We start from the raw sequence: 67023 nt of genomic DNA on the forward strand, positions 1-67023 counted from the left end.
CTGCTGAGAGTTGGCTCATCTGTTGCTCCAACTACTTGATAGAATTTAAGTGCAAATTCACTAACTGACTCATAGAAGATAAATCACTCTTCATCGTCGTCACCCCGGCAGTAGTTTCCTCAACTCCCTTTAATAGTTTCTCCATCATGTCCTCCATGGACATCTTACCTTAAATGGTAGCGCATTATTCTAATTTCTAGGAGGTACATATAGTCCACTCCTATCACTCTTGTTCTTCCAATTTCCTTTCCCCTATCCTTATAACCAGCTTTGTCGTAATAGTTTTGACTTTGATTCCCTTGGCTATTGCCTCAAAACCCCCCTGATTATTTAGATAGTTGGCCTCCTCCTCAGAATCTATATCTGCTCTGCTTTTTGCCCCAACATCTTTTAGTTTCTCAGTCTTCCCAGATAATAAATGTTTAGTAAAAAGATCCATTTGGATTTTCATGTGAGCCATGCTTGGTATGTTCTTTATCTCTCCTACATTGTTCTGTAGTTATTTTGCTCGACATGGTAGAGCTTTCTACCTCTGAATCCATAGTATCCCAAGCTCTACTCTATTTGGTCATACTGTTAAGCATTTTAAAGCCTCTGGAAGGTGAGATCCATCAATGCTCCTTCTACAGTATTATCAATCACTGGTTTGGTAATAGAATTCAAGGCTCTATCTAGAGTCTTCATCAAATACACATCAGTCATTTTTGTGGTTGGGACAATGCATCAATTTCTTTTTAAATCTCTCCCAAGTTTCGTGAAGAGCCCCAGTTGGGAGCTACCAAAAATTATTGATCTCGTCCCTCAACTATAATATCCTAGACGATAGAAAAAACCTTTCTAGGAAAGATCGTTTTAGCTACCTCCAATTTGTTATAGAATCAGGAGTCAACCCATTAATCCACAATGTTGCATCTCCAGATAGAGACAATAGAAATAGGCACAGACAGATGACATTCTGCACTACTCCTGGATTATCAAACGATTTGTAAATAGTGACAAAATTCACTAAATACATATTTGGATCATCACCTAGAAATCCACCAAATAACCCCTTCAGATAAAGTAGTTGAATTACGGTACTCGTGATGTTAAACTTAGCTTTGGGTGCCAAAGGTGGAGGAATAATAGCTTTGGTTGCACCTGCTCTATCCATCTTATCCTTATCCCCCTTAAGATCAAATTGCACAGGTTGTTGATCTTGCCTAGCTCTGGAAGGATGATTTCTGTTCATATTATGGTGCACCGGTGCAGCCACATTCTCTGCACGCCTTTGGTTAGCAGTATCTAACAAATCATCGTTTCCCAAGTCCTCGTCATCATCATTAGGCACATATCTTAGGTTATCAGCATTTTGCTGATTAACTAGCGCATTAGCCAGAGCGGCTAATCGCTTAGCTTCTTGTTGGTCAGCCATTCTACCAATCAACTAAGGTTCCAGATGTACTGGTAATAATGGTTCACTTGACCTCCGTGTACTTGGCATACATAATGATTACCCTGCAGAGAATAATAACAACAAAGAAAAGTAAAATTAGGGAAACTTGACCAAAGGTGAACTAACAAACACAAACTTAATAAATAATCGTATTATCCGGCAACGGTGCTAAAATTTAATATGCCCAAATTATACCTCTATTACGAGAGAGTAAGAGGTCACTATCAAAAATATAATCCAACTAGGTTAGGGTCGAATCCCACAAGGAATACTGTGTTCACTAAGTATTATGGTTGTTACTGGACTGTTCATCAAAGGTTTTGAGTTAAAAAAGGGGTTTGATTTGTAAATTATATCTCACTATTTGTAACAGAAAGTGTTTCAGTCAGTGACACTTATTGTAAATAATAATTCAATAAGAGTAAACAAACTATAGTTATGGTTACCGATATGTTAAAACAGCTAGGGTTGTGAATTATTTTAAATTTCTAATTAATCACTTCAATTGCAAGAGTTACTAAATCCTATAATTTACCCAATTGTCTCTCAACCTAAATGAGAAGATTATCCTTCAATTCTCTCAAACTTAAAGGATGCATTAATTTATTCAACTATTCTCTCATATTGATTGATCCTACTAAGGCATCAACGCTTAACACAAAGGTTAAAGCCCTTATATTTCATGTTAACCTCTTCTTTTCCCAATAAGCACTATTCTATTCGAACAAGTGATGTTCTTGGGATCACCCTTCAAGTTTGCAACCAAAAAAGGTCATTATTGTGAAGAAGGGTTTATACAACTTTCGCTAACCATGAAAATCAAATGTTTTTACAAGCCCAATCAGCTATTCACATCAAGGCTCCTATAACCCTAGCTATGGAAGCTTAGCCACACATCTCAATAGAAGAAGAACAATAAGGAATCATACGTTTCTCATAAATAAGTTCAGAAATCACTTACCAAAATCGCAAGAATTATTCTTGAATCTTTAGTAGAAATGAGGATAAAAATGGTTAGATCCACAATTCTATCTTGAATCTAAGAGAATACTATGCTACAATAAGTCTCAAAGATGGAAATATGATAAAATATACCTAAATTAAACCTAAATTAGGTATTTATATGTTCCTAGGTACAGAGGATTTAAAATTGAAACACAGAAAAGCCGCGTCCAAGTTGGTGGTCAGGCTAATAGCCCGTCGGAAGCCTGACAGTTTGCCACATGGACCGTCATTGATGGTTCCAGAATGTCGAGTTCTATTAAGGATTGATGGTAATGTTAGCGGACCATCGCTGGCCTGGCGGTTCATTGCATGGGCCATCACTTGATCCTCAAAGATGTCATGTTCTATTTTGTCCTGACGGCTAAGTTGGCGGTCGTCGGATGGTTGATGGTCTGCCACTTGGACCGTCGCAGAGACCACTTAACTACTCCCTTCTATTTTACTCTGACGACCACCCTGGCGGTCTGTCGTATGGCTAATGGTCCTCCAGTTTGACTGTCAGTGGTCTTTTTCTATATTTTTCCAAGTTTTCCTTTCATCTAGATCCTTAACTTGAAAACACTAAAATCTAGTATTAAATACAACATTAGTTGCTTGAAAACATATAATTATCCTTTGAAAAAGATGTAAAATGTTTTGTCAAAAGTCAGAACATCAACTCCCTCAACTGTAACATTCTGGATGGAGGAAAGAACCTTTTTAGGAAAGCTCCTTTCAACTGCCTCCAGTTTGTCATAGAATCAGGAGTCAACCCATTAAGAAACAGTGTTATCTCCCTAGACAGAGACAACAAAAATAGGCATATATGGATGGCATTCTTCCCTACTCCTGGATTATCAAATGATTTACAAATAGTGTCAAAATTCACTAAATGAATATTTGGATCATCACCTGGAAGTCCACCTAATAACCATTTCAGATGAAGTAGTTGAATCATGGTACTCATGATGTTGAACTTAGCTTTGGGTGCCAAAGGTGGAGGAATAATAGCCCTGGTTGTACCTTCTCCATCTATCTCATCCTTATCCCTCTCAAGATCAAATTGTACAGGTTATTGATCTTGCCTTAATCTAAAAGGACGATTTTGTTCATATTACGGTGCACCGATGTAGCCACATTATCAGCACACCTTTGGTTAGCAGGATTTAACAAATCATCGTCTCCCAAGTCCTCATCATCAGCATTAGGCACCCGTCCCGGGTTATCAATATTTTGCTGATTAACTTGTGCATTAGCCAGAGTGGCTAATCTCTCAGCTTCTTATTGGTCATCCATTCTACCAATCAACTGAGGTTCTAGATGTACTGTTAATAAAGGTTCACCCGACCTTCGTGTACTTATCATACATAATGATTACCATGCAAAGAACAAAAACAACAAACAAAAGTAAAATTTGGGAAACTTGACCAAAGGTCAACTAACAAATACAAACTTAATTGACAACTGTATTCCCTGGCAACAGTGTAAAAATTTGATATGCCTAAATTACACCTCTCTTACGAGAGAGTAAGTGGTCACTGTCAAATATATAACCCAACTAGGTTGGGGCCATATCCCACAGGGAATACTATGTTTACTAAGTATTGTGGTTGTTACTGGACTGCTGATCAAAGGTTTTGAGTTAAAAGAGGGGTTTGATTTGTAAATTGTATCTCGCTATTTGTAACAGAAAGTGTTTTAGTCGGTGATCCTTACTTCAAATAATAATATAATGACACTAGACAATTTATAGTTATGGTTACCGAGATGTTCAAGCAGCTAGGGTTCTGAATTATTTTGAATTTCTAATTAATCACTTCAATTACAAGAGTTATTGAATCCTGTAATTTACCTAATTGTCTCTCAACTTAAATAAGTAGATTATCTTTCAATTCTCTTAAACTTACAGGATGCGTTAATTTATTCAACTATTCTCTCATGTGGATTGATCCCGTTAAGGCATCAACCCTTAACCCAATGGTTAAAGCCCTTAAATTTCATGTAAACCTCTTCTTTTCCCAACAAACACTTTTCTATTCGAGCAAGTGATGTTCTTGGGCTCAGCCTTCAAGTTTGCAACCAAGAAAGGTCATTATTGTGAAGAAGGGTTTATACAACTTTCACTAATCATAGAAATTAAATATTTTCACAACCCCAATTAGCTATTCACATTAAGGCTCCCATAACCCTAGTTATGAGTGCTTACCCATATATCTCAATAGAAGAATAAGAAGAAATCATTATGTTTCTCATAGATAAATTCAGAAATCACTTATAAAAATCACAAGAATTGTTCTTAAATCTTTAGTAGAAATGAGGATAGAAATGGTTAGATCCACAATTTTATCTTGAATCTCAGAGAATACTATGCTAAAATAAGTCTCAAAGATGGAAACATGATAAAAAATACCTAAATAAAACCTAAACTGGGTATTTATATGTTCCCAGATACAGAGGATTTAAAATTCAAACTCAGAAAAGCCGCATCCAAGTTGGCAGTCAGGCTGGTGGCTCGTTGAAAGCCTAACGATCTATTGCGTGGACCATCACTGATGGTTCCAGAATGTCAGGTTCTATTAAGGGTTAACGGTTATGTTAGTGAACCGTCGCTGTCCTGGCGATCCATCGCATGGGCCGTCACTTGATCCTCCAAGATGCCATGTTCTGTTTTGCCCTGACGGACAAGTTAACAGTGCGTCGAATGGTTGACTGTCCTCCACTTGGACCGTTAATGAGACAACTCAACTACTCCCTTCTATTTTACTCTGGCAACCACCCTGGCGGTTCATCACATGGCTAACGATCCTCCAGTTTGACCGTAAGTGGCCTTTTTCTGCATTTTCCAAGTCTTCCCTTCATCTGGCTCCTTAACCTAAAAACACTAAAATCCAGTATTAAATACAACATTAGTTTCTTGAAAACATATAATTATCCTTTGAAAAAAATGTAAAATATTCTATCAAAAACTAGAACATCATAGGGGTGGCTGAACGAAAGAGGAGGAGGGGAGAGAGGGGCTGGACAGGGGTGAGGGGTGGGGTGGTGGCTTGGTAGGGGGAGGGGGCTGGATGAGGGTGAAGGGTGGAGTGGGCTAGACGGGTAGGGTGCTTGGGGAGGGGGGTTTTATTTATTTTTTTAAATTTATTATTTTTAAATTTTAAAAATATATTTAATTTTAAAAAAATGGTAGGAAAAAAGGACCTTTTTTAATTTTAATATTATTTTTATTTTTTAAAACTATTTTAATATAAAATTGATAAAAAAATTGATGCCCACTCGCACCCTAGGTGCGTGCCTACACAGGCCTTATCCTAGTCAGTACTTTTAATGCCACATAGGCATGGTCAACGGTCAAATGGTTTGAAATATTGCTTTTTAGTGGGTTCAAGGGTCCAGATGAAAAACATGTAAGTAGAAGTGTCCACATTACAAAACGGACACAGTACAAGGGTCCATCGAACCATTTTGCCAAGATTATAAAATAATAACAAATAATATATCTAGTATGAGCTGTATATACTCACGAGGGGGTTACATGAACAAATACTATACAATACAACACTGCATACTATCCATAAATCCTCTAGAAAGTTTAACACACTAAACTACTAATAACAAATTGGGACAGACCCCGATTGAAACACCCCAAACTTTGGACCTACCTTGCAAAAATTTCCCGAGTCTTGAACCATCTATGCATCATATGACTCACCATACTAGTCGTTTGATATGGCTATGGGTCAAGGACCCTAGTCGTATGTTGGTCAGTGTCATATTGGATAAGTTCCATTCTTGGTACGAGAAGATTCCATATAAGTCGTATGTACATGATACAAGTAGTATGGTCCAAACGATATCTTATTCAATGTTTAATCTTGACATGCTGCTTAGGGTACGACTTAAAGGGTACTAGTCATATGGTTAGGGTACACATTAGTCTATGGAGTCGTATATTGGACAGAATATGATGTCCAACTTTCTGATCAATGTACGAGTGGGAGGTACCACTAGTATGATGTGGGTGCGAGTAAGGGGGTCCAACCGTACCCTCCTGCGAGTCTTTTACAGCTTTTAAGATAAAGGTATTTTAGACATTTCCCACCCTAAGCTCTTAATAACCCACATCTTATTACACTATTTTTTCCCTTAATCTTCACTTTGGAAGATCTAAACACTCTAAAAAACTCTCTAGAAATCTCCCTAGGATATTTGGGCTAGGGTTTCCTCAAGGTGGTCATCTAGAGGACTAAGAATCGAAATCTCTCTGTGAAACTTCATAATTTAGGCATGTGACTCCTTCCTCATTGTTAGTTCATAAAATCATATGTTTTAAATATTGTTCTTGAATCATAATTAGTGGTTTTGAAGTCCATGATTGTGGGTTTGAATACATATTGTTGAGTATTGTTCTCTCATGATTTCACTTGTGTTTATACATATTTTTATGAATGTTTTGGACATGTGGGTTCATGGAAATTGTGGTTTACTAAATGGGTCATGGTTAAGCTTAACATGATGCTTTTTGACTTAAATAATGGTTTGATAATGGTATGCCGTAACCTGTTTGTGAAAATATCTATGACAAGAATTTTGTCACATGATGAGTTGTGTTTTGAGATAATTCTTGGAATAAGAATGTTAGTGAAGGATGAATGGTTTTGTAAAGGTCTTGATGGCCATAAATTGAATTGAATTGTGATTTGAACTAAGACATTGGCCCAATGGTGTAAATGCTTTCATGAAGACCCTGTGGGTCATAAATGGTTTTAAATTGTAACCTTAGTGGTGCAATTGGCTAAATGGGTTTGAGTCCCTAAATGTCAAATTGAATTGGTGACTATGTATAGACAATGGGTTTGAGTCCCAAAGTCGAATGATAATGGCTATGGCATATTATACACTTGCAAGTGAGGTTGGTATGACGATACCAACGGATGCCTTTGGTAAGTAATTGGAATAATGGTTATGTGTATGTGTAAAGAATGTTTTAAATATGATTTAAAGCGGGCTGTGTAGTCCGTCCATGAAATTGGAGTTCGAAGGACTAATGCTGGAAACCGCATTAGCCGACATGGGTGTCTAAATGATAGAAACGTTCGAGTCCCCTAAATAAATATATGAATGGGAGGTTTGAGTCACCCATATTGTATATATTGGTGCTAAGTTACCTTGATTATGATAGGAGGTTCGAGTACCCAAAGATGGCATATACAGATATGGATATTCTTTAGTTCGTACAACTACACGCACTAGGGCCCATCCAGCTATGGGAGAGCTGGACCCATATAGTCCGTGGGTGCCTTATTTTATGAAGGTTATTCTACACAACCGAGGTTACAAAGTTCCCCTTCTTACCAAACTTATTTAACCCTTCATGGGAGAAATTGGGTACCAAAACCCTTCTAGAAAGCTTTACAAAAATAAGAGGTAAACTGAGTACCTCTATTTGAGATGATATATAACGGAACACCGTGCAACCTAACCAACTCTCTAATATAAATCATGGTATAGTCCTCGGCTAAATAAAAAGTATGGACTGGTAAGAAATGGGCAGATTTTGTCATCCTATCCATAAGGACCCAAATATAATCATGCTGACGACAAGTATGAGGCAAACCTGTAACAAAATCCATGTTCACTTCCTTCCACTTCCAAGTGGTAATACTGAACTCCTGCATAGACCAACTGGGCTTTTGATGTTAAATCTTAACCCGTTGATAAGTGGAGCACTTAGCTACAAACTCTACAATATCCCTCTTCATACCACTCCACTAATAGATTTCTTACAGATTGTGGTACATCTTCGTGGCCCTTGGATGAATAGAGTAACACAAACCATGTGCTTCTACAAGAACTCACTGTCTCAACTTATCAACCCCCAACACACATAGCCTACCTTGGTAACATAACACACCATCTCTTCCTTTGGAGAAAACCTATACTTTTTGATCTCTGACTGACTCCTTCAGCTTCACCAGACTGGGATCCCTATCTTGATTTTTTTTCACTTTGAAAACCAAAGAAGTTTCTAAACTATTTTGAACCCATACACTACCCTTAGCTGAATCAACCAAATGAATGCCTGATCTAGACAAATGATGAACTTCCTGAACTAAGTCTTTCTTATCATTCTCAACGTGAGTAACACTACCCATAGACAGTCTAATAAGGGCATCTACTACTACATTGGCCTTGACCACATAATATGTAACACTTATGTCATAATCTTTCAATATTCTAACCATCTCCTCTGATGTAAATTCAAATCCTTTTATGAAAACACATACTACAAGCTTTGGTCGTTCGTGAACATATCAACATACACCCCATAAAGATAGTGCCTCTAGATTTTTAATGCAAACACAACAGCAGCTAGCTTAAGATCATGGGCAGGGTAGTTCTTTTCATGGGGCTTAAGTTGTCTAGAGGCATAGGCCATAACTTTACCCTTCTGCATTAAAACACACCCCAAACTAACTCTGGAAGCATCACAGTACATAGCAAACCCATCTGAACCATCTGGTAACATCAAATCTAGGGTTGTGGTGAGTCAAGTTCTCAACTCCTAAAAACTCTTTTCATAAGAATTTGACCACTAAAAGTTAACTTTCTTTTGAGTCAATCTGGAGATAGGGGATAAAATAGATTTAAACCCTTCAACAAACCATAGATAATAGCCAACGAAGCCCAAAACTCCTGATATCTGATGAAGAAATGAATCTGGGCCAATTTCTCACCACTTCGGTCTTTTGAGGATCAACTTTAATGACATCACTAAAAATAATATGACTAAGGAAAGCTACTGACCTTAGACAAAATTCACACTTACTGAATTTGGTGAACAACTGATGGGTTCTAAGAGTCTGCAATACTATTCTGAGGTGGTCTGCATGATTATTTTTGTTATGGGAGTAGACAAGAATGTCATCAATGAACACTATGGTGAATATGTCAAAGTACTATTTGAAAACTCAGTTCATTAAGTCTATGAAGGCTGCTACGGCATTTGTAAGACCAAAGGAAATGACTATAAACTCGAGGTGACCATACCAGGTCCAAAAAGATATTTTTGAAATATCACATTTTTGAAATATCATATTCTTTAACTCTGAGCTGGTGATAGCCGGATATGAGATCTATCTTAGAAAAATAACTGGCATGTCGAAGTTGGTCGAACAAGTCATTGATTTTGGAAAGTGGGTATTTGTTCTTGATGGTAACATTATTCAAATGACAATAGTCTATGCATATTCAAAGAGAACCATCTTTCTTATGCATGAATAGGACTGGTGTGCCCTACAGGGAAATGCTGAGCCTAATGAATCCCTTGTCTAGGAGTTCTTTCAATTGTTCTTTAACTCTCTGAGTTCGACTGGAGCCATTCTATATGGAGAAAGGGAAATAGGCTGAGTATCAGGAAGAAGGTCTATTCCAAAGTCAATTTCCCTTTTGGGAGGAACTCCAGAAAGATCTTCAGGGAAAACATCTGGAAATTCCCTTTCTATTGGAACTGACTCAAGATTGGAAGTCTCAGAACGAGAGTCTTTGACTCACACAAGATGATGGACACACTTCTTGGATATCATTTTTCTCACTCTAAGATATGAAACACGTTGACCCCTAAGCACTATGGTACTACCCCTCTATTCGAGGATAACCCTATTTCTATAATCAACTGAAGCATAGAACAAATAGAGCCAATCCATACCGAGAATAACATTAAAATCTGTCATCTCTAATTCTACCAGTTCTAATGAGGTAACTTTCTGAGACACTGTAACCAGGCAGTTTCTGTATACCCACCGAGCTATGATAGATTTACCTACTAGGATATATACTAAGAAGGGATCTGTTAAAGTTTTGAGACTAACTTTAAATTTGATAGCTATGTAATGGGTTACAAAAGAAAGAGAAGCTCCGGGATCTAACAAGGCTTAAACATATAAATGAAAGACTTGTAATATACCAGTAACCACATTAGGAGAACTTTCCTAATCCTATCGGGTCTGAAGTACATAAAGTCTATTCTGACGTTGACCACTAGTAGCCTAGGAAACTGTGCCCTGCTAAGATAGAAAACCTACTAGAGTCGATGACTGATAAGATTGGCCAGTTTGGCACACATCTCTTCCCTTCCGAGAAACCACCCAATACTCCCGAATCCTATGGCCTGGCTTACCACACCCAAAACATATGTCGCTGCCAGCTTTACAAATACCCTGATGGTTCTACTATGTTTCTTGTAAAGAGGATTCGTCCGAGAACTGTTCACACTACCCTGAGACTTAGTGCCTGGCACTCTATCCCTATTATCATTTATAAATTTGGACATTGGTGCACTATCGATGACAGAGTTGGGACTAAAGATTTTAGGCAAAATTGAGGATGGTTTCCACTCTTTGACTTTAGCTGAGTGAAATTAAAGCTATCTATTCTAGCCCTCTTGTTCTCCCTCTCTCTCCTTAGTCTTCTTCTCCTTAATCTATTGAGCATGGACCATCAACCTCACTAAGTCCATCTCTTTAATTAATATTGCGGTCCTACACTCCTTAACCACACTATCAGATACACTAAACATGAACTTGCTCATCCTAGACCTGTTATCAATCACCACACGAGGAGCATACCTAGTTAGCCTAGTAAATTTAAGGAAAGAATCCTTCACACTCATGTTGCCCTGCCTCAAGTTTATAAACTCTTAACATTTGTCTTCCCTCAGCTTTAATAGGAAGAATCTATCTAAGAAGGTTGCAACAAACTTCTCCCTATTTATAGTCCTTGTATCTACGCCTCTATCCTATTTCCACTACTTAAACTTTGTATGGGCTCCTACAGCTGGTGAGTAGCCAATTCAGCACTCTTACTAGAAGTCACCCCTATAATGTCTGTTACCTTCTGGTCCATGTTGAGAAATTTTTATAGATCCTCTTTAGATTTGGATCCTAAAAACAGAGAAGGATTTATTCGGGTAAAGTCTTGAATCCTAGCTACGGCAGTATTGGTCACTGGGTTGGTGAGAATAACGACTGGCTGAATATTTTGAGATGCTACAGAGTAAGCTAGATTAGTGAATGCAGCTGTGAACTCTACATGAGAAATATATTCATTCAGGGGATCTTCTTGAATGGGTGAAGGAGCTAGCTGGTTTACATTTATTCTTCCGCTTGTCTTTCTGGGAGGCATATTTTGTAAGTGGAAGGAAGAATAGATTAGACAAAGAGTTTAACATGAGCTCATGCTCAGTCATATGACATGAATATATAAAGAAAGGAGACTTTTCTTAAAACTCCTTGTAAGCTCCTATCCATAAGTGTGGCATACTTCACACCTATGCGCAAGACTCTACTTAATATGACTTTCAAACTCCCTAGGACACTTTAAAACCTAAGGCTCTGAGACCAAGTTTGTAAAACCCTAAGAGTACACCCTTGGTGCCATACAGTACTTACAGTCCCGAGGGACCACAAGCTAACCCATGAGCTGGTACCTGTTGTTAGCATTGAATAACATACTAGAAATAAAATACATGCGCAGAAGTTAACTGAAAAATTCCATAAGGTTTTAAGTTCTAAAACATCTAAAATCAAGACTGGAAAAACTGACAATAATAGATGATAACTGACTAATTATCTGTACTAGTCTGAAAAGCCTATATTGACTGACTGTGTAGCTAATGGGATAAACCCCCAACTAAATTTGACTGATTAGTAAAATACTAAACTAGTAAGGTAAACTGAGATAAATAAACCATGTCCTCAAAGTATGAGGACTCACCACTACTACAACAGATAATCTGGTATGTCTATACGCGATCAGGGAACTAAGCATTCAAACATAAGATATTAAATATCATAGCGCAAGAAATGATTGTACGATCAGTAATTTGAATATACTTGTATGCTAACTAAGGTTAGGCTAATATACATGGTTTCACGTGCATGATTAATAACTGACTGAATGTATAGCATGAAGTACTCAGCAAAATACATAAAATCTGTAAAGGCTGAGAATACATGACCAAGCATAAAACATGTCCTGAATATAGTCTATAAACTAAAATACTGAATACTGATAAATGAATAACTGGTATCTATATGCTATGGTCAAGTAAATCTAAAACTAAATTACTGAGCTGAATACTAGACTGAAACTATAGGAGTTATCATTTAATCGACATACCCCAATGAGCAAATTAGGGTCCAACCTGTTACCCTGGTTTGAAGGGTGTCAGTATCTTGCCACGAGTACTAACACTTGGCTGTATGGATCCACTAATGTGCTATCCCGAAGGACTAAGAGTGTCAATCCTAAAGATGGGTGACCCCTAAGAGGTAGTCAAGTCTTAACTGATGGGTAACTCCCCATATCCTACACTGGCTATGTAGTTCTAGAGTGTAGGGTTTTCTACTAACAACTCATTCCTAACTTACAGGGAAGCCACCATCCCTGCACTCGCTCGGTGCTAAATCCTACTCCCAACTAAAAGAGACTGAACTCTGGACTGACTAGTTTTAACTATTTATAGTAACTGGCTGAAATGATAGGACTTGTAACTATTTTGTGACCATTCTTTAGATGCTAAAAACTAGGTAAACATCTAAAATTCGGGTATTTAAACCCCCTGGACTCGATAGCAAGATCATACTAAAACTTTAAGGACATAATGTGAAAACATTTATTCCAAACTCATTCTTGTAGGCATTTCATCAAACACTTGACATTCGTAGTTTAAGCTAAGCAATGGAATAGTTTAAAACTTCTAGTAATATCATGGTTTCAATATCAACATCCATAATTATGATTTAATCAATGAACAACACCATTCAACCACTTAGGATTCAATTACATGAACAATTTTATATCAAGCTTGGTATAAATCGAAATTCATGAGAACTTATGGACAAAATTCATAAAAAAACAAGTAAAGATCATACTTTTAAATTTAAAAGAGGTTCTTTGGCACCATAGGTGGAAGGGCCCATGGATGAACATTTAACATACCTTAATTGAAGAATCCTTGAAAGTTCTAGGTGGATTTTTCATTGGAATTAATCTTGAAAGTTGAAGCTTTAGGGTTTTATTGGAGACAAATTTTGCTGAATAATGAGAGTACTAGGCTAAGAATAGGTTAAATATTTCATTTTCATGAATTAGTGAAGGGTAATTGACTTAAATACCCTTCTAAAACTTAAAATTGCTACTGGAATCCTGATTTTTACCCCTTGGTGTGATGCGGTGCTATTGCATTGCATCACTATAAAATGGACGAGTGAGATTTTGCACTCCAGCATAATGTTGTGCTATTGTGTTGCATCACTGGAAAAAGGACGAGTGTGAATTTGCACTCTAATACAACGTAGTGCTTGCTCTACCGCAATTTCTTATGTAACACTGTCCAATTATTGTGACCTACTAAAAAGGGACGAGTGTGATTTAACGACTCACCACAATGTGGTACAATCATGGTGGCTTACTTCCTCACATAAAAAATGCTATAACTTTTCATCTACGCATCAGATTAAGGTAAAATTAGTATATTTGGAAAGATGACTCAATTATCTACAATTAGGTGGGTCTTGATTTGGAAAATTATTAGTATAACAAAAGATATGCTCATTTGAAGTTGACTATAGCAACATCTTTCTCAAAAACTCAATTGGTAAGGGATATTTTGATTCGTCCAATAGCTAGGAGTTATTTGAGGCCTTAATACACATCAAACTCTCTCATAAAACTACCAAATCACTATAATTCATTTCTCTTAAGATCGAAGAATGGTTCTAATATTGGTTTGGATTCTCAGGGTATTGCACTCATTAGATAAGTCATAACATGTTTTGATGGGTCAAGTGACCTTAGTAGTAGTTTTTCAATAAAGGGTTTTAGGGTTTCTATCTTGGGTACGACTTGAGGGTATGAGTCATAAAGACTCATAACGAGTCATTAAGATGGAATCACAACAAAATAAGAAATTTAGTGGCAAAGTTCTGCTCTGAGTACTAGTGGCTCACCATGAACCGTGAGGACTTGTTATGATTTTTTGGGGGCAAACGTAGGATTTTCAAAGCTTACTCAATTTGGTTTTGTGTTGGTAATGATTGGACCTTACGAGTCGTAAGGATTCATTATAAGTGTTACTAGTGAGTTATCGGGTCAACAGTGTGTTGGGGTCCTATAAACTATTTTGGTTATGACTCATGGTGATGAGTCTTAAGAAGTGGCTATGAGTCTCTGATTGACCTGTAGTCAAGGGTGACACTTTTCTTGCTTTTAATTTAAGGGCATTTTGTACATATGCCCTTACCCAAATTAAAACCCACGTCTAATAACCCCTTTAGGGTGTCATTAGAACTCAAAAACAATCTAAGTAACTTCTCAAACACTTCAAAAGGCTCTCTGAATTCCCTCAAGCAAGTCAAGTTAGGGTTTCATCAAGTTGGTAATCTAAGGTCTTAAGGGTCTATTTCTTTCTCAATTTCTTGATATTTAAACCATGTTACTCTTTCCTCATTGTTAATTTAGCAAAGACACATATTTTAAAGTATTGTTCATGAGATATTTATAATGGTTTTGAAACAAAGGTTTAGGGTTCTAAATGCTTATGAATTGAACAATCTTTCTAATGGTTTGTATATGATTTCCATGCTTTAATTATGGTTTTAAATGTGTAGGTGTATGGGTATGATCAATGAACTTAGGAATTGTGATTTTCCCAAACTTATGACTTTTAAAGTGGTTATGACCCCAACCCTATATTGTGAATTTGGTTTTTAAATTATGATAATTGCGAGAATTGGTAAAATTGAACTAGTCTTGAGCTTTTGCATGATATAAAGAGATATTTGAAACATAATGGCCAGATCTAATGAACAAAGGGTGTCGGTTTCCCCCTACTTTGTATTAATAAAAAAAAGGATTTGTTTTCCCCAAGTTAGTGGAAATTGTTTTTGCATATTGTTCTTACCTTGCAAGTATAGTTGGTATGATGATACCAACAATGTATGCCTTAATGTGGAATGTGGTTCAATGAATAGGAATGTATGATACTTTTTTTAATTGGGTTCTAATAAGGGTTGTGTAGTTGAGTCCTAAAAGTGGAGGTTCGAGTGACCAATACTGGAAACCATGTTTTCCAATGCAGGGGTCAAAGTGAAAAGGGAGGTTCGAGTCCCCCACATTATTATTTCATAATTAGGGAGGTTTGAGTCCCTCATAAATCATTACATGATCGGGCGCTTAAGTCACTATAGTATATGATTGGAAGGTTCGAGTCCCCAGTACATATATATGAGTTTATTCTCTGCTTTATTTGGATTAATGCATTGGGCCCCAGCCAGGGGGTGAGATCTGGGGCCCATATATCCCATGGGTAAATGTTAAGATGGTTGAGCTACATAATTCTGGTTAAAGTTTTAAGTACATATTAAGCCTTGTTCTCTATCTCAGAATGTGAAGTATATATGTATATGCATTTGATTATGTTCATTAGTTTTGAATGATTTTAAACTATTGATCATGACATTATATTATCCTTATCCTTGAGTTTCATGCTATCACTCCAACTGCTAATCATCTTCGAATGTTGTACCCCCATACAATGCAAGAATTGGTCATACTTCTACATTTCCTACTCAGTTAGGATTTGGGATCAACTTATGAGTTAATATTAAAGTGGTGAGTTTTAATACATCAGATGTCTAAATTTCATATTTTAGTCTCTCATGGCTCAAATTGTTTAGACTTGTTTTTGGCTATAGTTGGGGGCATGTCCCAATACTTTATTAATATTCAGGTTTGGTTCATTGTTAGAAGGCTTTATTTGGACTACTGTGGTTATTGGGTAGTGTTGGTTGGTTGGTCGGTCAGTCACCGGTCGTCAGTTATTGACATACATTAAATTTTTCTTAAGCTATTGCAAGCTATATTGTTATATGTTCAGAATTCATCCAACTTTGAGGTGTGTTGTGGTTGGTTTGGTTAGGTGCAGGGTGATCTCTGATCCATGTGGGACTTGAGATACCCTTCACGACCAGGCTCTGATTTTCATTATGACAGAGATGGTATTAGAGCCTAAGTTTGGTGTCATTAGGTATCCAATAAAGTCATGTCAAGTAGAGTCTCATTTATGGGTGTGTAGCATGCTAAGTCATAACAGAGATAGTATTAGAGCCTAGGTTTGGTTTCATTAGGTTTCCAATAAAGCAATGTCAAGTAGAGTCTCGTTTATGGGTATGTATCATGCTACACTTATAAAGGAGAGGCTACTAGATATTTAGGAATGTTTCCCTTTCATTTTGTGTTATTTCAAGCTATAGAGTCCAAGGTCTTGAATCTTTTCTAATTCTCATGTGTTTGATTTTCAGATCACATCTTCCTGAAGATCTGATGGTCATGACAAATCTTTTATCCCATCTGAGGATTATATGGATGGATCTCATCCAATTCCAGGAGTTTAGACCCAGTCCAGGGTCGCTACCTCTAATTTCCCTGAGGGAGCTCTACTTGTTCCCCTATCTCTCCTCGGGAACCTCAACTTAATGTGCCTAATGCTGAGTTTTGCCAGTTGATTTATTTTCTCACCTAGTTGGTATCCTCCCAGACTAAGTGTGTTTCTTTTATTGCTTCATTATTTGAGGCCACTAAGGTTGACTAATTTATGAGGTTGAGTCTACCTATTTTCACTGGTTCTAAAGTTGAGAAAATCCTTAAAATTTTATTAATGAGAACAAAAATATCTTTCATGTGATGCAAGCTACAAACATGGAGGGTGTAGAGTTTGTATCTTATCAATTTATGGATATGGTGTACCAATGGTATGAGGAGTGGGACAAATCTAGGGGTGATATTGTCGGTTCCTCTTTATAGAATGATTTTTCAAGTGCTTTACTTGACTATTTATTTTCTCAGGAGTTGAGAAAGGCAATGGTCAAGGAATCTAAAGTAAGGCAGGATATTAGTAAAGGAGTGTGCCTTAAAGTTTCATTAGTTATTGTATTATGCTTTTGAATTGGTGGCTAGCATGATGGCTAGAATAAGGAATTTTGATTTGGGGTTGTCCTGAGAGTTGATCTTGGAAAGCAAGGCTGTCTTATTGAATAAGGATATGGATATCTCTAGACTTGTGGTGTATATACAACAGGTGGAGAAAGAAAAGAAGAAGCAAGCAGAGATGAGTAAGAGGCAGAATAAGAAGTTTTGCCATTTGAATCAGGGTGGAGGTCAGCAATAAAGTGGTAAAGATGGTGAGAAGTGGTCTAAGAAATAATGGGGCAGTTTGGGTTCCTACTCTACATCTAGTGCTCCTTATCCAAAGCCTTCAGGTGACCATTGTTCGCCTTATGATGGTGTATTTAGAGAGCCATAAGCCTAGTTACCAGCTAGTGGGGCTCAGTCAGCTCTATCATATCCTTCTTCTAGATTTTATGGTTAGGTACATTATGGGTTTGGCAAGAAAGGGAAGAATAAGTACTTTAAATATGGCCAGACAGGTCATCTACAGAGGGATTATCCTTTTAAGGTTGCGTCTAGGGCAAGTAAGATTCCCGTTGATACTTTGTCTGCTCCTTCACCAAAGGGTGCTACTTTTGCTTCTGGCTCTGGCATTGGTCAGCACCGTCTATATGTTTTTTGCACTCACCATGATTCTGATGCATCCCCTTATCTTGTTACTGCTATGATTAAGCTCTTTTCTCATGATGTATATTGTCTACTTGATCTCGGGTCTACTCTTTATTATATGACCCCTTATATGGCTATTCATTTTGGCTTTAATCTAGATGTACTTTTGATCCTCCCCCTGTATCCACCCTAGTGGATGACTCATTGTGGCTAGAAGGTTCTATAGAGGTTATGTAATTTCGATTCATGGTAGGAAGACTTTGTTGGATCTATTAGAGTTGGACATATTAGACTTTGATATGATTTTAGGGATGGATTGGTTGCATTCGTGTTATGCTTCTCTTGATTTTGAACCTAAAAAGTCAATTTCAATTTTCTAAGTAAGCCGATAACTGAATAGGCAGGTATTTCCATAGTGCCTAAGGGAAGGTTTATCTCATATCTTAAATCCCGAAGATTGATTTTTAAATGGTGCCTCTATCACCTAGTGTATGTTAAGGATTCTAGATCCAAAGGTCCTTTTCTACAAACTGTCCCTATGGTTTGTTAATTTTTTGAGGTGTTCTTTGATGATCTTCTTGGTATTCCTCCCGATAGGGAAATTGATTTTGGGATCTATCTTCTTTTGGACAATCATCTTATTTATATTCCTACTTATAGAATGGCTCCGACTGAGTTGAAAGAACTCACAGAGCAGTTGAAAAATTTTCTTGACAAGGGTTTTATCTTTCCTACTGTGTCTTTATGGGGTGCTCCGGTTATCTTCATGCATAAGATATATGGTTTCCTTCGAATGTGCATTGATTACCACTAACTGAATAAAGTAACCGTGAAGAATAAGTATCCGCTTTCGAGGATTGATGATCTCTTTGATCAGCTTTGGGGCTAAGTTCTTTTTCAAAATTAAACTTTGGTTTGGGTACCATCAGTTGAATATTAAGGAGGCGGATATCCGTAAGATTTCTTTTCAAACGTGATATGGTCATTTTGAGTTTTTGGTAATGTCCTTTGGTTTGACCAATTCCCTGGCTGTATTTATGGATCTTATGAATTATGTTTCCTGTTAGTTCTTGGACTTGTTTGTCATTATCTTTATCGATGATATTTTGGTGCATTCCTAAAGTGAGGTAGATCATACTGATCACCTCCTCGTTATGTTGATGACCCTAAAGGATCAATATTTGTATGCAAAGTTCTCTACGTGTGAGTTTGGGTTGAATTTTATAACATTCTGGGTCATGTTTTTTCTAGCAAAAGGGTCATGTGGGATTTACAGAAGGCTGAGATAGTTAAGAAGTGGCCTAGACCCACGACTCATCTAATATTTATAGCTTCTTAGGTTTACCCGATTATTATAGAAGGTTTGTAGAGAGTTTTTCTTCTATTGCTGCCCCGTTGACTAAGTTAACTCAAAAGAAGTTGAAATTTTTATGGTTTAATGCTTCTAAGCGTAATTTTGAGAAGCTAAACGATAAGTAGACTTCAACTCTGGCCTTGACTCTAATTGAAGGCACCAATGGTTTTGTTTTCTATTGTGATGCGTCTTGGGTGCTACTGGGCTGTGTGTTAATGTATCATGGTAAAGTGGTTGATTATGATTCTAGTTAGTTGAAAGTTCATGAGATGAATCACCCAACTGATGATTTGGAATTGTTAGCTGTGGTGTTTGCATTAAAGATCTAATGGCACTATTTGTATGAGGTCAATGTTGATATTTATTCTTATCATAAGATCCTACAATACATGTTCACCAAAAAAAAAATTAAATCTCAAAAATAGGAGGTGGCTTGAGCTGCTAAAGAACTATGACATGAGTCTCCACTATCATCCAGGTAAAGCTAACCTGGTTGTTGATGCTCTTAGCAGGTTATACATAGGAAGCTTATCTCAAGTGGATAAGGAGAAACGGGATTTGGTGAAGGATATTCATCGTTAGAATTATCTTGGAGTTCGTCTCTTAGATTTCGAGGCTAATGGTGTAATTTTTCAAGAGGTGGAAAAGCCATCTCTTGGTGCTGACATAAAGGAGAAACAAGTGTTGGATCCTATTTTGATGTAAATCAAGAATGATGTATGTAGGAAAAAAGTGATAGTTTTCTAGTTTGGTGGTGATGGTATCTTGAGGTTCCAAGGAATATTTGTGTTCTCGATATTGATGGGTTGCGGGGAAGAATTTTGGCTGAAGCTCATGAGTCGCATTATACTATTCACCCTCATTTGATGAAAAATGTACAATGATCTTAAGGAAATTTATTGGTAGAAAATCTGTCGTGGAACTGGTAAATTTTGTGGCTAAGTACATGGTGTGTCAACAAATGAAGATAGAGTATTGAGGCTCATTGGGTTAACTTAAGAAATTGAGCTACCAGTGTGTAAATGGGAGATGATAAATATGGATTTTTTACTGGTCTTCCTATCTCTCGCCAACTATTTGATTTGATTTGGGTCATAGTAGATTGAATGACTAAGTCTGTTCACTTATTGCCAGTGAAGAGTAATTTTTCTTCTGAAGATTTTTCCAAGTTATTCATTGAGGAGATCGTGAAGTTGCATGGTACACTAGTTTCCATCATACCTAATTGGGGCACTCAGTTCTCATCTCACTTTTAGAGGTTGTTCCAGCAAGGTTTAAGGATTAAGGTGACCTTTAGTACCACATTCCACTTGCAGATAGATAGGAAAACGGAAAGGATAATTTAGGTCTTGGAATATATGTTTTGGGCTTATGTATTTGATTTTAGGCATGGTTGGGTTTACCACTTACCTCTCATAGAATTTGCCTACAATAACAATTATCACTCCAGCATTGGTATGGATCCGTTTGAAGCCTTATATGATAGGAGGTCTAGATCTACTATTGGGTTGTTTGAGGTTGGTGAAAGTAAGTTATTTGTCTCTGATTCGATTCACTAAGCTATGGAGAAGGTTAAGGTGATTCGGGATAGACTTAAGGCCAATCAAAGTCACCAAAAGTCCTACGCGGATGTAAGGCGAATGGAGTTAGAATTCAATATTGGTGATTGGGAGTTCTTAAAGGTGTCTCCCATGAAGAAAGTGATGCAGTTTAGTAAGAAGGGGAAGCTCAGTCCCCTTTTTGTTGGTCCATACTTGGTTTGGAAGAAGGTTAGTAATGTTGCCTATGAATTGGAGTTGCCTTTTAATTTTAGCTTTATTCATTCGGTGTTTCACGTTTTAATGTTGAGGAAGTGAGTGGGTGATCCATCGAAGATTGTTCCTTTAGAGGAGGTGGGTATTTTGGATTCTTTTTCCTATGAGGAGGTCTCTATTGATATTTTGGATCATCAAGTCCGTCGGTTGCGGACGAAGGACGTGGCTTTAGTAAAGGTTCTTTGGAGGATCCAAGAGGTTGAGAAAGCTACTTGGGAAGCTGAATAAGACATGAAGTTCAAGTATCTATTCTTGTTTCCCATTTTGAATAATCGTGCTTAAGGTATGTGTATTTTGTAAAATCTTATTTTCTAAGTTTGTTAAAGGAAAGAGTGATTTCCTTGGCATCTTTGTTTTTTATCTTTGTTAAAGGTAAGAGTAGAGGTATGTGAGGTAAAATTGTGCTTAAAAAATCCTTGTCCTATCATTCAAGGATGAATGATCCTAAGAGAAGGAGTATGGAATGCCCTGGGTTTTTGGTCCTCGAATTTTTTCTGAGTCCTGAGCTTTATTCCCTAGAAAAAACTCATCTGATGAGTTGTAACATGTCTTGATGGGTCAGGTAACCATAGTCATAAGTTGTCCAGTGAGGGGTTTTTGAGATTCTGTCTTGGGAACAACTTGAGGGTACGAGTCGTAAAGACTCATGACGAGTCATTGGGATGGAATCATTAATCAAATCAGAAGTATAGTGGCTAAGTTCTTCTCTGAGTACGAGTGGCTTACTATTAGCTGTAAGGACTTGTTACGAGTCATTCGGTGAAAATCATAGGATTTACAGAGTTTACCCAATTGGGTTATGTATTGATTATGACTGGAACTTACGAGTCGTAGGGTCTAATTATGAGTGGTACCAGAGAGTCATAGGGTCAAAAGTATGTGGGGGTCCTAGAGACTATATTGGTTACGACTCATGGTGAAGAGTCTTAAGAAGTGGCTATGAGTCACTGATTGACCCGTAGTCAAGGGTGATACTTTGCAGCTTTTAAGTCAAGGGCATTCTGGACATTTGTCCCTTACCCAAATTAAATCCCACGTCTTATAAACCCTTTCGGGTGTCATTAGGACTTAGAAACAATCCAAGTAACTTCTCAAACACTCCAAAAGGCTCTCTGAATTCCCTCAAGAAAGTCAAGCTAGGGTTTCATCAAGTTGGTCATCTAAGTGCTCAAGGGTTGATTTCTCTCTAAATTTCTTGGTGTTTAAGGAATGTTACTCTTCCCTCATTATTAATTTGTTAAAGGCATGTGTTTTAGAGTATAGTTCAGGAGATATTTATGATAGTTTTAAAACAAAAGCTAGGGGTTTTGAGTGCTTATGAAATGAAAAATATTTCTCATGGTTTATATATGATTTCCATACTTTTATCATGGTTTTGAATGTGTGGGTTCATGGGTACGGTAAATGAACTAGGGAATTGTGATTTTTTTAAACTTGTGACTTTTGAAGTGGTAATGAACCCAACTCCATATTGTGAAATTGGTTTTTAAATTATGAGAACTCTGGGAATTTGTAAAATTGAACTAGTCTTGAACTATTGCATGATATAAAGAGATATTTCAAACATAATGGTCTGATTTAATGAACAAAGGGAGTCGGTGTTCCCCCACCTTTTATTAATGAATAAAGGAAGTTATTTTCCCCAAGTTAATAGAAACTGTTTTGACATGTTGTTCTTACCAAGCAAATGTAGTTGGTATGACGATACCAACAATGTATGCCTTAATGTGGAATGTGGTTCAATGAACGGGAATATGTGATACTTGTTTTAATTGGGCTCTAATATGGGTTATGTAGCTGAGTCATAAAAATAGAGGTCTGAGTGACCGGTACTCGAAATCATGTTTACCGATATGGGGTCAAAGTGACCAAAGAGCTTCGAGTCCCTCTCATTATTATTTCATGATTAGAGAGTTTCTATTCCCCTTTAAATCATTACATGATCTGGTGCTTACGTCACCTTAGTATATGATTAGGAGGTTTTAGTTCCTCGTGTATATAAATGAGATTATTCTCCAGTTCGTGCAGCTACATGCACTAGGGCCCAACCAAGGGGTTAAAGTTGGGGCCGATATATCCCATGGGTACATTTTATGATGGTTGAGCTACATAATCCAGGTTAAAGTTTCAAGTACATATTAAACCGTGTTCCCTATCCTGGAATGTGAAGTATATATGTATATGCATTTGATTATTTGCATTGGTTTTGAATGATTTTAAACTGTTGATTATGACATTATGTTATCCTTATCCCTGAGTTTCATGCTAGCTCTCCAACAGCTAATCGTCTTAAGAAGTTGTACCCCCACGCGATGCAGGAATTGGTCATACTTCTGCTCTACCTACTTTGTGATTGGGATTCAAGATCGGCTTGTGAGTTGACAATGAAGTGGTGAGCGTCCATATATCAGAAGTCTTCATTAAATGTTTTGGTCTCTTATGGCTCAAACTGTTTAGACATTTTTTGGCTATAGTCAGGGGCATGTCCAGACACTTTATTGATATTCAATCTTGGTTCATTGTTAGAAGGCTTTGTATGGATTACTGTGGTTATTGGGCAGTATTGGTTAGTTGGTTGGCCGACCCATCGTCGGTTATTGACATACATTAATTTTTTCTTAAGCTTTTGCATGCTATCTTGTTATAGGTTTGGAATTCATCCAACATTGGGGTGTGTTGTTGTTGGTTTGGTTAGGTTCAGGGGTGATCTCTGGTCTATATGGGACTTGAGATAACTGTCATGGCCAAGCCCTAGTTCGGGTGGTAACAAACAGGAAGTCAAGAAATGGATTTTCTAAGAATGTCCCGATAGCCTCCAAAAAATAAGTTACAGATATCTCTACACCAATCCATAAGACTCTACTAAACACTTAACTCTTGTAATAATACACCGGTGAACCTAGGCTCTAATACCAATTTGTCACGACCCAATTTCTCAAGTCATGATGGCGCCTACTAGAACTCACCCATAGGCAAGCCAAACCCATAGTCCGGAACGACTAGTCACGGACTACCCAAAGAGATAACAAAAAGAATGCAGAATATATATACTAAAAGATCAAATACATAATATAGTCCCAAAATCTGGTGGTATCAGTACAAGAGCTTCTAATAAAATAAGAGTACAAAAATGAAATACCAAGTAATTACACTGATACAACTTATCTCCAAATAGAATATTGAAAGTAGACTAGTCATAAAAGAAAGGTAAGTAATACTCTAAACATCAGTAGCTCACTCTAAGTCTCTGAACCATGGCTGCTCTTGACGACATGGAGCATCGATGACTACTCGTACTATGATTTGTAGGCTACAGAAGAGTAGTATGAGTACCAAACATGTGATAATTATTAGCCAATTACCGACTGAGCTCCAACGATAGTGGAAATATATAAAACATATAAACAGAAATGGAGTCTAAATTCAAATGATCAACAATCACATAATTGTAACACCCCACATTTTCAGGCTAGAGTTCGAATCATCGTTCCTATGTATGTAAAATTTAATCCTATGATTGGTATTTGAATATATGTGTCCAGATGATTATCCTAGTGTGTGAAGTACTTTTTAGGTAAACAATGTTCATAGGAATCACTTAGAACAAAGTTGAGCTAAGAGCCTTTAATTCGTCAAAATTTTGGTATTTGACTCGACAATAGATGCGGATACTTGGACTTCATGTCCTCCTCCGCTTCTCATGTAGCCTATTCCACCTTGTGGTTCCACCATAGAACCTTCACCGAGGCTACATACTTCGTCTGTAACTGACGAATCTGCCTATCCAAGATCTCAAGTAGGACCTCTTCATAAGACAAGAATCCGAGATACCCAAGCCCTACAAAGAAACCACTGAAGAAGGATCACCAAGACACTTTTTCAACATAGATACATGAAATACCGGATGAATGAAGCTCAAACCAGAAGGAACTCCAATTCATAAGCCACATTACCAACCCTCCACATAATTACATAAGGACTAACAAACCAAGGAAAGAGCTTTCCCGTTATACCAAACCGTAATATTCCCTTCATGGGAGATACATTTAGGAACACCTTATACCCAACCTCAAACTCCAAGTCTCTATGCCTTACATCCATATAGGCTTTTGGAGACTTTGGGAAGCCTTAAGCCTATCCAAAATCACCTTCACCTTTTCCATAACTTGATAAACCAAATTCGGATAGAACATAACCACCTCACCAACTTTCGAATCAATCAATAGGAGATCTACACCTCCCATGATAAAGTGCCTCAAAAGGGGACATCCTTGAGCTGATAAGCTACAAAGTTTACACCTTTCACATTTGTGTCTTGCATTACCGTGAATATCTTCTCCATTTTATCAAAAAAAGACTAAAGATCCTCCTCCACCTTTACTCCAGTAAAAGTAAGAGGATTCATCTTCATACACTGGCCAACCCTTGTGTCCTTAGTAGATAAAACACCAGATGTATCATGCTCATCCTGAGAAGCAACCAATTGAGCAATAACTTGAATCAACTAATGAAATTCTGCATTAGTCACCTCACCTTAAGGAGGACTAGTAGCAATCGGAGGAACTCCAGAACAATCAGGGATAGGACCTTGAGATCAAGTACAAACTCTAGGTGTAGGGCGTAATCCATCAACATCGTCCCCAGATAGGACAGAAGAATTTCTTTGTGTTCCAGATCATTGAGGCATGATCTAAAAAGCGAACAAACATGGATTAGAGAAAATTCTAGGATATAAACTTCAATCTTGAAAATCGAATACCAAGAAAGTGAAGCATTCCTAAATGCCCTGTAGCCTCTCTCTTATGAGTGTGATGTGCTACACTCTCCTAAAAGAGACTCTACTAGACATGACTTTTTGGAATCCCAATTGACCATGAACCTAAAGTTGTGATAAAAACCTTACATGACCTAAACCAGGGACTTGTCATATTGGACATCCCAAGTCCAACCAGGACTGGAGAGTACCCCTATTATCTTACCCAACCAACTTACGCATATCCTGAGTAAGATTAATTCTGAACATATAACAAGATAGAGACATTGCATAATCTAAGACTCTGGGATAGGTCTATGTTTGTGACCCCCAAACGAGTCCAACTGTCCAATACCCAACCGATAACCAAAACCAACCAAATCATATGAGTTCCATAATAAGTATATATATAGTGTCAAAATAAAAAAGGATGGACAACCAATAATACAGTCAGCCAATATCATCCCCAATACCAATGACAATACTAAGGCTGACACCAATACGGATCCTGCCCATTCAACCCTATAGTAGTTCCACAAAAGCCTCTAACCAAAAGATAACTAATATTTGGTTGAGACATGCCCCAACCATAGAAAAAATAAATATCCATAAATAAACCAAAGTATGAAATAACATCTATGAAATGGAGCCTTTCACCACTTCAATCCAATAGTTGATCCCGAAGTCTGATCGCTAAGCAGGAGGAGTAGAACAGCTGGTTCCTACAGGTGATGTAGCCACCCGAAGATGGGTTAGCGGGTGAACTCTAGCATGAACTCAGGATAAGGATAAAATAATTTCATTTAATAAAACCAAGTAAACCATCCATATGCATACAAATGCCATTTAATAGAACCAAGTAAACCATCCATAGGTATACTAACCATATATACATATATATAAGCATGCCATGAAAGAGAATTGAGTTTAACATGCATTTGAAACCATTTAACTGGGTATGGATAGCTTAACCGTTCTTAACCACCCACAGGCTATATGGGTCTAGTGTAACCCCCTAAACGGGCCTCGATATGTGTAGCCGCATGAACCGGAGCTACCATTTCAGTAGGGGATTCCCAAGTACCCTTACCTCCAATGATATATATTTACAGTGTACTTAAAGGATTCCCATGTACCTCATAGTATAATATAAGGTTGCCATGACCTTCCTCTCATGTCGGCAAACATGATTTTCCAGTGTTCGTTCATTGAACTCCTACCTTCACGGTTAGCTATCACACCCTGCCATTATTGCCCAATTGAAACTATTTCCAAACCAAAACCATTGTCATTAACCAAGACAATACATATTGGTATCGTCATACCGACTATAACTTGCAAGTATTGTCCATAGCCAAACCATTTTGAGATCAAGGGATTCCCATATACCCATAGACCATATTATCCAATTAACTTGTAGGAGTCCCATGTACCCCACAAGTGTTCCATAATTACGATTACATGGGGGATCCCATTATATCCCTCAAGAATGATTGTTAAACCCAAAACTATTCCATTTAACCATTCCAAACCATTTAGGGTTCCATTGCCAAGTTCAAACTATGCAATAGTTCCATTAAAAATACAATATTATAGTGAAAACATTGTTATAAGAATTTTATCAAACACATTGGGGGCATAGTATTTCCAAAACCAATTCCAATGACCAATAACCATTCCCATGCAATCCAATTATCCCAAACACCAATATAGCATGTTAAAACATAATTAAAATATGGGAAAACTATAACCAAACATTTATAACTAAAACCCCCATATTATATTTGAAAACCCCAAACCATACAATAATCAAATCATGAAAACATCGTATAAAACCATGCCTTTTGTGAAACTAACAATGAGGGAGGAGAACATGAATTAAATCATAAAGATGATGGAGAGAAACCATCAACACAAGTCCCAAATTAATCCTTAAGATGAAACCCTACATTCCTTATGCAAGAAATTTAGAAAGGATTAGAGAGTGTTTTTCTAAGTGTTAAAGAATAGAATAATAGAGCAAATAACCTCTCAAGTAAGTTAAAAGTAGTGGGGCCTTATTAGGTTACGTGGGGAAATTTCTAGATCGCCCTCACTTAAACTGCACAAAAATCCCATAAGAGGGACAAAACTATCCATACCAATATACCTTCCAATATGAGTGCTACCCACCACTCGTACCCAAGGCCACCTCTTTTGGACCCAACACTGTCCAAGGGATAAATCACCCTAAACCATGTTATATCAAAGCATACAACTAGTATCCATGATTCATACCCCTGGAAGAATATAATCTAAAGAGGATTGAGCACTGCAAGAGTCCATAGTATGACTTGTACCCTAGCTTACGACTCATGGTGAGCTTCTCGTACTTAGATCTAACTTAGTTTACAAAGTCTATGTTTAAGTGAAGTAACCAAACAACCTGTATCCACTAATACAACTCGTACCACCCAAGACAAATCCATTACAGAAACTAAATCTAACCCACCAACCAACACTGTTCAACATATAACTAACCCATACCACTCATATCCTAGTATATGAGTAATTTCCCCTAGTCTCACCTTGTCTTGACACCAAAAATCTAGGAAATATTCTAAGGGCCAGAAACCTAGGGTGTTTCAGTCTCCCTCACTAGAGACATTCGTCCTCGAATGATAGATAAGGTAGGGTAACCACAAGCACAATTCATTTGCATTATAAAATATCAATCTAACCTTTAACCAAGTTAGAAAACAAAGATGCAAAGATATAAATATCTCTTTTAACAAATTTTGAAAACAAAAGATTGTGGAACAAGGCATACCTTTCGCACGTATCCAGGAGCAGAAAATAGATACAGATACTTGGACTTTATGTCCTCCTCCATTTCCCATGTAGCCTCTTTCACCTTATGGTTCTTCCATAGAACCTTAACCGAGGCTACATCCTTTGTTCGTAACCAATGATCCTGCCTATCCAAGATCTCAACTAAGACCTCTTCATAAGACAAAGAATCCAAGATACCCAAGCCCTCTAAAGGAACTACCGAAAAAGGATCACCATGACACTTTATCAACATAGATACAAAAAATACCGGATAAATAGAGCTCAAACCAGAAGGAAACTCCAATTCATAAGCCACATTATGAACTCTCTGCAAAATTGCATAAGGACAAACAAACTAAAGAATGAGCTTCCCCTTTTTACCAAAACCGTATTACTCCCATCATGGTAGATGCCCTTAAGAACACCTTATCCCTAACCTCAAACTCCAACTCTATATGCCTTACGCCCGCAAAGGACTTTTGGTGACTTTGGGCAGCCTTAAGCCTATCCCAGATCACCTTCACCTTTTCCATAGCCTGATAAAACAAATTCAGACTGAACATATCCGCCTCACCAAGCTCGAACAAACCATAGAAAATCTACACCTCCTACAATACAGTGTCTTAAAAAGGGCCATATCAATACTCGAATGATAGTTATTTTTGTAAGCAAACTCTACCAAGGTAGATGCTCAACCCAATTTCCACCATAGTCAATCACACATGCTTGAAACATATCCTCCAATGTCTGAATAGTCCTTTCTGTTTTCCCATCCATCTGAGGATGAAAACCAATACTCAGACTCACCTTAGTACCCAATCCCTTCTGAAAAGCATGACAGAAATAAGATGAAATCTACATACCACAATCATAGATAATAAAAATAGGTACCACATGCAGCTTTACTATCATATGAAGATACAACTTTATATACTCCTCTGCCAAAAAGTTAGTCCTCACTGAAAAGAAGTGAGTAGACTTCATCATCCTAACAACAGTGACCCAAATCAAATCAAATTAGTTCCAAGACCAAGAAGACCGGTAACAAAATCCATGATGATCACCTCCTATTTCCATTCAAGAAAATCAATTTCTTGATATAACCCACCAGGCCTCATGTGTCATCCTTGACTTGTTGGAATACTATGAACTTGGCTACAAAATCATCTGTATCCCTTTTCATACCATTCAACTAGTATATCTCCTTGAGATTATGATACATTTTTATCAAATCGGGATGAACAACATAAGGGGATTCATGTGCCTCAATCAAAACCCATTGTCGCAAATCATCAACATTAGGAACACACAACCTTCCTTGGTACCACAAAGTACCATCACCACTGATCTCAAATACCATTATCTTATGTCTCCCTATATCACTGTTGATTTTCATCAAGATAGGATCTAGCATTTGATTCTCCTTGATCTCTGCACCAAGAGATGACCTAACTACTTCCTGAACCATTACCTTACCATCCTTGAAGTCCAAGAGATGAACTTTATGATTGGCCAAGCGGTGAATATCCTTTACCAATTCCTGCTTTCCTTCCTCCACATGAGCCAAACTCTCCATGGACATCCTTCTAAGAGCATCATAACCACGTTAGCTTTACCTGGGTAATAGTGAAGACTCATATCATAATCCTTGAGAAGCTCTAACAATCTCTTATGCCTGATATTTATCTCCTTCTGAGTTGACACATACAGTAGACTCTTATGATTAGAAAAGATATCTATGTGTACTATATATAAATAATGCTGCCAGATTTTCAAAGAAAAAACCACCGCCAACAGTTCCAAATCATGAGTAGGATAATTCCTTTCATGCAATTTCAACTGCCTGGAAGCATTGGCATTCACCTTCCTATGCTGTATCAAAATATAACCAAGTCCAACCCAGGATACATCATAATAAGCCACAAATCCCTCTCTACCTTTAGGCAATGTCAAAACTGGAGTCGAAGTCAGTTTATCCTTGAGCTTCTCAAAACTCCATTCACACGCTTCTGACCAAGAGAACTTTACTATCTTCTAAGTTTGCTTAGTCAATGGAGCACTTAATTAAGAAAACCCCTCCACAAACCTCCTATAATACTCAACCAAACCCAAGAAGCTCTGAATGTTGGCTAGAGTTGTGGGTCTAGGCCACCTTTTACCATAACCACCTTTAGAGTATCCACCATGGTCCTCTCTCTAGAAATAATATGACCCAAGAAAGTTACAACGTTTAACAAAAACTCACACTTGGAGAACTTGGCATACAAATGTTGTTCCTTGAAGGTTCGCAACACTACAATGTGGTTATTTGCATGATCCACCTCACTTTTAGAATACACCAAGATATCATCAATAAATACATTGAAAAAAGATCCAAGAACAGCCTAAAAACCCTGTTCATCAAATCCATAAATGATGTCAGGGCATTAGTCCAGCTAATTGACTCAACCAAGAACTCAAAGTGCCTACACCAAGTACGAAAAGTCATCTTAGGGATATCCTCTTCCCTTATCTTAAGCTGATGATACCCAGACCGAAGATCTATCTTAGAAAAATGCTTGACACCTTGCAACTGATCAAACAAGTCATTTATCCTTGGAAGAAGATACTTGTTCTTGTCCGTTACCTTATTCAACTGCTGATAGTCAATGCACATACGAAGGGAACCATCCTTCTAATGCACGAACAACATCGATGCACCCCACAGGGATATACTAAGATGAATAAACCCCTTATCCAGAAGATCTTTAAGTTGCTCCTTGAGTTCCTTAAACTCAGTCAAAGCCAATTTATAAGGAGTTATATATATTAGATAAGTGTCCGGAATAAAATTGATACCAAACTCAATCTCCATATCTGGAGGGACATCAAGAAGATCATTCAGAATGACCTCAGGAAACTCACTTACCACCGAAACCGAGTGAAAAGAAGGATCGTCCAGTTATAATCTTTAACCCAGAAAAAGTGATAAAGAAATCCTTTGGAGATTAATCTCTTAGCTCTAAGATAAGAAACAAACCTCCCCCTAGGAGATAAGGAACCATACTCCTACTCTATAACTGATTCACCAGGGAACCTAAAGACAACCTTATGAGTCCAATAATCTAAGGATGCGTAACAAGAGTATAACCAATCCATCCTCAGAATAACATCAAAATTCATCATATCCAGCTTAAATAGATCTACCAAGGTCTTCTTGCTACCAACAGATACCACACACCCCCTATAGATACTTTTAACAATAATCGTGTCACCTTCTAGGGTAGAAATAGAAAAGGATCCGAAACAACCTCTGAATCAAAACCAGAACATGCAGCCACATATGGGGTCACATAGGAAAGAGTGGACCCCAGATCAAGCAGACAATACACGTCATGAGAAAATAGTTGTAATGTACCAATAATGACATCAGGTGATACCTTAGATTCCTAACAAAATGCAAGAGCATATAACCTATTTTGGTTAGTGTCGATACCAGGAATAGGAGCAGACGCCGAAGCCAAACCGCTAGACATGTGAGCAAAAAATGAAGAAATTGGAACTTTAATCGCTCCCAAAGAAACCTTACCAACTGGATAATTTCTGAGTATATGGACTAGCTGACCATATTTAAAACATATGTACCTTTCTTCGTCATAAAAGCCCTAATAAAAATGACCACAGAACCGGAAAGGAGGACATAAAGAAGTCAAATGTGATCCACTCACTAGATATTAGGCATCTTGTGCCTAAAAATTATCACCACCTTGCGGACGCCCTTCACCCGACTGCTTCGAGTAAGGAGTGCTAGAAGTAGAGAAGGAACAAAACTCCCCTACTTCCTCTTTAGCCATTTTTCACCACCCGACCATCCTACTACGGAGCACCACCCTACTTAAAATACTTGCTCCTCTTACCCTACCTTTCCCCAAACTCCGCCCATTTCATTTTTTTACTTCCAATTGATGCATGTGGATAACCAACCTTGAAATATCTATATCCTTAATAAACAAAGTAGTCTTGCTTTCAAGGATCAAATCTCGAGATATCCTAAAAGTGAACCTTCTCATCCTCTCTCATATCAGACACCAAGTTCGAAGAATACCTTGACAGGTGGTGGAACTTTAAGGAATATTCCTTAACAAACATTCTTCCCTACTTAAGATTCACAAACTCCTCTATCTTTGTTTCCCTCAGCTCCTGAGGAAAGAATCAATCCAAAAAAGCATAAGAAAAAGCCTCCTATTAGGATAACTCCTCAATATCTCCCCTATCCTTATCCTACTCCTTGTACCATTGGTACGCAACATCTTTGAGATGATAAGATGTAAATTTTACACCTTCCATATTTGTGGCATGCATTACCCTGAATATCTTCTCCATTTTATCCAAGAAAGCCTAAGGATCCTCCTTCACCTTCACTCTAGTAAAAGTAAGAGGATTCATCTTCATAAAATGGCCTACCCTTGTGGCCTCACTAACTTCGAACCAACCGATTAGATATCTGTATCTCCTACCATAGAGAGCTTTGAATGGAGCCATCTTAATACTGGAATGATAGCTATTGTTGTATGGAAACTCAATCAAAGGCAAGTGGTCATCCCAACTACCCTTAAAATTAATTGCACACGTCCTTAGCATATCTTCTAAAGTCTGAATGGTCCTTTCTGCTTGACCATCTGTCTGAGGATGAAAAGATGTACTGAGATGAACTTGGGTACCAAGACCCTTTTGGAATGCTTTCAAGAAATGAGAGGTGAACTGGGTACCTCTCTTTGACATAATGGATAACGAAACACCATGCAATCTGACCAACTCTCTGATTAGAGTTTGGCATAATCCTGGGCAAAATAAGAGGTATGGACTGGAAGGAAATGAATTGATTTGGTTATCCTATCTACAATGACCTAAGCTAAATCATGTTGATGCTGGGTATGAGGCAAACCCGCCACGAAGTCCATGTTCACAACTTTCTACTTCCAAGTAGGAATACTGAACTCTTGTATAGAACCACTAGGCTTCTGATACTCTATATAACCTACTGACATGTAGAGCACTTAGGCACAAACTCTGCAATATCTCTCTTCATCCCACTCCAATAGATTTCTCGCAAGTCGCGGTAAATATTTGTGGCCCCTGGATGAATAAAGTAGTGCGCACCATGCATTTTTTCAAGAATTCGCTGTCTTAAGTCATATACACCTAGAATATAGAGACGACCCTGACAACACAGAACACCATCTCCCCCTTAGGAGAAAACCTCTACTTTCTGATCCTTGACTGACTTTTTCAACTTGACTAAACTGGGTCTCTATCTTGCTTTTCTTTCACCTCAGAAACTAGAGGTGATTCTGAACTACTCTGAAACCATAAATCACCCTCTTCTGTATCGACTAAGTAAACACCTAGTCAGGCAAGCTGATGGATTTCATGAGCTAACTTCTAATTACTGTCCTTAACATGAGCAATACTACCCATAGACAGTCTATTGAGAGCATCGGCCATAACGTTGGCCTTACCCGGATGATAAAGGACACTCATGTCATAATCTTTCAAGAGCTCTAACCACCTTCTCTGACAAAGATTGAGATCTTTCTACGAAAAGACATACTGGAGACTCTTATTATCTATGAACACGTCTACATGAACACCGTATAGATAATGCCCCCAAATCTTTAAGGCAAAAACTACGGCTGCTAACTCAAGATCATGAGTAGGATAATTCTTCTCATAGGGTTTAAGATGTCTAGAGGCGTAGGCTATGACCTCACCATGATGCATGAGGACACAACTCAAACCTACTCTGGATGCATCATAATACACTACAAAACCATCTAAACCATCTGGAAGAGCTAGAACTAGAGCTGAGGCGAGTTAAGTCTTCAACTTCTAAAAATTCTTCTCGCAAGAATCTGACCACTAAAACTTGACTTTCTTCTGAATCAATCTGGACATAGGGAATGCAATAGGAGCAAATTCCTCAATAAACCGTTTGTAATAGCCAGCCAAACCCAAGAAACTCCTGATATCAAATGGAGAGACAGGCCTGGTCTAGTTTCTTACCGCTTCTGTTTTTGAGGATCTACTCTAATGCCATCACCTCAAATGAAATGGTCAAGAAATGCTATTGACCTTAGCAAAAATTCACACTTACTGAATTTGGCGAACAACTGATGATCTCTGAGAGTCTGAAGTATGATTCTGAGATGGTTGCATGATCACGCTCACTACGGAAATAAACCAGAATATCATCTATGAAGACTACGACAAATATGTCCAAGTACTGCTTGAACACACGGTTCATTAAGTCCATGAAAGCTACTGAGGCATTGGTAAGACCAAAGGACATAACCAGACACTCAAAGTGACCATACCGAGTATGAAAGGCAGTTTTTGGAATGTCATATTCTCTAACATGAGCTAATGATAGTCGGATCTGAGGTCTATATTAGAGAAATAGCTGGCACCCTAAAGTTGGTCAAACAAGTCATCGATTCTGGGAAGAGGATACTTGTTCTTGATCGTGGATTTATTGAGATGATGGTAATCAATACACATTTTGAATGAACCATCTTTCTTTCGCACGAATAAGACTGGTGCACCCCACGGGGACACACAGGGCCTGATGAATCCCTTTTCAAAGAGATCCTTCAACTGTTCTTTCAATTCTTTGAGTTTTATTGGTGTCATTCTATATGTCGGAATAGATACAGGTTGAGTATATGGAAGAAGATCAACGCCAAAGTCTATTTCCCTTTTGGGAGAAATTCCTGGAAGATCTTTGGCAAAGACATTTGAATATTCATTCACTACTGAGACTAATTTAAGATTGGGAGTTGTAGAACTAGTGTCCTTAACTCGAATAAGATGATAGACATATCCCTTAGATATCATTTTCTTTGCCCGAAGGTAGGAAAAAAGCTAACCTCAAAAAGTGCATACACTACCCTTCCACTCCAGGACAGGTTCATTCAAAAACTGGAACTGGACTATTCTATTTCTGCAGTCGACTGTGGCATAGAAGGAATGAATCCAATCCATGCCGAGAATGACATCAAAATTAGTCATCTCTAATTTGATTATATTTCCTGAAATAACTTTCTGAAATATCATAACTAGGCAGTTCCTGTATACCCACTGAGCTATGATGGTTTTACCCACTGAGGTAGAGATTAAAAAGGGCTGTGCTAGAATTTGGGGATTGACTCTGAAATCAACTGCTATTTAAAGAGTAACAAAAGACAAAGAAGCTCCTGGATCTAGCAAAGCATAAATATGCACATAAAAGATCTGTAACGTACCAGTAACTACATCAGGAGAATTTTCCTGATCTTGCCGGGACTCAAGAGCATAAAGTCTATTTGGGCGTTGCCCACTAGTAGCGCTAGAGGTGGCACAATGCTAGTTTGGGCGACCAGACTAAGTTGGGGAATGGTTCTACTAACCCTGAGGACCTGCCTGAGGATAGTCTCTGACTCTGTGGCCTGGCTTGCCACACCCGAAACAAATACCACTACCAGCTCTACATATACCCTGATGGTGCTTTCCACATATCTGGCAAAGAGGATAGGTGTGGGCACTATTAACAGTGCCCTAATACTTAGAGCCTAGTGCTTTATCTTTTGTTACCCCCCCGAACTTAGGAGCTAGAGCACTAGCTGAAGAATGAGTTGGAACTGATGACTTAGAACAAAATTGAGAATGGTTTCCTTCTTCTGATTTGGGCTGAGCAAAGTTAAAACTACCTGTCCTTGCTCTATTATTCTGCTTATCCCTCATTTTAATCTTTTGATCTTCTATCTAATGAGCATGAGTCATATGCCTGGCTAAAGTTATGTCACCATTAAACATCATAGATCTACACTCATTGACCACACTATCATTCACCCTAGACACAAACTAACTCATCTTGGCCCTACTGTCTGCAACCACATGAGGGGCATATATGGATAATTGAGTAAACTTAAGAGAATACTCTTTCACCGTCATGTTGCCCTGCCCAAGGTTGATGAATTCTAACACCGTAGGTTCTCTCAGCTCTAGGAAAAAGAATCTCTCTGAGAATGTAGTGACAAACTCCTCCCGCTCAATAAGCCCTACATCATCTGGCCTTTCTGACTTCCACTGCTTGTACCATGTGTGAGCAATATCCTGCAACTGATATACAGCTAGCTCAGCACTCTTAATAGCTGGTACCCTTATAATGTTAGTAACCTTCTTAACCTGATCAATGAATTCTTGAAGGTCCTCATCTGACTTAGACCCGAGAAAGGATGGAGGATTCATTCGAGTAAAGTCACAAATCCTGGCTGTAGCTAAATTGGCCACTGGGTCAGCTAGAACGATAGCTGGTCGTTCATTCTGAGAAGCAATTGGCTGAGCAAGAGTAGTGAATTCAGCTCTGAACTCTGCATGAGAAACATGTTCGCCCAAAGATACTTCAAGCTGAGAGGTTGACTGATTCTCGTTTCTTATTTTTGGAGGCATGTTCTGTAGAAGAAAGGGAGAAATAGATTAGACTGAGAGATTGACTTAAGATTATGCTCACTGGCATGACATGAATACTGAAAGAAGGGAAACTATTCCTAAAACATCTTATAGCCTCCTGCACATAAATGTGGCACGCAACACACTCATGTACAAGGCTCTACTAGATAAGGCTTTCAAACTTCCTAGGACACTATTGAAAACTTGGCTCTGATACCAAGTTTGTAATGCCCCGAATCTAGTACCCGAAATACTACAAGGTGCTTATGATCCCAAAGGACCACAAGCTAACTCATGACAGATATTTGTACCTGTGTACTACATAATATATTGTATAATACGAAAACATGAACTGAAAAGCCATAAGGTTCAAAACTGAGACATAATATCTAATAAAATATGACATCTGGGTGGGGTACGAAATACCCTAAACTAACTGAAATAAACTATCTGCACATACTGTAGTCTGAAAAGCCTCTAAAAGATGATTATCTGAATAAAGAGTTGATGAGACATGTCCCCAACTAACTCCAAAAAATAAATTAATTAATGAGATAATAAAGAAATGGTCATGCCCTCGAAAGATGAGGACTCACAGCTAACTCTGACTACTGAGACTGAAATACTACTAATGCTTTAAAGCTCGTGTCTCTGAACCTATGGTATAAGACAACATAGTGCAAATACATCAGTATTTTGAATGTACTGGTATGCATGTGAGGTAGGCTAAATACATGGGGTTTATATACCTGAACAATGCTGACTAAATGACTAATATCAACGTGAGAATACATGCATGAATACATAGTAACTATAACTGAGATCGTGATAATATGAATTCATTGATAACTAACATGACTGGTAACTGAGTTTCGATGACTGATATAATTGATAACATGAGTGACTATATCTGACAGTCCTAAATCTGATGGAACTAGCTGAGATCCATACTGTATCTGAGTTGACTGTATCCGGCAGTCATAAATTGTGTAGAATTATCTAAGTTCTTTTAATGATACTAATACTAAAACTGTGGGAAGTATTTATCTAATGACACACCCCTAATATGCCATTATGGCTGAGTTGGGGTCCAATCTGTAACCCTAATTAGAAGGATGTCAATACCGCACCACTAGTAAGGACAATCTGTGAGTACCCTCATATAACAGGTAACTCTAGTAAAAATGGTGGGAACCCTGATATAATAGGTTAAGCCACCTCATTTACCCTCATATAGCAGGCTATGATGGCTCAACCTATGCTGGCTACTTAGTTCTATAACGTAAGGATTGCTTCTAAGAATCACACCCTCATATAACCGGTGAGTTCCCATCCTTGAATTCACTCAATGCTAATTTCTACTCCCATCTGAATAGACACTGAACATGATTAACTAAACTGGCTAGACTGAGTTTACTGAGTTCTGTTGACTAACGAAATATTACTGAGGTCTGATAGCTGACTGAGATTTACTGAAGTTACTAAGTTTTCCTAAGTCATGAAACTGACTGAATTCTACTGAACATAGCTTAACTGAGAGTATCTTGAGAACATGACATAGGCTCTAGAAATATAGATAATTGTCGGGTACAAGTACCCCTAGGACTCAATGGAAAGAAACTGACAAAGCATGACTTTCTTGAATACATGACCAACATCACAATCCATAGTTCATTTATTAAGGCATTTCATCAAACATGTGATATGCCTAAACTTGTACATACATGAGGATTGCATAATATCATACTAGTTGGACACTTTTCATTCGCATAGGCATTTAATCAAACAAATGGTAAGCATAGTATATGGAGACAACATTATACAATAAATAAACATCATGATTCAACTACAATTTCATCATTCAAGGGTTTAATCATAGGTACACATGAATCTACACCTATACTAATCAATTCCATATAAAATTGATAATCCAACATAGATTAGAATGCAATTGCTCATCATCAACATGAACAAAATCAAACCCAACATGAAATTCATAAAGTAGTACATACACTTGAACTTTGAAAAGAGATTCTTGGGTTTCACGGACGAAAGCATTCCATGAATGAATACTATGCATACCTGGTAGTGAGTTTCTTGAAGTTTTTGAACTTGAAAAATTTGAATCTCTTAGATCTTGAATAAGATTTGGATTTTGTTGCTTAAGGATTGCTCTTGGGGAGAAAATCCTAATTTTAATGTTGTGGAAGAATAATAAAATTATGAGCCTTGGTCGGATATTACTAGGTATATAAACGGGTGGTTAAAGATCAAAAAGCCCTTTTAAAAATGACTTAAAAATAATTGAATGGGATATATGACGACTCATACAACGGCTCATCGCTGGATCAACGGTCCGTCGTTTGGATCACCAGGATAGGGACTCACTGCCTAAGTAGCGATGGCTTGGGCGATGGTCCGTCGTAAGTTCAACAGTCTGTCAACCTGTCTGTCGCACCTTATCCAGAAGGTTACCATACTGCCTTGGCTGCGATGGTCAAGGAAGATGGTCCATCGCAAGATCGACGGTCCGTCAACCTGGCCGTCGCACCTAGGCGATTCTGACAGGTCTTGGTAAAACATCCATAACTTTTCACTCCGATACTGGATTTAGACGAAATTGGTATTGTTAGAAAGCCAATTCAATTTCCCACATGATAAAAAGTGAAAATCTTAAAAATTCCATGTGTACAAAAATGAATTCCTATTTCAAAGAAAGTTTCTAACATTCTTGAGACAATTCTAAGCTAGGAAAAAGTACGAGGTGTTATAGTATAATCATCACCCTTACCTATCCAATCCCCTATATGGGATGATAGATATAGGCACATACTGGTGATAGGCAATGCACATGCAAGAATGAATGCAAAGTATATAATCAATATCATAACCATCATCATCATAATTATCCTCTGGCCTTACAGGGTATATCGTTTCCATACATAGGGCTATCCGGACTCGAATAGGTGGATATATACATAGGCACATTAATATAATCATCCTTCGGTCTTATCGGGTATCAATATCATCATCACAATATCCTACATCTTTCTCAAGTAAAAATATATCACCACACTATCCTCCGGACTTATCGGGTATCAATTTATCATCACTATGTCATCCAACCTTGTTGGGTATCAATATATCATCACAATGTCCTCCAACCTTATTGGGTTTATAAGCATATCGTCATAGTCATCTTCCGATCTTGCCGGGTATATAACCAGTATCATTATAATCATCAACACATATGTATAAGATCAATACAAAAATATATCATTGGGTTTTACCTAGAATTTATATCATCAATACAATATTTTCCTCTGTCCCATACTACAGAGATGTGTGTATATATTTAATAGGTGCACAGACTCACGTCGTGGCTAAAAAGAGTGCCACTTCATAAATTTATTGCCCAGAGTAAACTTTGGGACTAAATCATTATATAAGTGTAGAAAAGGGCAGAATCTCTTACGATCGGATTAATTAGTAGTATCAAATCATAGGATGGAATATGTCACAGCCAAATCTTTAAAACATTATTATTAATCTCTTTTATGCATATAAGTTATCCATTAAGACATGTAGTTATTTTTATGAAGAAATCCATTTTTAAGGTAAAAATGGTGGCTTTAACCTTTATTTAGGAAAATAGTAATGAGATTATATTTGTTACACCCTGCATTTTTGAGCTAGAATTCAAACGATTGTTTCTATGTGTATAAACTTGAATCCAATTATTTCTATATAAATATAAGTGTCATGATCATTATCCTAGTGTGAAAAGTTCTTTTGAGGGGAAGAATGTTCGTAGTAAATACTTAGAGTGAGGTTAGGAACTTTTGTTATCGACCAAATTTTGGAATTTGATTCTACCAGTATCAACTTTGAACGTGTATAACTCTTAGAATATATGGAATTTTAAGGCTCAAGACCCAGCAAATTAAATATAATTTAGTCCTCTTTCTAAGGAATCTGATTTTTTCTTAATCTGATACTAGAGCGAAAAGTTATGAGCATTTTTGCGAGGAGGAAGTAAGGGTCCACGATAACAGTGCGATATGGAGCTCATCATGGAGATTACCCTCCGTGATGCGCTGATGCTTTAAATTCGGGAAGTTTTTGGTTTTATATACTTGGGTGAGTGGTATTGATGTACTTTCACTTATAAATAACCTCTAAACACTATATTAACCTATTTCCTTCAGTTTTCATGACACAACATAGGTTATTTCACTCTAAAAAGTCCTCTCTCAAATCTTTCTTTTCAAGTCAAGGCTAGGGTTCAAGGATGTGGTCATCTAGGGTCTTAAGGCTGTTGTCTACTTCAAGTTTATTGGTAATTAAGGCATTTTCCTATTTCCCTTGAATTTATAATTTCATTAATGGCATAAATTGATATCAAATTCATGGTTTTGATGTGGGTTTTGGTTTAGTGAGGGCATTGGACATAATTGGTCTTTAACTTGATTTTTTCATTATTTATTACAAAACAATCATGCTTTATTAATGTTTGTGAATATGGTGGGGTATATGGGAATGATAAATTGAATTTTGAGGTACCATGGATTCCCTAATTACTTGGTTTTGGTCTTGGAAATTATATGCCCTCAAATTGTTTGTGAAATTTCCATTGAATAAAATTTTGTCATATTGTTTGACTATTCTTAAATCTTTGCATTGCATAAATGGTTAAAGGAACACGAATTGGTACTGGTTGGTTTCATATGGTTTTGGAAAGGCCTTGGTGGCCATGGTTTGATGGTAAATAGTTTTAGTTTAATTGGAAATAGTGGAGTCTAATTTGGTTTAATGGTTTATATGGCATAAGGTAATAGACTTACAAGCTCTAATATTGGTATGACGATACCAACGGTTAATGCCTAATTAAAAAACTCCTTGATAAATGGTTCAAAATGTGTAAATGATTTTAATATGGGCTTAAAGGGGGTTGTGTAGCAAATCCATGAAAGGTGGAGGTCCTAGGGGGACCGACACTAGAAACTTATATTTGTCAATGTGATGGTGGTCTTGGTGACCGTGTGCATGATATCACACTTTAGATTTTACGGATGTACTAGTCATCTCTAGTTCTTTTTCTTCGGCCGTGTTGTTAACACACACTGGGTCCTTTCAGCAGGAGGAGCTAAACCCATATAGCCATGGGTGGTTTTATGATGATCAAGCTACATAGTCCAGGTTAAGGTTTTAATGTTAATGCTAAACCCTGTTCTTTTTTCTGGCATACGATATATATATATATGTATATATTGCATGAGATATTGTGCGTGGGTTTTACTAGTTTTCATATTATGGATCATGGCATTACTTTACTTACTTATCCCTGAGTTACATGCTAGCGCTCTAACCACTAACTGTCTTTATACGTTGTATCCCCATGCGATGTAGGATTTGACCATACTTCTACTCCTCTTCCACAGTGACTAGGATTTGGGATCAGCCTACGAGTTGACATTGAAGTGGTGAGCTTCCATACATTGGAAGTTTCATTTCATGTTTTAGTTTCTTATGTCTTGGACTTTATTTTAGATTTATTTTGTCTATGGTCGGGGGGGGGGGGGGGGGGGGGGGGGGGGGGGGGGTATGTCCTGATACTTTATTGGTATTCAATTTTGTTAGAGACTTTGTTGGACTACAGTGGATATGGGTATTGTGGTTTTTTTTGGATATTTGATTAGATACAGATTCTTTTGGATTCTTATTTCATTTTATCTTTTATTGGTATCCATCTACTGCTAGGTGTTCTTGGTTGTATTGGAATAGGCTTAATGGATGATCTCTGGTCCTCAGTGGACTTGGGATGCCCGTCACAGCCAGGCCTTGGTTTGGGTCGTGAAAATATTTTAGTTAGAATCACATCATTTACAAATTAATGTTCATGAATGTACAAAATCTATGCATGCCATCACCAATATTCGAACAATGGAACTATAAGCATCAATATAATCATATACTACAATCGCATCCTTTACAAGGATAAATACTTTCCCATGTCCAACAGATATCATAACACGGCCTTGGGCCCAATAATATGTCTAGAATAATTACAACATCATAATCATGGCCTTAATCCCATATACACATCCAAAACTCATATCAATAATCATAGTTGTAAGCCATCTCATATCTATAAGCCATAGCATAACTATGAGGCATATCATATCCGGTGTTGTCATCTATCTCGACCAATTTCCTGAGGCATTGGAAATCCCAACCGGCTCAGAGAATCACTCTCCCTAACATAGGATACAAATCACAACTATGAGACATATCACCTCTATGAGACATCCTACATCTATAGGCCATTTATCATACTCCTGGGAAAACCATCACCATTCATCAAATCACAAAGTAACCCTATACTAAAGGTTCAATAGTCTCAACAATGCCTAACATTTGTAAAAAAGCCCACATGGTCTAACACGAGTCTTGGCCTAAGATGGGCCAAAAATAACCCACTTCTAATCCTCGAATTCCATAGTTAGGCAATTTACACCCTGGACTAGGCTAAGGTATCTAAATTCACTTCTTGATGGTACATAAGCCATAACCAATCTTAAGATAGGAATTTCACCTAGAACATGAACAATTAAGTCAACTCCACACATATCACAATTTTAATCTTACTAGAATGGTCCAAATAAGGTTAATCATACTAACCATGCTTCCAATGCTTAAACCACATCCCTAACCTAGCATTGCATCATATCCATACTACGAATTCGTTCAATCTAAGGAGAAGGAAATAGGATTCTAAAAGTGTAATAAGCATTTCACCTTACGGGTCAAAACCCTCATCTAATCCCCAAACTTCAATACCCAATACTAAATCATTCTACCTATAATCAATCTTAATATTAATATTCACTTGCAATATATAACACACATCATCTTACGAAGAATAGTAGACAAAATTCCATCTTAATCCTGAATTATAAATCCTTAAGTTGCGCCTAAATTATTTGTCTTCACTCTACAATATTTAAAAATCATAATCTACTTATCAATACGAGAATAATGATAACCATATTGCACCATTGTGCTTTGTATCCAAAAATCACATCAAAAACCCCAAGTGGGGGTCCCACTTATGAAAATAACATTTTCGAGGTCAACCCAATGTTCATACATGATCAAGAAATCATAATCCTCAAGAATGGGTGAAAAGTAAGCTAGGTTGAGGCTAAAAGATAGCCCTCAAGCTATTTGGGGTTTTGTTCATGAACCAAGAAAATTTACCAAGAAAAGGATGAAAGCTTACCTTACTTCAAATGATAATCTGGAAAAAGAAAAGTTAAACAAGCTCTCAAGTCACCCACAAGTCTCAATTTTGAGCAATCACACTCTTTAGGGCCTTTGCTCTCAAGGAATAGGTGAAAAATCAGCCAATTCGCGACATAAGAGGCCTATTTATATCCCTTCCAGGTAATCAGGTGTTGCAATAGCACACCCAGGTGTGCAATCACACCATATGGCTGAAGGAACAGATGATGCGATTGCCACTACCCATAGTGTGATTAAACTATCTCCTGTACACACTATGTGCCATCGCTGGTATCAGATAACAGCTGAAACTTGGAAGTTTTTCAAGTTTTCGTTAAGGCTACTAGATTTATTCAGAATTTGATATATGCGTATAAACTATGTAACCCTACTAAATTTGACGTTCTAGACAATGGCTAAGTTAGATTTTTCATCTGAGGTTATTTCAACCAAATATGGGACCTACGTCCATATTTCTAATTATCTAACTTTTCGACCAATAGGTCGAAATGAGCTCGGGTGCATCGGGAGCAAAACCAAAGTTCTACCTGTCCTAAAATTGATATTTCAGAGCTGCTGGCTCTATCAGAATTTACATATGAGATTATACTACTGAATTTTTTGCCTGATGGCTATTGGGACCAACGAAGACTTCTAAATAGGGAATTGGCTCTAAGAATCAAACGAATTGCTTGATAACCAAACTATTAGTCCTAGAAAGTCAAAAATTAATTAGGGCAGCTATGGGAATGCTCTAACGGTGAAAATAAGTGGACATATGAAAAATGGCTTGGACGTGTCACGACCCGAACCAGGGCCTAGCCTAGCCATGATGGGTATCTCCAGTCTTACGTGGACCAGAGATCACCCCCTTTTCCTAACCGAACCAACACTATATCCCCAAATATCGGATGAATTCCAAAAATATAACAAGATAGCGTATAATAGAAATTATGATAATTCATGATATGTTTAGACCAACCACCAGTGCATGGATAATCGTCCATTACAAAACAATCAAACAAACCACCTAAGTCTATAGTAATCCGACAAAGCCTCTACAAAACCAAAAATATAACGACGTTCAACCAGAATTCACATTTAAGAATTTGGCATACAACTGTTGATCTTTCAAGGTCAGCAACACAATGTGGAGGTGATTGGCATGATCAACCTCACTCTTTAAGTACACTAAAATATCATCAATGAAGACAACCATGAATAAATCCCAAAAATGATAGAAGACCCTATTCATCAAGTCCATGAATATCATTGGGGCATTAGTCAAGCCAAAAGTCATGACTACAACAACAATAACAAAAAAAAAAACCTAGTGTATTCCCACATAGTGGGGTCTAGGGATGGTAAAATATACACAACCCATTCCACCACCTCTGAAGAAGTAGAAAGGACATTTCCAATAGATCCCCGACTCAAGACAAAGAATAGTAAATAAATTCATAATAAAGCATGAAACAAGATGGAATAATAGAAATAAGACACCCACAAAGTAATATCCCTACGCTAACGAACCAAAGGTACCCCCAACCCCTATACCCTCCTACTAGCAGCTCCAACCTATGGATCTAGCCCTAAGACACTACCGACCCAGCTACCCAAAGTACTCTTAACTACTGACTACGACCCACCATACATACTAGCCTTTTAACCTAATTCACGTCCTTTATAACTTCCTATCTAGGGTCATGTCCTTAGTAATTTAAAACTGTTCCATGTCACACCTAATTACCTCTCTCAAGTATTTTTTCAGCCTACCCCTACCCCGCCAGAAACCATCCAAAGTTAGCTTCTCATGCCTACAAACTAAGGCATCCAAGCCCTCCTCGTCATATGTCTGAACCATCTCATCCAAACTTTCTGCATCTTGTTCTTCATTGAAGCCACTCCCATCTTCTTCCTAATAGTCTCATTCCTAAACCTATCACCCCTAGTAAGCCCATACATCCAACACAACATCCATTTCTGCCACTTTAAATTTTTGAATGTGGTAGTTCTTGACTGGCCAACACTCTGCTCCACACAGCTTGGCCAGATGGACTGCCGCTTTATAGAATTTGCCTTTATGCTTTGGCAGCACCTTCCTATCATCCAATATTCTCGAGGAGAGCCTCCACTGTATCCATCTAGACCCAATATGGTGGGAGACATCCTCATCAATCTCTCTATTACCATGAATCATGGACTCGAGATACTTAAACTATCCCTCTTACAAGCAACCTGGGAATCTAACTTACAACCACCTCGTTATCCTGCCTTAAGTCATTAAACTTGCATTCCATATACTCTGTCTTGCTCCTACTCAACTTAAACCCTTTAGACTTAAGGGTTTGTCTCTAAATCTCTAATTTATCATTCACACCCCACGCGTCTCATCAATCAAAACTATATTATTTACAGAAAGCATAAACTAAGGCATTTCTCTTTGAATACGTCATATCAACACATCCATCACCAATGCAAACAAAAATAGGCTAAGAGTCAATCCCTGATGCAACCCTATCAAGACAGGGAAATGCTCTGAATCTCCTCTCGCCATCCTCACCTGAGTCTTTCTCCAGCATACATGTCCTTAATCGATTTGATGTATGCCATCGAGATCCCAATCACCTCTAAGTATCTCCAAAGAACCTACTTAAGGACTTTGTCTTGCTTTTTCCAAGTCGATGAACGCCATATGTAAGTCCTTCTTTCTTTTTCTATATTGATCCATTAGTCTCCGCACCAGGTGAATTACCTCCGTCGTTAGACCATGCATAAATCCAAACTGATTCTCTGAAATAGATAATATCCTTCTTAATCTCTGCTTGACCACTCTCCCCCATATTTTTATAGTATGACTCAACAACTTAATACCCCTATAGTTTTTGCAATTATGGATATCACCCTTATTCTTATTAAAGGAATTATAGCACTCCATCTCCAAGCCTCGGATATTTTCTAAGTCTTGGAAATATCGTTAAACAATTTGGTCAACCACCTTAACCCAGCCTGCCAGAAAAATTCTAAAAATCCACTGGAATTTCATCAGGCCCCATCACCCTACCCTTTTATACCCTGAGAATAACATCTCTAACTCCATCCACCTTAAAATGTCTACAATAACAAAAATCATGACCCTCATCTGAGTGTTTCAGTTCTCCTAACACAATGTCTCAGCCCCCTTATCATTCAAGAGACTATGAAAATATGACTTCTATCTTCTCTTAATGTAAACGTCCTCCACCAGCACTCTATCATCCTTCCTCTTAATGTATTTCACTTGATTAAGGTGACAACCCTCCCTCTCCCTCGCCTTAGCAAGCCTATACAACCTCTTTTCTCCACCTCTCTCCTCTATCCCTACATACAAGCTCTCAAATATTGTTTTCTTAATAGTTGTAACTGCTAACTTAGCCTCCTTCCTAGCTTACTTGTACTTCTCTTTATTTACCCATTTGTCCTCTACATCCTTACTCTCAACTAACTTAGCATATATCCCTTTCTTAGTCTTTACTTTCTTCTTAACTTTTTAATTCCACCACCAGTCCCCTTTCCCCTCTGATGTTGTCCAGCCTGGCCCCTCGAGACACCCAACACCTCTCTAGTAGTCTCTTTGATGAACATAGTAGCCCTATCACACATACCATCCACGTCTCTCTACACTCTCACACCCCTATTTCTGCTACCTTCTCCACTATCTCTAGCGTATTCACTGATGCCAAGCCACTCCACTTTATTCTGGATTAACACTCCCCACCCCTTCTCTTCTAATCCTTCTTTATACCCAAGTCCATCACCAGAGTATAAAGAAGGAAAAGAACTCAAAATGCCTATATCGGGTATGGAAAGTTGTTTTAGGAATATCCACTTCCTTAATCTTTAACTGATGATATACAGATCGAAAGTCGATCTTAGAAAATAATTTAGCACCTATATTTGGTTAAACAAATCATCAATTCTAAAAATGGATACTTATTCTTTACTGTCACCTTATTCAACTACCGATAATCAATGCGCATATGAAGAGAACCATCCTTTTTATGCATAAACAAAATAGGTGAACCCACGGGGATACACTAGGGTGGATGAAACCATTGTCTAAAAGGTCTTTCAAATACACCTTGAGTTCCCTCAATTCAGCTGGAGTCATTCGATATAAAGGGGTAAAAATAGGACATGTGTTTGGAACAAGGTCAATACCAAAATCAATCTCCCTGTCGAAAGGGATACCAGGAAGTTCATCAGGAAAAAACTTAAGAAATTCATTAACCACGGGAACAGATATCAATGAAGGACCCTCCGCATTTGAATCTTTAACCCAGACCAAATGATAAAGACTTCCCTTGGAAATAAACTTCCAGGCTCTAAGATATGATATGAATCTTCTCGCAGGAACTAGAGAACCCCCTTCCCACTCAATGACTGGGTTATTAGGGAATTGAAACATGACCTTATGGGTGCGACAATCTAAGGAGGCATAGCATGAATCTAACCAATTCATCCCCAATATGACATCAAAATCAATCATGTCTAACTTTATCAGATATACTAGAGTTTCTCTACCACCAACAGATACCACTTAACCCCTATAAACTATCCTAGCAACCATAGAGTCACCCACCGAGGTAGAAATAGAAAAGGGATCAGGGATACACTCAAGACCAAAACCAAAATTCACAGCCACAAATAAGTTAATATAAGAAAGAGTAAACCTCGAATCAAGCAAGCAATACACATAATGAGAAAAGAGTCGTAAAATACCAGTGATAATATCCAGAGATGCCTCAGACTCTTGACGAGTAGTGAGAGTATAAAGATAGTTCCAACTAGTGTCGGAGCTAGAAGTGGCACCCTTTGATGCAGGAGCTGATGAAGAGGCAACAAGAACCTTGTTTGCCCCAGAAGAAACTCTAGAGGGACAATCCCACTCCATATGTCCAATCTGGACATAATGAAAACATCGGTTCCTTTCTTTCTCACACTGGCCACTATTTTATCCCATTTTTGATTTGTCAAAGGGAAGACAAATTATTTGTAAGAAAATGGTTCTTGACTTCTTAAATCATTTCAAAACTTAGAAAATTTTTAAAATAACTCAAAAAATTTACAGAGTCGCCACTTAATTTTTATAGAAAAATCAAGAAAACTTAAGGAATTAAAAATTTTAAAGGTTCAAAAACAGAAATAAACTTTTAAAATTAGAGAAAATTGGTAAGGGTCCAATTAGCGTTCTAAGAAATGTTTTAAGGCACTTAGAAACGTCTATTTTATACCAGTTGACCAAAATATTTTGACTAACTTAAGTGGGTGACTAACTTTACGAAAATATCAGTTTTTATGAAAATATCAAAATTCAATTGAGTGATTTTTGAAAATAATTTTATTTCATTAAGAAAAAAGGGCTTGTTTTTAGCTAAAGAGAATTGACTTTGAAAAAAAAATTTTTAAACAAAAACCTCTTTTTAGTAACAATAAATTATTTTTATTTTAAGGGAAAGAATATTTTTTAAAAAAAAAAACTAATTTTAATGGTCGATGTTAATATAAAATCTTGATTTTTAAATGATAGATTTAAGAAGAAATAAGGAACATTTAATCGATTATGGAAAAGTTTAAACTTTTGAATTTATGAAGATCCATTTCTATTCATGCTTGAGAAAACTCTCTTTAATCTAAATGAGATTAATTATTACTTGAACAAACAAAAGTCGTTTTAATGTGAAAAGGTTTGTGTTCAAAAAGATTAACATAAAGTCAATTTTGCTTTATAATAATAATAATAATAATAATAATAATAATAATAATAATAAATAAGTAACGAAAGGAAAAACGAAGATAAAATAAAAATGGCAATATCTTGGGAATGTAAATTAATTAATTAAATATTAGTGTTAATATGAAAACAAACACAAATAATTGTTTGCAAACAAATAAAAGGTTGGGAAGAGGAATTGGGCTTCTTGGCCCACTGCTGCAAGCTGTCCAGATTTAGACTGGCCCATTTTCAGCATGTATAATAGTAGTATATCAGTAAGACCCTTTTCTTCCATTTTCTGTATATAGCTGTGTATACAATGTATATCAGCATAAAACCTACTTATTTTGACTCCCTTATTATTATAAACCATATAATACGTGTACAACTACTGCATCCAACTGCATATTAGTTGTATATAATTTTATACCAGTTTTTTCCTGCATATTTGGATTTTAATGGGGCTTGAGTCAATGGAGGTTGGGTTCAACCCACGAAATACGGGAAATGAGAGTCCGAGGGAGTCGATGAGGGAGAGTTCATGCATAGAAGAAACAAGGAGAATGGATTAGTATCTATAATAATTAACTGGTACATAAAGTTTGATCAACAAAATAAAGTAAACAATTAAAGTGACCCTTAATGTATGTGACAAAGAGTACCCAATCTACAGCTAAGTCATAAAACTAATGAGAATTATTTCATACATGGACAAGGAGGAAAAAATTCTACAACATTCTTGGCTCCTAAACTAGTTAAACAAGCTTGGTTAAATGCGATATAATAAAAAGACAAGACTAAAAATTTCTTTTTAAAATATCTTTTGGGTAGTGAAAAAAAAGAGTTCCTTCTACTACTTCAAAGAACTATTTGTACTCGAAAAGAAGCATCATCCTAAACATTTAACGGAGAATAATTTGAAGAAAAGAGAAAAAGGTAGATAGACAAGCCAACACGCTTTACTCATAATGATGAGGAAAGAAAGGTTAACTAATTACTTGGGGATTACATATGCCAAAAAGAAATCAGAAAACAAAATAAGGGAGGGGAAAACAAATTTAATGAAAATTTACCCTAGAGGCTTCAAACCATGCTTCCAGAAGACATGAACAATGAAGCTTAAACTTATGATTAATAAAGAATGCTATCCAGATACCATTTAGGATCATTTTTTAGCCAAAGGACAAGAGCATGAAAATCTATGACTAAACAACTCAAAAATTCCAAATTAAAGCCAAAGGTTCAAGGCTACTCTGACATAAAAGAAAACTTTCCAATAAAAACAATATAAAAGAAAGTATCGGAGGGAGATTTGGGAAATCATAAATGACAAATGCCATGAGACGTCCTCCATTTATCCCATAACGCTCATTAACTTGTCCTCCGTGCACTGTATTCGTTAATAATCTAATCCAACATTAGATACTTAAAATATGAAATCCAAGAATATTCGTAAAACATTAAAAAAAATCACATTACCACAAATATCAATAAAATGAAAAACGAAGATATTGAACAGAGAGGAGAGCGCAGGAGGTCACTTTTTATGGTGCAGGGTATCGAAACAACGAGTTGATGAACGATTTTCACACCACTTCTAATGTGAGCAATGAAAAGCGACACGAGTAAGGAAAGTGTAGTCGGAAGCTAAATAAAATAAAGCAAAGAAAAATAATAGCACTTAAAATATTCCCCTAAATTCTCCATCTCTGTTCTTATCCCCTAAAGGAGTGAACAAGCCTCTTTTATAGGAAAAATATGGGCTGCCCAGCTTCTCAAAGAAGCCTTGAAAAAATTCAAAAAGTAATTGTATTTTTAACGTCCTTTAGAAGACAAATTGCAGGTTGAATTCAATGGTGAAAAAAGATAAAGAAGAGAAAGGAGTCACCTTTTCGATTGATTTGAAAGACGAGTGATAGTTTGAAGGTAGAAAGGCTTACATCTATTGGTTTGAAGGGCTAAATAACCTCAAAACGTGAAGGTCCATGAACTTTCCCATCTTTTCCAGGAAATGCAGAGCCTTGGGATTTGATCTACTTCAACAAGAAGTGATGGGTGGAAAACAGGTGATGTTGATAGAGACGAAAGTAGAGGAGAGGTGGAGATGAACCAATGGATTTCGTAATGCTCGTCGGTCTAAAGGTTGCCGTTGGTGTTGTTTGACTGTGTTGCTGATCATATAGTTGTTGGGTCATTTGTTGTTGTGTGCTGAAGTAGTTGTTGTTTTACGTTGTGATGAAGAGGAAAGGGAAAAAGGAATTTGGCTGTTTGGGAATAGGTTGGGTCAGTCGACATTTGGGATGGGGCAGCTGAATTGGTGTAGGGCTGCTGTTATAGGGTTTTGGGATGGTATTTGCTATAAAAAAATATAAATAACATAAATACCAACCTTCTAAAAGTAATTACACTCTCTCTCATTTTTTTAATTATTTTACTCTCTCTCCCTATTAATATGCATAACATAGCCGACATATACGTATATGTGGGATTTTTGTAATATGTTTAGTGAGTTGGAATTTTTTGTAATATTGAAACATAAGTTATGTATTTATGTAATTTTTAGACAAAAATAAGGGGCCTAGTGGTGGATTAGTTTAGGCTATTAATTAAATAGCCTCAAGATTAGGATTTACTCAATTTATTTAAATTTAAATCAAACTAAAAAATTAATTGGTCAACTACATTACAATTGTTACTTATTGATCCCAGTTATGACCGAGTTTGCTAAATTGACTAAAGTGAAAGAAGACCCGATACGAATTAAGTACTAATCTAATTCGGAAAAGGGTCAGAAATACCCTTCAACTACTAGAAATGATTCTAAAATATCCTCTATCTATGTTTTGGCTCTAAAATGCCATTCTATCCACCTATAGGGCTCAAAAATACCCTTCCACTAAACAGATATCTGATTAGGCTTTAATTTTACAGATGACTGCTTGTTATTGGTTAGAAGTTTAATTAATTAAAATCTAATTATTTTTAAAACCCAATTTAATTCCACCTAAACTACCCACCCATTTTTCCAACACAATGACCCGACCCAAACATAACAACCAAAGGGGGAAACTATTAGTTTTATCTTCTCACTCCTTCCAATAGCTATTTTAGGGTTTCTAAGCTGCCAAACATCATCGCCGAAGCTTCAGCGACTTTGATGGTGCCGGACCAGTGCCAAAATGTGTACCAAGCCTCCGCTAACCTAACCCAACAAAAATCCCCAAAAAATCCTGCCTCAAACGCTGGGAATTTGCATTTGAACACAGTGCTGCCGTTTGCAATTTTTGGCAGCGGCGGTGCCTCCGTAACTCACCGTCAAATGGGGAAAACATAACACTAAACAGGGTTCTTCCTTCAGGCGATCAAACCCCAGCAAAAAGATCCAAAAAATATGGTGTCAATCGATGCCAATTTGAGATAAAAAATTTCACCAGTGGCAGAAGATCTATGGTGGAGGAGCTCCAAATTCAACAATTTCAACGCTAATCGAATTCAAATGAGGTCAGGAATACAAATTTCACAAAAGTCCCTTCGATTTCCTCACAGAACTTATCCAATTTTGAAATTAGGATTTCAAAATTCCAATTTCATGGCTGCGGCACTCTGGCGGCTGTAAATTAAAATTGGTTCGTAGATATGGTTCAAAATTTCTCAAGAAATGTATCCCTTATGATTGCCAGGGCCGATTCATCACAGTACTCAACCAATTTAAATTTCGATGAATCAAAGTGTGTTAAAGTTGATGAAAATGCAGAGCATTCAGCTGGGGGACCCTAAAGGTAACTCTTCTTTAAATCCTAAAATCATTCTTGGTGCTGAAAAATCTGTTGTTGAGCCTCCAAAAATTGATGTGCTTTAAATTGATGTTTTTGGTCTTTGTTCAGAGTTGAACTTGGTTCACTTCATTGAACCTTGCATTATCGCCCATATTTTGTTCATGGTTTTATATCTTAATGACTCTTTATCTACAGGTGAATCCACATTTGTTCTTGCAGGTTGTTATGGAACCAAGTGAAAAATGCTTTTCGACAGATGCTCAGTCTGATCCTGCTGAGTTTATGTTATGGCTTCTTAAGGCATTGCATGCTGATCTTTAAGGCTCAAAAAACAACAGCAACATAATTCAACAACTGTTGTTCCTACTACTCATTCTAACATCGCTATCAGCAGAACGACAAGAGTCCTGCTACTTTATAGTCCAAAATGTGGTCCTAGTAGTCAAGAAAGAAGGAATATTTGTGCCATGAGAAGACAAAGTGCCCGACCTTCTGGAATACCAAGTAGAAATTGAGACATTAGCTCAAGGAGAGAGTTACCTAGCTAGGACGGGGATGCTGCATTGGCATTACGATTGCAAAGAGAGGAGTTCATGGAGTCCGTCAGGAAAAGAAGTTCTGCTGATGATCAGTACAGGAGCTCTGTTGCTCTAGCCAAAGAAAATTTGAGGGCAATGACTTCAAGAGCCATTAACGTTCGCATTAGAGGAAGCCGTGGATCTTAAAGTTTTGTATTTTGTTTTACATTGCACTAGGAATTGTATTTTGTCTCTTACATTAAGAAGACTATATAGGTTATTTTTTTGATCATTTTCTTATAAATATTCAAGTACCAGAAGCTATAACAAATCTTTGAAAATGCTTTATCAAAACAGAACTTAAAATAGATGAAAAATAGTAAAACATTCCCAGCTAAGCTATCTGTCTGATTGCTAGTATATTTGATATTCAATAAAAAGTAGAACTTTCAAACAACAGTGGGTATTTCCCTGAGCCAAGCATCCAGTGGTTTACCAATTACATAGACAATAAATCCAATATCTCTAAGCTTCTCTGCATTAATAATGTTTCTGCCATCAAATATGAAAGCAAGTTTCTACATGTTATCATATACTTCTTATAATCAAGATTCTTGAATTCATCCCACTTTGTAAAAATGCAAACAGTATGAGCATCCTTTGTCACGGTGTAGGCATCCCAGATGGAAAAAACTTGTTTCACATTAACCGAACATGAATTAGATAATACTATTATAAGCCATACATATGACATTCATTTGATAATACAAAGCTCTTAAGCACAGATGGTCCAAAACCTCAAATATATTGCAATCTGAAAGTTATCATAAGACATTTATTTTACCATTACATAGATTTCAAAACTTAAATAACTACTACTTTCATGTCCCTTAAACCAAAAAACATTCAACTAAAAAAAGAAACTACTTCCCTATTTCTTGCCACCCCTCTTTGTCTTCAGTTTGCCTATTTTTTTTTCTTTTGAACATTCAACTGATTTGAAGTCATGGCTGTGTTTCCTTTGTAAGTCAACTTTTTTGGTGAATATGGTAGATTTATAGGTATACTCATACCATTTTCATCTCCCTTGAATTCAATTTTCCTAGTACTAGTCGGTCGATGGGGAACATTTTTAGCTTCAAGCCTAGTCTTAGCTTCAGAGATTCTTTTAGGCTGTAGAGTTGGATGCTCATCCTCTTCAAATTCTTCTCCATCTATATCAGAAACTGAACATAAAGGTGCAATGCAATCAAGAGTAGGCATGACGATACTAGATTCTTGGCTATCTTAGGGTGCTAACAGTGGTACATCTTGGACTGATTGTATTGATCTGTTAAGCTACAAGAGTTGACAAATTAGTTAGATAGTTGATTGAGTAATGCGAATATTAAAAAACTACAGAAAAATTACCTACCAAAGGACATTTTCTTAGATTGTGGCCTGTTACACCACAATGTCCATATGCCATTTTCAGTCCTTTTTTTGAAGCTGACCATACCTCCTCCCTCTTCCTAGACTCAGCCTTTTCTTTTTTTTTCTATTATGTTTTGGTCTACCGACCATTTTATGTATTTCTGGTGGCTCCATTGCATGAGAAGAATCAACTTTCCAGAATTTAGAACCTCTAACAGGTTGTATCTTATGCATGTACACCAACATGTAAGCTTCTTTTGAATACCACCAATTTACATGATCTTCTGGTTCTTGTTTATCGTGAATGTAAGCTTTGATGGCATGAGGACATGATATATCCATCAAGTCCCATGTCCTACACGTACACTTCTTTCTACCAATATGCACCACATGCGTATCTTCACCCTCAACCACCTCATACCCTTGATCTCCATTAGATTTAACTTCACAACAATGTGCAATCATATAGTAATCATTATACAACTCCATAGCATATGGACAGAAATTTTTTTTCCAATTTCTCCCTTCATTTTCAAGTTCTTCCAACCTTACCATGACCTATTTATACAAACAATGAGAAAATAAGCTTAACTAAAAACTAGTACGACAATATGCACAGAATTTCAAGACTTTAGCACCCAAATATCCCTATCTATAGATAGTATTATAAACTGATAGTAAATAGTAAAAAATTGAGGTTTTCAAATTGCAAAAAAATAGTGAGTAGATTACCTTGGTTCTAATTTCTTCTAACATCTTGATTATAGATTTTCCTTTTGAATTTAGAATCCATTTGTTGAATGATTCTGTAAAATTATTTTCACATGCACAATTTTTGCAGATTGTATCAAAATAAGCCCTACACCAATGTTGTACAGGATACCATACTAAATCCTTGGCAGCTTGTTCAGACAAAACACCCATTTCCTTTAATTGATCATGAAATTCTTCTTCATATATGCTCCAAGCATCCCACTACAAAAGTTTCTTCATTTGTACACTTCTCTAAATCTTGGTCCAATTTTCTTTTATATGTCTTACACACCATCTATGATGTGCTTTGGAAAAGACATCACTAATAGCATTCAACAGCCCCTATAACAATAAACATAAAAGTAGTTAAAGTACTAGTTGCATAATAATTCAACATAAAAGCATAAATAAATGTGTCAAGCAATTACCTTTTGCATATCAGACATAAATGTCAATCCTTTACCATAAACTAAATCTAAGGAACTTTGCAACAATTTAGCAAACCATTTTCAGGTTCTACTTATCTCTTTGTCCACCACTGCCCAAGCAAGGGGATAGAAGTGTTTCATTGAATCTTGGCCAAGTGCAACTAATAAAATTCCCTTGCATTTTCCTTTTAAAAAAGTGCCATCAAGCCCTATAAAAGGCCTTAAACCCACTTTCCAACCATTTTTCAGCGCTTGAATACAAACATACATTCTTAATAACCTTCTTTCTCTTGATCCAAAGCCTCTTTAGATATATTTATGACCACATCAGAACCAAGATTGCTCTCCCCCAGTTCTTGGGCATAAGCCTCCAACTTATTAAATTCATTAATGTAGCTACCCTCAAATTTCTCTAATACAAACCTCTTAACCCTTTTAACTGTAGAATAGCAAACATTAAGTTTAAAAGTATCATACAAATATTTTCTCATGTCTGTCACCTTGATTTTTGGATCATTCTAAATTTTCTTCTTGAAGTAGTGTGCTAAAGCATCTTGGGTAGCTCTTTTATTCTTAAAATCTGTCAAACATGTGTGTTTTGTATTCAAAGTCTTAATTTTGAAATCCTGGCTTTTCTTATCTTCAGATATCAAACTATAACTCCTCGAAAATGGGTCCCGGAGCATCACACGGTGCTTGAGGCTATGAGTAGCCCCAAGCTAACCCTTTGAGCCATTTTCATTCAGTTCAACATGAATCAATGTGGTTTCCATAAATAACCCTCAAATATTAATAGAGTAATCATCATCCAAGAATAAAAGAATTTCAGAAAGATAACAAAATACGACTTATTAGTCAACTCCCAACATCTATAATAGTCTGAAAAGCCTATAAGAAAATCAATAAAACCAGCGAGCCATTGAGACATGCCTCAACTGACTCATACTCAGTTATCAAATGTAAACGATTTCGTGAAACCAACATCAGACATCACGTCCTCGAAATATGAGGACTCACCACAACAGAGGATGTAGAATAGCATGCCCGAAGAATCACTGTTGAACCTGGAATTGAGCACCTGAACCTACATTCCAAGAAAATGCAGCCTACATCCAAAAATATGGGTCAGTACCATGGAAAAGAACTGAGTGTATGGAGGTGTATGCAATCGTATAAACATCATCATCATAAATATTTATAAGAAATATGCAGGCTGTATGAAAGACTCACATAGCCCGAAGAAAATCATCATAATCATGAGAGGATGAAATAAGTACAATAACATATGTGAGTCATCATATAATTTGTCAATCACTTTTAGTTCATCAAGAATATCAATTCTCATAATGTAAATATCATTTAAATATTTTGAAAGAATAAGTTTTGCAATTTCACTTTCAAATCACTTCACTATTCACCATAGACACAAGGAAATACACACACTGGGAGATCCTATAACTGACATAAACCATGTGAGCTACATGAAGTCCAACGTACAACCCACATTGGGGAGAGCCATCCTATCCTTGCTATCAGAGTAGGACTATCGATATCAAATCCACACAAACTAGTGATCACTATATAAATCAGCCTCAGGCTCACTCCTACGGGAGCACGTAGTTCTAGGGAAGTAAGGTGGATTTATACCTCCCACTCGGAGCTAAAGATTTCTCCCAAACTTAGCTCAGATCATTTCAAAGACAATCCATAACAAAACAATTTCAGTAATATTTAAATATACATCGGTAGCCATTATGCTTCCCTTCTATCAAAATCAACCACGTTGTGGATTTCTTTCACACTCGAGTTCAAAATAACTCCAGTAAGACCAAAAGGTCAAATCATTCAAAATATCTCAAATATTCAACATCAACGTGCTTATAACACACACTTTCTAAAAAAAACACAATTTCCAATGGGGATTCACGACCCAAATATCAAAATCATGATAATAGCATTCAAGATTCATGCTTTATATCTCCACACATGTAAATTCATCTTTCAAAATCATAAACATTAGGATTTCATAATAATCATCATAAGATATGGGTTCATGCTTCAAATTAAAAATCAAATAAAAATCATTCCTCTTTAAAGAAAATTACTTTTGGGCACAAGAATAAAAAAGTGTTCTTGTTGAAAACCCCCACATAACTTGAATGATGAACTTTAGATCGATACTCATTTTTGAGATGTTAATCGTGCCTTTGAATGATGGTTCTTGGAGTTCTTAAACTAGGAACTTGGAATCTTGAATAAATTTGCAGAATTAATGGTGAACTTTGGAGGTTCTTCAAATTGGATGTAGGAGCTTAGGGTTTTCTTTTTGAGGGAATTTGATGAAATATAACATATAATGCTTCTATTAGGCTTTAATATAGGGTTTGAACGGATTTTGCGTAAGGGGGAATGACCAAAACGCCCCTAAAAATTAAATAATTCTCGAATCTATCCTTTGGTGGACTGTTTTGATAGTTTGAAGTAGATCAACCATAACATTTTACTCCGATATCCAAATTGGATGAAACTAATTTTATTAGAAAAAGGACTCTCATATCTTTCCGTTGATAAATAGTATCTCACCAGATCATTGTGTACGAGGAGTTATTATCATTTGAAGTTAACCTAAAAATTTGCTGTTGATAGGCTGAAGTAGATCGACCATAACGTTTTGCTCCGATTGACAAATTGGATGAAACCAATTTCATTGGAAAGAGAACTCACAGATATTTTCGTTGATATATAGTAGATCACCCCGATCATTATGTACAAAGAGTTATGATCATTTAAAGTTGGAGCAAAAATATGCCAGGCCTTAGTACTTTTTTCTGCACGTTTTACTATTCACTACTATTCACAGTTCGATCGGAATGTTTATAACTCGTCGCTCGGGTGTCCATTTTGGATGATCCACATATCATTGGAAATATTATTCGATACTCTACGCAATGGTGGGTCATAATCTAAGACATTCCGCATGGAAAATTTTATAATTCATTCTAGAAGATAGAACCCAACACGTTTACGCACAAAATTTCAACGAAAAATTTCTTGGGGTATTACACAAACACTCATTTGGACATCCAACATCAAATACATATCTCAATCTGGTAGTGCCACTCTTATCAACTTGAAGACCTTTCTTATTAGCAATAGAGTAATAACTCACAACTCTTTTAGCTTCTTTAAGATTTTTAAAGCACATACCCTTTTCCAACTCTAAGAACATTTCTAGCTGGTCATTGACTTCTCTACTCTTTTCCTTTCTAAAAAGTTCCAAATCTTCACTATCATAATCACTAGGAAGAGGCTCATTATTATCCTCCTTCTCTGATTCAGCATCAGTTCCTATTCCTACATCTACTTCATTTAAAATAGGTTGATTAACAAGAAAGATGTTTGGAGCTACAACACTAGCTTCACCCTCATCCACTGTATCAACCATTCTTCAATAAAATCACATGAAAAATAATTAAAAAATGAAACTTATCAAACAACTATATGAGTAAACACAAACAAACAATAGAAAAACTAATTTTAAAAATTGGATATGTTCCGTGAGGAAATCAAAGGGGCTTTTGTGAAATTTGTGTTCCTGACCTCATTTGGATTAGATTGGCGTTGAAATTGTTGAATTTGGAGCTCCTCCATCGTAGATCTACTGCCGTCGATGAAATTTTTGATCTCAAATTGGCGTTGATTGACACCGTATTTTTTGGATCTTCTTGATGAGGTTTGATCGCCTGAAGGAGGTGCCCCATTTGGTGTTGTGTTTTCCCCGTTTGACGGTGAGTTGCAGTGCCGCTACTGTCGGAAATCGTAAATAGTGGCTCTGTGTTCAAATGTAAATTCCCAACATTTGAGGTAGTATTTTTTGGGGATTTTTGTTGGGTTAGGTTAGCGGAGGCTTGGCGCACGTTTTGGCATTGGTCCAGCACCGTCAAAGGTGCCGAAGCTCCGACGACGACGTTTGGCAGCTTAGAAACCCTAAAATAGCTATTGGAATGATTGAGAAGATGAAACTAATAGTTTCCCTCTTTAGTTGTTATGTTTGGGTCAGGTCATTGTGCTGGAAAATGGGTGGGTAGTTTAGGTGGAGTTAAATTGGGTTTTAAAAATAATTAGATTTTAATTAATTAAATTTCTAACCAATGGCAAGCTGCCATGTGTAAAGTTAAAGCCTAATCAGATGTCTGTTAAGTGAAAGGGTATATTTGAGCCATATAGGTGTATGAAAGGGTATTTTAGAGCCAAAACATAGATAAAGGGTATTTTAGAACCATTTCTAGTAGTTAAAGGGTATTTTTGACCCATTTTTGGATCTAAATTTGAGTTTCTCGATTAAATAAAATTGAACAAATAATTTCCAAATAAATCCATTCTGAAAACAAATTAATTTTAAATCAAGATCTTATCCGTTTGATTTAATTTTCAAGATAATCAAAGATTAAAATTTAATTTTTCTTATAATAAGTGTTTAAGTAATAAAATAATATGATTTCGTATATACTTAAACAAAAATATAAAATTCTCACTTAAAGTAATAAAATTACCTAAATAAATACTTTTGAACATTTTTATTCAGATAAAATAAATGTAATTTTATAAAAGTGAAGAAACTCAGGATTAGATATAATCGTAGAGCGCCAAAAATTTGGTGTCAACAACGGTGGTGCTGACCACAGAATCAGTAAGGAGGATAGGATGGTACTGACTGGGGGACCTACTAGCCTGAGATTGGGCACTTTGAGCCCTAGAAGCATCCCCCCTAAAAACGTTGGTCACCAGACGACTTTAAGAAGGGAGCGATAGCCAACGAATAGGAGTTAGGACTCCCCCAAATCTTCTTCTTAGACAATTTTCCACTCTGTTGCTGGCCTCAAAGCTATTCTGAATACCAAAATTTCTTACTCTACCTCTCACCAATCTCAGCTTACTTCTTTTTCTCTTCTTTGACCTGCTGTACATAAATGTCACGCCTTAAATCCTATTGGGGCGGACAGGCACCCGTAACCGAGGAGGCCCGGGAGAACCAGCTCATAACCTTATACATCCCATGCATACCTCTATGACAACCTAAAATTCGGACATCATCATGTCGCATATAAAAAGAATTAATCACCTGTATAAGCTCGAGCACACATATATATGTATATTCAATACTTGACCGTTAGAGCCATCACGTCTATTAACAAAAAACCACCTTGATTGTACATTAGGTCTACAAAGCCTCTAGATAATACACAGAGTTTAACTAAGGTCAGGACACACCCCGCCATATAACTAACTTCTATACAATACCAAAAGTGACTGGATATGACAAGGAAAGCCCCGAAGCAAACTGGAGCTCACTAAAAGTAGCTGGATATCCTGGCTTCTACTTGTGTGGTGTATGAGCTGATGTACCTGTGCCTGCAACATGAAATGAAGGTCCCCCCTAGGGGACATCAATACGAAATATGTACTGAGTATGTAAAGATGTAGATAATCACATATGATATAGGAGCTCAGTAGAAATCAGAAACAAGTGAATAAATCGTAATAGGAGTGGACCACACTTACTAGAACTTGTGACAATCTGTACATTGTATTTACTCAATCACTTTACCTTCATTCTTAGCAACTTTGTAATCATTACTATACTGTACTATGACCATCAGGCTTCCTCTAGTACATATCAACTGGGATCGACCCATGATAGGATTATGCCCCTGGGATACCACCCATAAACACATAAATAGGGATCGACCCATGATAGGCTTATGCCCCTGGGATACCACCCGATAACAGAGAACTTCCATCACTTAGTTCAACTAATCTTTGAGATAGTGATTTTGGTCGCCGCCGTACTTTTGATACTTTGCAACAATGATACATCAATAAGAGACATATAAATAGACCATCAATGCAATAACAATGAAGTAAGAACTCATTGGCACATCAATGAAGTGTTTTGGAATCATCAATGCCATAACAATGAAGTAGGAACTTATTGGTATATCAATGAAACTTTTTGGAGTCATTAATAGCAGATAGATCTTGTTTGAGTAACCGGATACCTTCTGACACTCATTAGTGCAATAAACATGTATGATTTGGAAAACAAGTAAGTATTGGAATGTCTTGACATCTTGGATGGTGGAAACAAGTTCATTGGTAACGTAGGACATCATACAAAACCATTATGGATCACATGTTACTAAACTTTGAAAACTTTCTTAATAGAACAATTGTTCACTTTCATGCCAAAGATATGGTGTAGAGTATGCTTTACATACCTGATTTTCAACCTTCAATACTAGTCCCAAATGGACTTCCCATCTTTTCGAATTACTTATCTACAATGAACATAAATAGCAATCTAGTATTAGCAACCAAATGTCACAATTCAATTATTTGAATTCACCAAACTAGTGGTTAAGTAGTAAGCCTTAATTACACCATAAAGGGTGTCACTTTAACCCTCTTATACTCTAATTACATTCACATGCCATGCATATTCATACAACATCCTCCAATATCAAGTTTGGATTCATTCATCCTTCCAACCAATCCATTAAACCAAATTGAGCCATAGACATAAATAATCATCAATTCAATAGTATATCACTAGATCCACCTTCCATAACTCAATTACCATATCCACCTTCCATAACTCAATTACCATATCCACCTTCCACAATTCAATACAACCAAACCATGCAAAATAGTCCATAACCCTATTTTCATCACCTTTCAATAACAACCAATACATATAATCCTCTATCACACATATACACATGGAAAAGAACAAAGGTAAACAATATTCATACCTTAGAATTCACCTCTTGATTATGCAATCCTTTTTGCACAAATAATAGGTGCCGTTCGAAGCTCTCGAGATGACAAACGTAGTTATCGGATTACTTTAAAATTTCTACGGTTGAATCAAAAGTAATTTAAAGGTCAAATTTGGCCAGGGTTTGTTCTTACTCAATGATTGATGATGAAAATGAGTTTTTGAACTCATATACATGTATATATACACATATTCCCATCCATAATATAATAGGAAATGACCAAAATGCCTTTAAAATTTAAATAATGTCAAATCTATCTTTTGGTGGACTGTTTTGATAATCTAAAGTAGATCAACCATAACTCTTTGGTCCGATATCGTATTTGGGTGAAATTGGTATCGTTAGAAGGATAATTCAAAGGTATTTCATTTCATATAAAGTAGGCCACCCAGTTCATCCTGTACAAGGAGTTATGGTCATTTGAAGTTGACCCTAAAAATCTGTTTTGATAGGCTGAAGTAAAATGAGTATAACTCCTTACTCAGATGTTGGATTTGGATGAAACCAATTACATTAAAAAGAAGACTCAATGATTTTTCTTTTCTAGGGCACAGCTTTCCCAGTTCATTATATTAAGGGAGTTATGATCGTTCAAATTTGACCCAAAAATTCAGCTGGCCTCAGTAGTTTGTGTGCAGGAAATTTTCCTACATATTTACTATTCCCAAATATCCCGGCCACCATTTTATAGTTTCAAATGTTCTTGACTATATCGAAACCTATCCGTTTTTGGAAATCTTTATATCGTTGGAAAGATTATTCAATAACCTTCATGTGGAACCATTGACGGGCAAATTCCGGTATAAATAAAATAAAATAAATTAATTCTATATAAATAAGACCAATACACGTACTTGAATACGCCAATACATGTACTTGAATACGCCAATACACATACTTGAATATGGGGTGTTACATCCTTCACCCCTTCAGGATATTCGTCCTCAAATATTAGCGTAGTTATTCAACCGAAACAAGTTCAAATCAATCATTAATATTCACATCATCACATAAATACTATGCATATATAAAAAAAAAACTTACTTGTTAATGTTCTAACTCCGTTTCTTGAACTTCCTCTTCATCTTTGAACAAATGAGGGTACTTAGATTTCATTGCTTCCTCAGCTTCCCATGTAATCTCTTCCCTTTGACGATTTCTCCAACGTACTTTCACAGATGATATCTCTTTATTTCTCATCTTCTTAACTTGGCGATCTTGAATAGCAATAGGCACTTCCTCATAGGTAAGATCTTCCACAACTTGTACATCCTCAGTAGAAGTGATATGTGATGGATCTCTGATGCACTTTCGAAGCATTGACACATGAAATACCGGATGTACTGATCAGACCTCTTGGGGTAGCTCTAATTCATATGCAACTTGTCCAAACCTTTGAGTTATCTTATACGGGCCTATATAACATGGACTCAACTTCTCTTTCTTTCCAAATCTCATTAACTCTTTCATTGGTGATACCTTCAAAAATACCCAATCACCAATAGAAAACTCTAGCCCTCTCCTTCTACTATCCGCATATGACTTGTGTCGACTTGGGCTGTTTTCAATCATTGCAGAATTACTTTAACCTTCTCTATGGATTGATAAACAAGATCTGGTCCGAACAAAAGAGTTTCACCCACTTAGAACCATCCTATTGGTGATCTACACTTTCTTCCATATAAAGATTCATATGGTGCCATTTTGATACTCGAGTGATAGCTATTGTAGGAAAACTCAATAAGAGGTAAATGATCATCCCAGTTGCCCTTAAAATCTATTACACAAGCTCGTAGAATATCTTCAAGTGTTTGGATGGTACATTCTGCTTTTCCATCTGTTTAAGGGTGAAAAGATGTACTCAACTTTACTTGTGTTCCCAAATACCTCTGAAAAGACTTCCAAAAGTTTGCAATAAATTGGGTTCCCCGATCTGATATAATAGAAATTGGCACTCCATGTAATCGGACTATCTCTTTAATGTACAGCTTTGCATACTCTTCAACTATGTAAGTAGTCCTAACTGGTAGGAAATGTGCGGATTTGGTAAGCCTATCAACAATCACCCATATAAAATCGAACTTCCGGGATGTACGAGGCAAACTAATAACAAAATCTATGTTGATCATGTCCCACTTCCATCTTGGAAGATCAATGCATTGCATATAACCTCCAGGTTTTTGGTGCTCAACTTTAACTCTTTGACAATTTGGACATTCAGCTACAAATTCTGAAATGATCTTCTTCATGTCATTCCACCAATACATATCTTTCAAATCTTGATACATTTTGGTTGATCTTAGATGAATGGAATACCTTGAACAATGTGCCTCTGTCATAATCTTCTTTCTTGGCCTGTCTACATCCGGCACACACAATCCGTTTTGACACTGAAGTACTCCTTCTCGCGTAAGCTCAAATTCCTTGGTCGCACCACTCTGAACGTTCTTCTTAAGCTGTAATAAAATAGGATCTGCATATTGATTCTCTTTTACTTCAGCTACTAATGAAGATTCTGCAGCATTATGTACGATAAACTTTTATCCAGAGTTTCAAGAAGGCGAACTCCCAAACTAGCTAACTGGTGAAGATATTTAATCATCCCTTGCCTTTCTATAGGCGCCATCATAGCCTTATGACTTAAAGCATTACCTACCAGATTTGCTTTCCCTGGATGGTACAAGATGTCAACATCGTAGTCCTTTAATAGTTTTACCATCTCCGCTGCCTTAAATTTAGATCCTTCTGATTAAAAATATATTGCAAGCTCTTATGGTCAGTATATATATCAACATGAACCCCATATAAGTAGTGGCTCCATATCTTTAAAGAAAAAATAACTGCTGCCAGATCAAGATCGTATGTAGAAGCATATGCGATTACCTTACGATGCTGCATCAATATACATCCTAAACCAATTCTGAAAACATCACAATACACTGTATACCCTTCGGTGCCTTCTAGAAGTACCAACACGGGTGTAGAAATCAACTTATTCTTTAAATCTTGAAAACTCTTCTCA

The 67023-nt window shown here is 36.9% G+C and overlaps 1 long non-coding RNA gene across 1 annotated transcript; it reads right to left on the bottom strand.

The window, feature by feature from the left end:
* Nucleotides 1–4722: 4722 nt before the first annotated feature.
* Nucleotides 4723–52591, bottom strand: LOC124887371. Its single transcript, XR_007044978.1, has 2 exons — nucleotides 52163–52591; nucleotides 4723–5300 (listed from the first exon to the last, which is right to left on the bottom strand). It is a non-coding gene; the product is annotated as an uncharacterized LOC124887371 (long non-coding RNA).
* Between the last annotated feature and the right edge of the window lie 14432 nt (nucleotides 52592–67023).

Source organism: Capsicum annuum, chromosome 9 (assembly GCF_002878395.1).
Source record: "Capsicum annuum cultivar UCD-10X-F1 chromosome 9, UCD10Xv1.1, whole genome shotgun sequence".
NCBI classification, from domain to species: Eukaryota; Viridiplantae; Streptophyta; class Magnoliopsida; order Solanales; family Solanaceae; genus Capsicum; species Capsicum annuum.